Here is a 72,089-nt window from a genome sequence, read left to right on the forward strand (position 1 = left end):
CCAATCATCAGCTGGGGGGATCATAATATTCTGCATTTGTCTGCTGCTTTCTTGTCACCTTCTCTCCTTTGATCTTCCCTTCTCCAACTCCAGCAACTGGAAGCCAGTGACTTCCCACGTGCTGTTAAGGAATGACAACAGGGAAATCTTTGTAGGTGGGAGGAGGTGGGGTGGAGGCCGAAAGCCAGTCCAGAGTGCCTCCTGCCTTTCCACACCTGTACACACATACACATATTGAGAGACACCACGAAGATGCCAGAAGACTTTACACGCATTCCTCCTGGACCTCAACTATCCGGATAGTCTCTGGATGGTCACTGAGATGAACATTCACCTTCATCGCCTACAGCCTAGCTGAAAAGGAAAATTAGACACAACTGAAGCCGTGGTAACAGTTGCAAACAGAGATGACAGACTTTCTGTTTGCCCAACTCTGGATAGAAGGGAAGCCCAAATGGAGATTAGTCTGTTTGGGACTTTTAAGAGTTTGCCGAAGGACCATGGAGGGGATGTCCTCCTTCTAACTTTTTGTTTATTTTTCCTCCTCAGCGGAGCCCCCTCCCCCGCATTCAAAGAATTATACAAGTTCACTTTCTGCAGCACCCAGCTTGTTTGTTCAACACAGCATTCATGATCCTCTTCCTCTCTGGACAATCTCATCTTCGAAGAAAACAACTTGCATGGTGAATATGCTCATTTTCAAACTGAGGCTGACCGTGCTCACTTTCAGGGTTCATTTTTCTTTCCTGCAAGAGGATTGATGAGAGTAAAGATCAATTCTTGGGGGCTTGCAGCTCTCAACTCCTGGGTGCCAATCTGTAAAAGGTAGTAAGTCCTGGAAGTGTAGCCAGACAAAAAAAATCACATTTATGATAGCTTCTTTCAAGGAAGATACCAAATGCTACAGCGAGTACTTCTGCAAGTCTTTGGGGTACGGGGTAGGACCCCAAGAAGATGTATTGTCTCAGCAATTACTTGCTAAGGAAGGTTCATCCTGTTCCCAACCTTTGTCTGTCCTTTCTTATCCATATTGTGCATCCTCTTTAGAACTGTAAACAAGAAACCAAGAAACATAACCTAAATCTCAGGGGAAATTATACCTTTGTTCATCCATGGTCACCTGCCAGACACCAGCTTAATGGTCTGGGGGCAATTAATATGAGCCAGAACATGATGAGGGCTGGGCTAGATCTGCAGACAGCCTCTGTCCTCACCTCCCTAAGCCTCTAGTTTTTCTAACTGGAGCAAAAGTTTGGGGTTGGGACAGGATAGCTCAGGAAAGCAGATGAGGGGCTGATCTATAGGGGGATCTTCTTTACTCTCACCCCTGGTACATAGCCACTCCTCTGAGTAAGGGTAGAAAAGTCAGTAAGTGTGGAAGGTGTTAGTTACTAGCCTTTCTGCGGACATGGCCCACTGTGTCCAGATGGCCTCAAGTGGGACAAGGTAAGCATAGCAAATGAAGGTGATGGAATTGTCCTCTTCTTTGTCTATATCTTTTTTCTTGCGGTACTAGGAATTGAAACCAGGGCCTTTGTACTTAACAACATCCTCAGATCAGCAAGTCCAGGGAATCCATAACATGGAATGGAGCTTCTGAATCACTGGTGTCCAGGCTAAGTCTGGAATCCCACAGGGAACAGTTACTTCTCAGTTAAGGTGTCATAAGCCTTCCCTGTCTTTGTGTACCTCTTATCCAAGAAGGAACCACAGAAGAGTGACATGGTCATGATGTGACCCTCTCCTCCACTGGAAGTCAGATCCTGATTGAGCTGCCTGTCTCCAGAGCCATAGACCCAGGAAGCATGTCAAATCACGTATCAACATAGAAGATTCAGAGTTGACAAAGTATAAATGCCAGGCTTCTGGAACAAGGCTGAGGGGTTCCTCTATTGTATAGCTCTGCAGGATTCCACAAACCTAGGAAGGCTTCAAGAAGAGTGGGTCTTCAGCCTTGACTTAGTGATGAGTGGGACTGCATGTATACCATGAACACAGCAAGGTGAGTCAGGCTGGTTATGAACAAGACTTTGACTGATAGAAGACAATAAGGAGAGGAAGGCATAGGGCAATTGGCTTAGGGTCTCTATAAGTGGAGATGTTCAAATTACATTCTGTGACAAGAGAAAGTGCACCATAAACTCATGTTTAAAATTGGGGTCCTAAGAGAAGGGAGAAGACTCTCTTTCTATGTGGGTGAGTGGAAGCTGAGGTCACCATGTCTATCACAATGTCCATGGCTCTGCCCAGAGTTGTTTTGTGTTGTTCCCTGGACTATACAATGGACATGCTTCTCTTTCCATCTCATACTTCAAAATTACGCCTTCCCCAAAGACCATTGAAAGGTAGCTTAGCCTGGAATCTGTTCTTCAAGTGAATCACAACAGAGGTCTAATAGAATTTTTGACCAGAATCAGGTTTCCTGGACCCTCTCCACCACTTCCTAAATTTTACTACCTGGGTGGGGTTGACAAGTTGGCTTCATATAAATTATGAGTGATGATCACTGATTGGGCTGGTGAGGGAGATTTTTTCGCTAGTTACCTTCCTACCTGAAATCTGGCAGAGCTGAAAGACACGGTCAGGCCTACTTCCCACATATGGCTTCCTGGAGAGGTCCTATCTTTGTGTTCTGATCCCCTGGCTGATCATGGCATACTGGAGGCTCTCAGACATTGTTAAGATATTTGTGTTTCTGGCTTGGGTGATAAACAAGAATATGTTGTAGGTCTGGCCACTGAGGACTACTCTGCGTGTACTTTAATCATTTGATCCAGATCTCTAAGCACTGTACAATAATCTTTTCTAATTTATACTTTGGAAAGTAATTTGTATGATGGGGAGAGCAGTTCTTTCTGGTGAGTGGTGGTACCTGGTGTTTGAGAATGTTACCTGCCTTACGGATGCCAAAAAACTCATCTGCTGGTTCTCAGATACAGAATCCTTTTCTCTATCCTAGACTCCATCTACTGGAACTCAGAGCTCCACTGAGAAAGCACAACCATGCTGAGAAAGAGCAAAAACTCCTTGGAGAATACTGCAAATCAAGAGATTAATCTCTCAGTATGTGAGTTCAGCCTTAAGATTCTTAAGCATAAAATCCAGATTCCCTGTCTGCAGCAGAGCAGAAAAATCTTTGATTTCTTTATGCAAGTGAGAGAAGCTAAGTGTCCAACAGCCAGACACAGAGGGTAGAGCCTGTCCTTCCTGGTGTTGTTTTTGTTCCCCTTTCTCAGCCTTGCATGCTCATTTCCTGTAGGCAGATTATCTAAACCTCAGGGCAAATTTACCTTTGTTTTAAGGAGCTATTGCTAGACACCAACCTGATGATTTTTAGACAATCAGTGTCAATGGACCTAAAAAGTGAGGGCTGCACGAGACCTGCCAGCCATCAGACTGGCCCCTATCTCACTGCCGTCTGGATCAATCAAGAAGCATTGTCCCAGTCTTCAGAGTGTCTCTGCCAACTGCTCAGCATGAGCAATCTGAGCTCCACCCTCCCTTTGCTCCCTGTGCCCCTCGACAACCACTGGCCCTGTCAGGCATGCTGAGCAGGGACTCAGAGCTGCCAAATGGTCTTGGCTCTGGGCCACCTATGCTTCCTGATGCAGATGAGGTGAGATTCTCAAAAGCGCAGAACTCAGGAGTACTAGCAAGCTGGTGCCCTTTGCACTTTCAGCCCATTCCCTTTCTGAATTGGGTTCCCTGAATTCTAACCTCACAGATGGTTAAAAACAGAGTCTGTTTAAATCACCACAGAGATTCTGCATATGAGTGACTCCTTTGGCAATATAGGCAAATGTGACCTGGAAGTTTCTTCAGGTAGAATTTGAGTTGATGGCTAGTGACTTTGGAAACATCAGTACTAGAAACTGGAGATGACTGATGACCTCTCCCTTCTCTTCTTCCTCTCCCTCCTCCTCTTCCTTCTCCCGTTCTCCTTCTCCTGGTCCTTGTTCCTCTTCTTTGTCTACACCTTTTTTCCTGCGGTACTAGGAATTGAAACCAGGGCCTTTGCACTTAACAACATCCTCAGATCATTATATATTTTTTTTTACCTTGAATCAGGGTCTTACTAAGTCATTAAGTTGCCAAGGCTGGGCTCCAACTTGTGATTCTTCTGTCTCAGCCTTCCAGAGTGCTGGGATGACAGGCATGTCCCACCATGCCTGGATAACTGATGACTTCTGAGCAAGCCTGACTGAATTACTAGTGTTGAAATGGCTGGACCCACTTTTCCCCAAAACTCTTGGTCTTCCATATCTGTGTACGTGGAATATTTGATAGGAAAGACAATGCTAAGTAAGTTCATGAATTTTCAATCACTCATACAATGTGTCTAGTATTAGACTTTAATCTACTCATGCACTGGGGGTTAAAGAAGGGAGTGCTATGTGTGACCAGGTTTCTGGTGACAGATGCAGAAAAAGAGCTACAGAGCTTGCATCATTTACAGAGGAACTGTAGGGGAAGGAGTCTGTCTTCCTATCCACTCTGTCCTCCTGAACTTTAGCAACCATCGGTGAGCTTGGTAAGGAGAAGTGGAATGAAATACCTCATGAATAAATAAAAACAATAGCAACAAACTACCAATACATGAGACAATGGTTATTCATCTCAAAAAATTTTGCATTTAAGAAGATGAACCAAACACAAAAGTACAAATGACATGAATTCTTTTATAAGAAATTCAAGAACAGACTCCAAACCATAGTGACAGAAATCAGGACAAAGGTGGCCTTTGATTACAAGAACTGTCTGAAAGTTTCTAAAATGAGGAAACTGCTGTTTATTTGATACAGATGGGGTAGACCTAAGATCTGTACATGTTAAGTTTGGATTTAAAAGGTAATGTTTATCATGTGTGTTGCGTATTGATTGATTTCTCACATGAACCAATTGCTTTGATTATCTTATAACTACGTGGTGTGGAACAGGAAAAAGGAAGAGGTCTCTTCTCTCTTTGCAAAATACAAACTCAAGAAAGAGGCAAAGGGACACTTTCCCCGAAGCTAGTTGGTCTTGGCTCATTCAGAGAACAGACGGATACATCCATCCTGTGCTTGCATCTATGTGACCAATATGGTGTGTCCCAAGGTACTTGGTACAATCTGAATTCTACCTGGCATCCAGATATGATGTACATATGCAGTTGAGGGTATTTGTCTTGTGATTTTTGTACAGCTCTGTGTGATGCTCAGTTGTGTTTACATCCTTATGTCTCTTTGTGCAGGCCACAGCAGGGGATGAGAACTAAGCGGTGTCACTTGGCACCCTCTCCATTCTTGACAGTGAGCAGCCTGCTAATGAGTGAGAAGGAGGTATACTAACAAGATGAATTTCTTATTTTGAAATAAGAATTTCTACTTATCCTTCTGTTAGTATTCTATTTGTTCTCCAAGTTTTTACCCCAAGGGTAACAAAGGACCACTTTTGACATATTCATTACTCCAAGACTTCTTTGTTTGGATCAAGGATTAATAAAGCAGTACACATCTTCTTTAGCGGAGGCATTTTCCTTTACTTTCACAATTTCTATGGGGATTGTAAAGGCCTCTGGACCTCCTGGTCAGAATGATAAGCCTCAGAAAGATGTGGTAGCTACTTTACCTGCCTCAGGACAGAACTGTACACCACACAGAACAGCCATAGGCTTACTGCATATGTTTCCCTAGCAGACACCTCCTTATTTTCCTTATTGACAGTACGGTATTAACCAGATGTTTTGTTTTCTGTGTTCTGATTCACTGGCACTCAGGACTCTGCTGACACTGGAAAGACTGCATCTTTTTCTCAGGGTTAACCAATTCCTAGAGATAGTGAACAACTCACTTGTGATTCCAGTTTTCAAATATAATAACCAAAACAGAGCCCACACCCATACACCTCTTTACTGGTCTTCTACACACTAGGCCATTATTTACCTGAACTAATCGTCCCAGGACCAGGTATGGATCAGCTATGACCTAGACCCTCTGAAATTGTCCCAACTAGCCAATTCTGAGCCTCCATACCCTTCCTGCCCATTCCTTCCCATGGAAACCACACAGTAGTAGTGCCACCATCCATCTGCCTCTCTCTCTGTCTTCCTGTGACCCCAGTGCTTCCCAACAAGGCATCCCTTTCTTCCTGGGGACTTGTAGGTAACAAAATACTATCTCAGTGCCAAATGTCTCTTGACTGCTTGCCCTTGTGACCAAATTTCCTGTCAATATCCTGTATTTTAGAACACACACCTATAGAGAACAGAGTTCTTTGTGTCTGTCTCCATACCCCTCTTACATCTTCTTGTTGACAGATTCGTAATGCTAACAACTCTAACCTCCTTGGCATTCATTCATTCATTCATTCATTCATTCACTCTTATCACTCAGTATCTTTCTAGAACTCCCTGTGAATACCAAAATCCACAGGACTTCACATTGCTTGTATTAAAATGGTGTATTTGTGTATAACCGATGCGCACCCTCCTGTATACTTTAAATAATTTCTGTATTACTTACATACTTAATGTTACATAAGTGCCATGGAAGTAGTTGTTGCACTATACTACTTAGCAAATGACAACAAGAAAAATAACACATTAAATACAGGTGCAGTTAAAACAATATTTTCAGTCTCTGGTTGACTGAATCCACCATGAAAAATCTAAACTCACAGAAGCCTGGCTGTGTTTGGTTGTACTGATGAGTCCTTTTGTCACATTAGGCCTTTTTCAATAACTTGCTGCAGAAATCTCAAGGGCCTGAATCTAGAAATCCGAGGGGAAGATGTAACAATTTTATTCATGATTGTATCTTCTGATGGATCCTTGTGAGGCAAAAATCACCCTGGCTTGGCTACTGCATGTAACTGAGGCATCTAGCAGGGCTCGCAAGGTGGGGAGGATACCGGGAGTACGCACACAGCTCTTTTTGGCTGCTGGATACTAAGTGTGCGGCCACACAGGCCAGAATGCTGGAGGGAAGGCTAGGGAGGAAGAAAGCTCTTCACCTCCTGGGGCCAGCAGGTGGACAGGCGGGTCTTTGAGCAGAGACCCTAGGAAGACACATATGGCGATCATTCCACTCTGTCTATCACACAGCCTGAGAAGGTGGGTAAAACAGAAAAGACACTTTGAAAAAAGAAACAATGGAAGCTGGTGGTGAGGATGGGAGAGAGGCAAAGCAAGTATCCAAGCAAACCCTCAGGGTCATTTTGCTGTTTGGGGAAAGAAATAGGAGCCAGCATTAAAGCCTACATTATCTCTGGCAAACACTGAGATGATAACAAATGTCTTTGTTCAGGTAGTTTCCTGATCTTCATCCTAGAGGAAGAAGTCAATTGATGTAGGTTAATGGTGCCAGGAAAAAGGAAGCATAGTGGCTGCCTGCTGCCAGGCCCCTGCTGGGAAGTAAAGCTGTTAGGTAAAGGGACATCTTGGCTCTCATTCAGTTCAGAAGGCTCGTAATCCCTCACAGCCCTGACTGCAGCACCTTCTACTCTCCCAGGCAAAAAGACCCTCGCCTCTCCTTTGTTCTCATCTTTTTCCAATTTCACTGTTCACTTCCTGTTCACCAGGGCCACTTCGTATCCCTTGATCACAGCTCCAGATATTTTAGGAAGTTAGTTGATCCAGTCTTGATGAGGTTGCCTGAGGATACAGACCTCTCATTGCCTCTTCCACAGGCTGCCACTTGTGTTCCTGGTTTATCCTTGTCACACTGAACACAATGTGATCCATAGATAGCAGAGAGATACAGCTAAACTGTCAGCCTCCCCTGGACATGAGAATAGGGCTACAGAATCAGCTGGGATAAACCAGCCATGGATTTCCAAAAGTATGGAGGTCCCTGAACAGTCACATGGTAGCTGAGTCATCAAGTATTGATTCTACTGATTGCTACAATCAGAAGGTCTAGCTGCTTCCACAGTTCATCATCACTGTTGCCCCTTCCAAGTCAAGGGGACACCCCATTCTTAAGCTCTTCTCCTTCCACCTACAAAAGCTCAGCCATTGCCTGACTCAAAAATGACCACAGTATCTTGCACAGAACACCTTCGTGCCACGTGGTGCCTACCCAGTGTACAGCCATCGCTGAGGTGATGAGCAGGTGCTGCAAATGTTAACTGAGTGTCCTTCACACAGCTGCGCTGTCACTGGCTTCCCACCAAGAGTGCACAGATACTTATAAGTGTATCCTTTGAAGGAGACCATAAAAGGGAGAATGAATCTTCTCTTCTACCCCTCAAGTGCAAAATTCCAGTAGGAAGGCTTTGCAGCTTCTCAGAAGGTCCCAGCAGGAGGGCGCCCTAATTGCCCACAGCCACAGCCACCAGCTTGTTACCATACCATGGTCCTGGTATTTCCTCTTGCCCTGTTTCTCTAGCCCCAACTCCCCATCCTGGTTACTTAGGATTACTTCTCCAAATAAACTGCCTGCACACAGATTACTGCTTTTGGGGCTCAGTAGTATGACCTCCATTTTAGAACAAAAATGTCAAGATTTGAAGACATTGCCTAAACTTGCATGGAGCTGGGATTTGCACTTGACTTTTCCCAATTTCATGTTTGTTCTCAGTGGGACATTGCTCTGAGCCGCTTAGAAATTTCTAGGAGCACAAGCACTTCCTACCTAGGTTGCTTATTGGTTGATCAAGGATCTTTTGTGCCTTAACCATTAACGTTCCAGTGCCAAGTGGGAAGAAAAATGTTAAGACTTATCGAACATTTAATAGTATATGAATGAAGGAGATCAGAGAAAGGGAATCAACTGAGAAATGTCCCTTTCACTGGACAGGTAGTTTAAGAGAGTAGGAACATTAGTTTGAGTTATGCAGACAAACTGTATAGCCCAACACAGGGCTTTGATCAAGATTCAGTGGTTTATGGACCACAGTCATAGCAGATACATTTGTGTTTCTCCCCACTCCCTAGTTTTGTCTCTAGTGATCCTCACCTTGCCTTCCTGTCCTTGAGTTATTGTGGCTATTTGTGGGGCAATATTTGGAAAGCCGTAGAAGATTATAGCCCTTCTTTATACTATATCACCAGGGTGACCTGTGGATTTCTTGCCTCCGGGAGGTACAAATTCTGGGATGGTAACATTAAATTGAAATTGGGGATCTGCATGAAATTATACCTTTGCTTGGAGTTTTCTTTTCTGCCCACTTGCCCTACTCTTCTATCAGTATATCCTAGAAGTACTTCTTTAAATCACTAGCACATGGAGCCTCCTCTCAGGGTCTATTTCTGCAGAGCCTGACTTTAGAAAGCAATCTTACGAAATGCCAAAGATACAATGGCTTTAGAATGCTCATTGTCTGGCAGGGAAGAAAGATAAGCAAACAAGCAATTATAGCAGAGTCCAATGCATGCTGGGATGAAGGTGCACATGGGTACAAGAACACCCAGAGCTTGGAGCCTGGCTCCATGTTGCCTCAAATGCTACACCAAGAGGCAGAAGAATTGATTTTGGAGTCAGATAGGTTATTTGACATGTGTGAATTTTGGCTTTATCTCTTACATGCTGGATGCTCTTAAGTGAGTGTGGCTTTCTGATTCTGTTTCTTCTTTTATAAAATGGGTGTAAGACATAGCTCACCGAATTGTTATGAATATTATCTCACTTATAGGGTAATAAATGTAAAACTCTTGGCCCATTATTGTGCTCATAGTGAGTGTTCAATAATGGAAGCTTCTTTTTGTGAGTATTGTATCCCTTCAACTTGATGTGGATACATCAGTGAAATGTCAAATCATTTATGATGTTTCTTAAAGGTTTTCTACATACATTCTGTAAGCATGATGTAATTCCATTTGTTCTCAAAACTACACACTTACCAGGACTGACCACAGAATGGAGTCTTCCTGCTTTTCTATCTCTTCTTTGTATCCAAATATTGAAGTCTACACCCCATTTCCATCAAGCTCCCCTGTAAGCATTGCTCTTTCATTTGTGAGTTTTCTTCTTTGCTTGGAATGTTTCTCTGTGAAAGAAAAACATTCCAAGCTGCCCCATATCTTTGCTGCCCCAGGCTCACAAAAAAGCTAAATCCGGTCTTGGCTCTCCAAAAAAGAATAAATCTCAGCCTGCCCCCAAAGAAGTTGCTGTCATAATTACATCTCCTTTTGGAAGTAATTTTGACTTAATCGCATTACAGCTAGATTGCACCACTTCCTTGGCCAAAGTTGGTTCCAAATTGGCTTGCTATTCCCCTCCTGGTCCATAGATACAGCTATCTCTTTTTTTGGTGGCTGTTTGTGAGAAAAATATCTGATGATTTCAAAGGAAGTTCAAACAGAATACCAGAGGGTGGCACTGATTTCTTCTGTTGAGAAATCAGGCTGATTGAGCTCTGACCTGCTGCTCCCACCGAGGTGCCTCTCTCCTATGCCATTGAGGGTTCTGGAAGGGTCAGATCTGGCCCTGGCTGTTGCTTCTCACTTGATGATACAGGGAGCATCTAGGTGAATGTTCAGAGCGAATTTCTGCTATCTCCCTTTCTCTTCCATCCTCCTCGCTTTATATTCCCAGGCCACCAATTGAGAATATGTGACACTGTCCCACGTGCCAAGCCCTTCGTGTTTGGTCTCAGCAAAGTCAAGCTGCTCCTCAATGACTTCATCACACTAGGTGAGGTGTGGGACATAAGAAGGGCATTGTGGCCCCTGTCAACTCTACACAATAATCCGTGCTGTAGGAATTTTTCAAAGAAGGAATATGAATAAGGATAATGGAAGAAGGCTCCCCAAAGAAGACAATGGCTTTGAGACAAGCATAGGAAACATCTGAAAGCAAGTGTGGAGACATCTTCTAACCTTGCCCTTTTATGTGAGAGGAGTTAGAGCTGAGGCTGGACATATCGTCCATTGCGATGAGACTGCAAAGGGCTCTGAATGCCAAGATGAGGCCTGAAACTGATTGTAAACAGGAAGTCCATTTGGGAGGTGATCCAGGATTGAATTAACCTAGAACAGTTTTTGTTTCACTGGATTCCCAAATTCCCCCACCAGCTTATGGAAAAGCTAGTGGAACCTGACAATAAGAAACTCACTTGTAGACAAACTTTCTTTCACTTGTAGACAAAGTTTCCCTTCAGAGAGAAAGGGGATTATTGTGTAAGAGCAACCAGATCAAAATGGTGTTTAAATTGGCAAGAGCATACAGAGGGGGAAATTTTCAATATTGCAGGCTGATATTTTCTAAATGCCTGCACCGGCCCTATTGTGCCTGGAATCCTCCACAGGCAGATTAAGTCCCTTCTGGTATGTTTTACTACTTACAACTCTGCTTAACAAGAGCCCTCCCACATTTGCTAAGTAGAGCCATGAAGGATGCAGGCTTACTCCATCTTCATCTTTTCCTTCTTCCCCAGCCTGGTCCAGAGAGCTAACATCAAGTTTCTTAGAAACAGTGAACCTCCACCTTGGGGAAGTCCTTTCTCTGGTCTACCTTTTAGCAATTCACTTGTTAATAGAGATTCATGGAAGACTCACAAGATGTAGGACATTTTCTCCTTGCTCATGTTTCATAGGACCCTAAGTAGCAACTCACATTTTAGGACAGACAGTCCCCATCATCACCCACTGTCCAGACCTGGCCCATGAGGACGGTGCAAGAAGGAGCTGCCTACAAGGGTACTAGAAGGGTTTGAAAATGGTTATTAATGGAGGACAGAGCAGCATTTGTGTGAAAGGGGGATTAAAATGTGCTGACGCTGCTGAAATGGGAAATGCTTGTTAATAGCACAAGTGACACGTCATAGATCACTCACTGACAGAGCAAAGTGTGTGCTGTCTTCAGGAACAGAGCCTGCATGTTAATGACTCCAGGAGGAGCAATGCAGAGTGCGCTGGATCCACCCCTCCTGGCTATAAGCATGTGTGACATTGCAGAGGTAATAACCCCAAACTCAACCCTCCCAAAGCACTGGTATAGGGCATGGTGTCTGTAACTTCTACTTTCTTTCAGTAGGCCTGGAATTGCAATTGAGTGACAAAACAGGTGAATGCTGCAAATCTCAATGTTGAGAAATGCTATGAAATCTCCACCTGCCTCAGACCACAAAGAAATCAAATTTAGCCACAGTGAAAAATGGAGAGATGGATTTGATGGCGAATGGAATTTCTCCAGATTCCTTTCTTCAAAAGGTCTTGATTTTCTTTTTTAAATAAATGTGCCGTCAGAAGGAAAATATGTAGGCTTTTGAGTGCATTTAAGTTTTTCAGAAACATGATCATTTGAGGACACTGTGGAGCAAAAGGGCATGTAGGGCATAGAAGAAATGTAGTTTTGCCCATTCCTTGTCATCTTTCTTTGATTTTCCCTGCTGGCTCCCCCAGGCTCTTGCCGGGCTCTGGCTTGGGTCTGCATCAGACAGGTGCTGCACCTGCTCTCAAGTGCTCTGGGGAGTGTGAGCATGAGTGCACTCAGGGAGGCCACAGTCTGAATCTGGCCACAGAGGCTTGGGGATAAATGATAGCCACATGTTAAAGGAAATGTCAGAGGGGTGCCAGAGCCTTGCCAGCTCCTTACTAGAGAGAAAGGGATGAATGCCAGACCTCAGAGGAGACCACGGATTTCTAGAGACCTTCTAGTCATGACAACAGTCACAATGATAATACCTACAGGTCATTACTTCAGGCATTTTTGAGAAGTCACCATTGATGTTTTAAAAATTAATACACTAAGGAGGTACAAGATGTTTTTTCTCAAAGCTGTCAGGTGATGAATGAGTGGCAACACTGGGGTCCAGCCAGAGTTCACATGATTTTATCCCCTCTCCTCCCACACAGGTACCCTGACCCCATGCTCTCCTGCAGCCTTTGGAGCACCTGCTCTTCCTTGGGCTCTGTTTTTCCAGAGGCTGAAGTGTGGACACAACCCGTGCCAGGTCCCTGGGAACTCTCAGCAGGGAGATTCTTTGGAAGTAGCTAAAAACAACCTCCTCTGTTCAGCTGCCCAGAGACAAGATCTAAATGCAATTAAGCTAGTACAATATTCTTTCAGTCTCCATCCTTTTTTAGCCATTTCTCTGAAAAATTCTGTCACTGGTAGATGGGATCTCTGGGTTTCTAAAGGGACACATCCTTGTGAAGAACTAACTCTAGACACAAAATTTTGTTCATGCAAAGGAACAGGACTTAAATTCAAGAATAGCCTACAGGGACGTAAGGCAGAACCTTCATGAAGTTATTCTGTGGGCACTAAGGAATAAGTTAACACATACATTATGGGCTGACTCCTTTCAGGACATGGCAGTGTGATTAACTGCTTCCTTGGGTTTGTTTTGTGTTGCTGTAATAAAATGCCAGAGATTGCACAGAATAAACAGTGAACATCTGCTTCTTCTAGTTTTGGAGGCTGGGAAGTCCATAACCAAAGTGCCAGCAGATTTGCTGTCAGGTGAGAGTGTGCTTCCTAGTTCTCAGATGGCTATTTTCTCTTTGTTCTCACATTGAAGGGGCATGAAGTATCTCTGAGGTGTTTTTATGAAAGCACAAATCCCATCATGCAAATTTACCTCATGATCTCCTAAATCCTCTGCCTCCAAATAACATCACACTGAGCATTAGGATTCACCATGAACTTAGGAGGAGAAGGAGACATAAAAATTTAATCCATAGCAGTGTTTAATGCACTTTACTATGTCATCCAAAAGCATGTTGAGAAGTTGGGTCTACTATGCCATTCCACTAAAGAAGAAAGAAAGTCCCAAAGAATTTAGCTGATTTGCCCATAGCCAGATAACCATGGAGCCTTCACAGGACCCAAGTCCCTGTCATGCTCTGAAAGGGATATTCTTATCCCTACTTCCACAAATTTACTTCTCAACACCAGCTCATACCATACAAATTTTATTCCCTTCCCTTGAGTAATAGTTCCTCATGGCATAATCGCAAAATTTGGAGCCTATTGTGGGTGAGTTCATCAAATGAGCCTGTCACCAGGCTGGTGGTCTGAGGGCCACCAAGGCTGAAATATGGGACTTATCCCACCCGAATATAATGGGTTTGCAGATTCCCTGACTTGTGTCATAGAAAAAGAATTTTCAGGACACATCAGTAAGATACACGAGGTGGTTTATCAGACAGGCTTTAAGATGCATTCAGGAGAGTGCAGGTGCTGAGGGACAAGGCGCGTTGTGAGCATTATGAGTTGGGGCATCTTCAAGATGGTGTTCCAGGACGTGCCTCCTTGCTGGCTGTTGGTCACAGTGCAAGCCATCTGCCGGTGTTTAAAGTTGAAATCTGCTGCCCACCAGTGTTGTTGCTTCCTTGGGGTGGGGGAAACGGTTTGCAGATGAAAAGCACAGGTCCAGAGCCCAGATTCACAGGATTATTGTCTTTAAAATTCTTTAGGAGTTATTTTATTTTTCAGTGAATTTCCTGGAAGAAAAAAGGCTTGAGTAATTTTTATGTCTTGAAGTTGCAGGTAAATGCAATTTTGAAATCTCAATTTCATTGTTTCCTTTCTATCTAATTTTTATTTGTTTTATCTTCCCTAACCTCCCCCTCCCTCCTGCTGTACCCCTAATCTTCAGTTCCTTGTTCTTAAGGGGATACCAGGAGCCATTCCTTATCTCAGCCTTGGAGACTCTCAGACTCAGCCTGGTGACTAGCCATGTGCAAAATTTTGGTATAAGCAACAAATGAGCACGGAGTCTCCACAGGGTCAATAAGCTGTCTTAACTTAGAATGGAAAGTGTCCAGGCAACAGAAATTGAGAATGTCCAGGTCGGTCATCCTTGGTGATCCTTTGGTCCAGTGTTTCTGGCCTCTGCCTTTGTGGGAGGGCTGAGCAGGATGATTTCCTCTTTGTCTCATCTGTGACCCTGTGGAGTATTGTAAATGTGTTTTGTCCAGGGCTCAAGTGTTCCCCAGGGGAGGAGCAGCGCGTGCTCATAAACTCCCCAACCTGGTGGCCCTACAAGCATGAGTCTGTACCTAATCCCAAGCCCCACAGCACCCCCAGATACTGCCTAATTGGCATGAGTGGATAATGTAGGCTAGTGGCAGAACTACTCTCCTCTCAGCATAGCGTTGCCCTGGCTTTGTGCAGCTCATTCACTTCTCAGGGGCTGTGGTGTTTTCAGATCTCCTGGAGACACTGTCTTCTGGGCCACATAGAAGGACTGATGCACAGAGGCACCTCTACCTTCCGAGAGGCAGCTGGGTACTAGAGGAGAAAGAGATTCACTCAGTCACGGTTGATGCTGGATACCTGGAGCAGGTTAGGAGTTTGCTGTCAGCACCCGGGCATTTGAGGCAAGCAGCAGCATGCTCTGAGAAGAGCTGCCCTTCCCAGGCTGGGCAGATGCTTTGAGGCAACTCTCAATCATTTTTTTAAAGAAAATAAAACCTCCTATCTGAAACAGGGACCTGTTCCTTCTTTTGGAGGGCTTGCTCGGGTCTGGTGATTGTTCCTTTTGAATGCTATGCGCTCTGTCTAGGCAACATTCAAATGAGAGAAAGGGCAAGTTGTTGTACTGAGGCACACTCTCAAGACCCAATGTTCCAGAAGTTGCCCAGACAGGGTGTGATGGTTCCCACTGCTGTGGGACTCTGTTTCACACATGGAGAATGCAGGCACACTCCACCTCGCATAGCAGTGAGGACTGCCAGGGGTGCAGCTGGGACTTGCTTGACATCCCGAAAGAAGGAGGCTCATATCAGCACCTGAACTCTCTGCTTGCTCCTGCCCTTGATGCCCTGCCTGACCCAGGGCGCATCTTTCCTCTGAGCCTCAGTTTTTTCTTCTGTAATACAGACATAGGGTCTTGTGCTCTGCTCTCTCTTAGGTTGCTTGAAGGAGACACTGGGTGTCAGACTTGTATCTAGAAGGCCTGGGCATGGCAGCTACATGATTTTATGGAAACTTTGTGTGACCAGGCATGCAGGTCTCACTGCCCTCACATGATCTCTTTGCCTCTTTGCTAACAAAATGAAGAAAATATTATCTGCCTGAGCTTTCCTTTGTGAAGACCAAGCCCACTGCCAATGCTGTATGTCAGATTCCTATTTATAGCTGATTGATTAGACTGTTTTGTAGCTTCTGTCCTGCCCTACAGCTCCTTGACCACCAAGCCCATCTACTGACCCTTTGTGCTGGCCTTGCTCCGCCAACTCCTATTCTCACCATATGGGCCAGAGGACACCACTCTCTTCCTACATCCACGCTTTTGGGCACCTCTTTCTGCAAGGACTTTTCCCCACCTCACCTCTCAGACCTACAAGCCCCATCCCAAATTTCCATCCACTTCCAACCTAACTCTACCTAGTCCGCTTTAAGGCCCCGACAGAATGTGTTCTTCCCTCCTCTGCTCTTGTGGCCTCTTACTGTGACCCTTGGTGAGTCTGTCTCCTTTCTTACCATTCTAGTTCAATGAGAGTCATTTCCAGAAGCAGGCATGTTGGCCCCAGTGCCTGGACCATGGTGAGGGTATTCACTGTACAGAAAATGATGAATGACTGGGGAAAGGTGGGGTACATATAGATAGTACGGGGTCTGAAACCTTACTCTGGGCTTTATCGCTGTTCCCAGAGTATTTTGACTAAGTGTCTTTATCAAAGCTCACAAATTCCACCCTCCACTTGGCAACCTTTCCCACCCCTGCCCCCTGCCCAGAGGCCCCTTCCCCTGCTCACCCTCCTCCTTTCCTCACTGCCTCCAAAATCAATTTTCAGCAAGAGCAGCAGGTTCAGAGCCATCTGGGGCTGCTGGCAGCCACGGCAGGCTGTAAGCAGCTCAGTCTGTTTCCCTTAAACCAGCCCTCGAATTTCTCTGCCATCCTCAGCCTGGTCTTCCCCCTCATCCCTCCTGCAAGGAGGAGGAGGAGCTCTGGTTCCGGACCTAAGTGGCCTTCTTCTGAGGGGTCCTTCATCCCTGCAGTGCAGCCATGGGTGTGGGGTCAAGGTTGGCTGCGCAGGCCCCAGGCAACTAGACAGCACTCACAGGCCACTTCCCCACCTGTGGGGAAGGAAGGATGTGCTAACTGGCAGGCAGAACACCTCATGGAGGAGGCTGGACCAGTGCCATGTTCACAGAGTAGCCCTTCTCACCTCCGCCTCAGACTCCATCTTAGTGAAAGCAGAGTTCCACATACAAAGCCATTTTCTCTCAGTTTGAGGGCAAGGAAGGAAAACTATCTCTCCTGGCCCTCTATATGCTTCATTGAAGGCCTCTCCAGCCCAGGGCCTTGGCAATGGATGCCAAGCAGAAGAGGTCATCACACTAGAATACTTTGGGATGCATTTACTTCGACTGTGGGCACCAGCCTAGGACACTTCTATGCCATAAGGATCCAATCCACACCTCACAATCTGACTCCTACACAAGTACATAGGCAGATTTCACCTGCTTCCCTTAGTAATTAGTTTTCTGGTCGAAAAGAATATTTTAGATGATACTTATGTGAAGATCTACTACCAATTTCTTTTCTTAGGCTCCTTCTCCTGAGTCCCCTCAATTCCCACTATAATGCCTCTTCTTTCTCCCTGTCATGGACTGACACAGAAGAAACCCAAAGATTAATAGAACTCTAAGAACAAAGAGGGAGAAGAGAAGGCATTTATTTCTAGAACTTTCTCCTAGTGACCAGAAGAGCCAAGACCTAAACCCATAGAACTTGTCTCATAGATGATGCTGGGGCATTAGCACTCTTTGGGCACTCTGACAATGGCCACCATGATCCTTGGAAGGCAGGACACAAGGGCACTGGGTCTGTCTCTGCCACCTTCCTGAGACCTTGGGTAATACACAATCACTTTGAGCCATGGTAACTCCTGCCCTTATAACATAAGACACTGGCCTTGACAATCCAATTATCTTTATTTCTTCAAGTAAGGGATCAACACCATTGTGGATGCTTGATAAATGTTTGTGAAGAGTCTACTTAGTTGAGATTCTAGGCTTGTAAGGATTCTTACACAGTGCCCTGTACAAACTAGATATGCATCATGGATTTCTATGATCTAATTTTCACATGGGTACAGTAAGACATTGAAGTACTCAAAACAATGCAATTAGAAAGTTTTAACTGGTATGTTCAGTGGTACAGAGGGATGGAGTTCAGGAACAGTGCCACTGGTGAATATCTAGAAAAATGCTGACACAGCAGCTAGAAGTGCAAAGGACCATTTCTCTCTTTCATTCACTTTGCTTTCTTTATCCATGTGTAAGTCTCGTACTCACCAAGCAGAAAATATGGAGACCACAATGTGGCCCCAGGTACCAGAACTATCCTAGCCTAGTGTAGAGGGAATTATCTTTCATGGTTAAATCATTGCTTTCTGAGCAGTACTACTGAGGGCTAGTGGAGTGCCCTCAGGAAGTCCTTCAGCTTGCCAGGGAAATTCAGACATTCCCATACTGCAAGGTGAGGTGATACCAGTTACAGCCAAACTTTTAGAATCACTGGAAGGACATTGGTAGAGTTCAGTCCAGTGTATTTCAATAGTTGTCCTTGTTACTTTTTTGTTGCTGAGAAAAAATATCTGACACATAAAGTTAAGGGGGAAAAGGTTTATTTAACTCACAGTTTGAAGAGATTTTAGTACATAATTGGCTGACCGCAAGGTAGGGTGTTTTGATAGACAGAATTGCAGAGCAGAAATAGTTCATGGTTGGTAGAAGATAGCCAAACAAGCAAGAGGAGACCATAGCTCTTCTTTCCCTTATATTTTATTCAAGGTACTTAGGGTCAGTAGCACTCACAACCTTAATCCTAGTGCCCTTGACCTGACATTACACCATGAATCAATCCCAGCTTCACACACTCTAGATCCAGGCACCTCTGAAAAAGCCCCACTTATGACAGTATGAGGCTTTGAGGGAACATCTATACAGAAGTCATAACAATAGTGTTCTGAGAAAGTCTTTAGAGGAGACAGACTTTGCCTCAGGGAAGGAAATGAGAAGGACTGTGAAGGAGGGACCAGGGTACAGGTTTAGGCTGAGCTGATGGATGAATTTTCCCTGTCAGCCCCTGCACCAGACATCGTAAGGTGCTGATTTGCTCTCTGCTTTCCAGGGAATTATTCATTGATCAGATTCCCACTCCATCTTCTCCCTCACCATTGCAATAGATCACTGCTGCATTTGTATCTTTATGCACATTTTAAAAATTGTTTTCCAGAGAAGCAGAAAGCTCACCAGACAGCAAATCTTCTGGAGACTTGATCTAAGACCTTCTGACCTCCAGAACTACTGCTTAAAAGTCACGCAGTCTGAAAGCTAAGCCCTCACCTGCAAGCCAACTGGAGTGCAATTTGGGGAGAGCTGGGATGGAAGCAAAGCCCCGACCCATGAGCCAGCTAGAGCACAGATATAGAAGACAAGAACATCCCCCTCTCACGGCTCCCCATACATACCCTGTGACTGACCAGTTGATTTGGAGGAACTGCATTATTTGATTGACTTTGCTAGCCTAAAGCCCAGCAAGTATTTAGAGGACAACAATATACAATATAGTAACTATTGTAGAGTTTCTACTGTCTTATCGCTGTTTTGATTCATGTCATTGCTCTATCGTATTTTCTATAAAATTAAATTTAAAAATACAATAAAAATTATTTTCCAGTATTTGTTATTGATCATGCCCATGCAGCACTGAAGACTTCAGCAAGAGAAGTAGAAATGTGGTCAAGATGGCAGAGAGATGACAGGGAGGAGAGAGTGAAAACACAGATAACCAAAGTGTGAAGCCACTGTGGTGCCAACACATCAGGGAGTCTCAGCCCCAGAGTCTTATTTAGATTCAGATAATAACTGTGCCTTATAATTTATAGCATGCTAGGCTTTCAGAGCACTTAAACACACAGAATTTTGCCCTTCATGATTTGTAACAGACAAAGCAAGTACTAATACCTTTATTTCACAAAGGAAGGCACCGAGATAGACAAAGATCATGCGATTAGCTCAAGATTATCCCACTAGGTAGTACAGAAGCAAAGAATAGTAAGCTAGACACTTGTCTTGCTGCTATGAAGGAATACTTTCTAATTTTTATGTTGCAACATTTTACTTTATATCAGCACTTAAAATAAATATATACATTACTGCTTACTATATATGTTTTACATATCATCAAATTAATATTATACATTTAGTTGATTTACTTTTAGAGAACTTTCCTATGCTCTAGACCAGGAACAATGCTTGTAATTGTTACTTGTTTATTTTTTAAAGTGGCATAAAAAAGGCACTCTAATAATGCAGAATTTAAGGTGCATACTCAAAGAAAACAGAGTGTGGGCCCTCAAGAGGGAAGTGCACTATGATCTATACCTGGGGATATTTACATGCTTTAGAGGGTGGAAATCTATGGAATTTGTAAATTTGTAAGAAGGTCCCTCTTGGTCTTTGTTGATGGGAGAAAGACCCCCACAGAAAGATAATGGCTCAATTTATAGATGAAAGAATGGCCTTATTATAGGAGAAAGGCAGAATCCAATCAATAACTTTTTAAAGATAACTTTTCTAGGATATTTTGCCTGAAAACGTTCTTCAAACTCTCTTCGTCTCTATCTTAAGATCACATTTCTGCCTTTTCACTTAACTGATGATTTATAGGCTTACAGTATTTTTAAGGGAGCTGGGATGTAACAGGCTTAGAAGAAAAGAAGCATGAAAAAGCCTAGAGAATACAAACATGAATAGCCTTGTGTAACTTTCATTGTATCTTAAAGTTACAATTTTCTTAAAAGTACAAATTTTAAATTAAAGTTACAATTTTCTTAAAAGTACAAATTTTAAATTATGACTTTCCTGTTTCCTTTCTACCTATCTTTATTTTTTCTATGTTAACATTTATGTTAACTGGGTCTATTCTTAAGGGATGTAGAGCGTCCAAAGGTTCTCTCTTCCACAGCTGCTTCAGGCTGAGGAAGGAGGCACTGACCCTGCCTACTCAGATATCAAAAATCTCACTCTGATGGATCTAAGAGACATAGGAATATCAGTTCTGTAATTCAAAGAACCTTCATGTTTTGATAATCAAAATCATAGTCTTGATGCCTCTTTAACTCTTGTCACTATTTTGCCAAAAGAAATGTCACTGAATAGAGTTTTAGGAGGTCGCCAAAGTGGAGATGGGGTACCTTGATTTACTATACCTACAGGGACAGTTACAGATTGCCTGATTTTTTTATCACAGAAAAAAAATTTTCAGGACACATCAGTAAGAGGCATAAAGAAGTTTCCTAAAGCACAGTTTAAGGTAAAACACACACACACACACACACACACACACACACACACACACACATACACACACACACCATGGTGTGGGCCCTTGAAAAAGAAATCTATTGGGTCAGGTTTATCAGCATATATAGCATGGAATAAAAATTACACCTTTATTTTTATTTTCTGTAATTATATTTGAACCCAGGCCCTTCATACTGAGCTATATGGATAACACTTTTTTTTAATTTTGAGACAAGGTCTTGCTAAACTATGAAGGCTGAGTTCAATCTGGAGGTTTTCCTGCCTCATCTTTCCTAAGTGTTAGAATTATAGGTATGTGTAACCACACCTGGGTCATCACTGTATTATTTAGTGTCTACTCACACTGTAACTACACAGTCCTTCCATGAGATGGGCCAGATGGAGGCTCTCTGAAGTTGAACACTCAGTCCAAAGTCATGCAGAGGGTCTCAAGGCCAGCTTTCCAATTCCAACTACCATGTCACATGGCCCCTGCAACTTGACTGAGTACTCCCACAGCACCTGCTGTCATCCGTCAAAGGTCTGCAAGTCTCGGTCTCATAAGGCTGTGGAAACTTCACATCTCTCTTTTTTTTTTTTTTTTTTTTTTTGTCTTTTTGAGACAGGGCCTTGCTGTGTAGTTCAGGCTGGCCTTGAGCTCACTTTGTAGCCTAGGTTGGTCTTGAACTTGCAAGGATCCTCCTGCTACAGCCTTCGGAGTTCTGGGATTACAGGCGTGAGCCACCAGGCCCGGCCACACCTCTCATTTTGTTTCCTAGGCCTGTTCTCAGATTGGGCCGTGGACTCAGTGTGTTTCTGAACTTTGATTCCATCTGGTCTATCCTGAGGAGTAGTTGGCTTTGTTATAGATGTCCGCAGCTGAAAAAGTCACAGGAATTCAGTTCTTTGTCTTAGGAGGCATAAAGGAGTACTAGGGAAAGAGAGACACTGCTTGTCATTGATAACAGCACAGGGTTGTCATATGTCCATGGATCTCCATGCCAGTCCAGGCTGCTCTGTGTCCCAGGTTTGATGTGACATCTCTGACAGTGAAAGTGGAGTGCAGGTAGTGCATAGGTGCCAGGCATAATGACTGCACTGTTTTAAGCAACTAGATTTTAGGGGCCACCAGGGTACCATGTGACATCTCCAAGAACCTGGGATATAACCATTACTCCTTATGTCCAGGAAAATTGGAGAGGACACATAGGTTTTTTTCAGCAACCATAAATTATAACAGTTACAACCATTAATTTCTTCTTTGAGAATAAAGGTTCTACTAGGTTAGATAGAGCTACACTGTTAGGTAAATAAAGAATGAGAAGCTACTCAGGGAAACGATGGGGCTACGGAGCATGTTACAGAACCCATGAAAAATGTTACTAAAGACAAAAATTGTTCTAGTTCCTTTTGCACCATATTCTTCTGCTATAGTTCAAATCTCAGATGTCTCCTCAAGGTCCATGTGGTAAAGGCATGCTTCTAGTGGGAGGTCTTTGGGTCCCTGAAGTACATAGAAGGACCCGGAACTTTCTGCAGCACAGGCATGAAAGCAACCATGGACTGGAATCTCTAAAACTAGGAGCAAAACAAATCTGTTCTCTTTATAAGTTGATTATGTGGGGTATTTGTTATAGCAATGGAAAGCTGACTAATATATCTTTACATTCTCATAAAAAACATGAGGAAAACCTTCTTGCATGAATTGAAATAATGGGAGTCATTATGGGAATTTAGGGCATGATCACTTAAGAAGAGCTTGAACCTGAGTTGCCTGCAAATTACACTTCTGTATCTTTTTTGGTAAGCCTGGCATTTATTATTTTTTATTTTTTTTTATTTAAAAAATGAAGACAGTAAAATGGGTACAAATGATACAGAATTTCAAAAAAATAACATTAAGAAATCACCACTAATTGACATATTACATATTGTTCTTAGAAGTAGATGTTCAAGTTATAAAATCAAAGCATAAAAAATGAATAGACAAACAACGACAAAACAAACTATTATGTATGATGAACTAACAAAAACTTAGTAGTATGGTTATCTATCATACACACTTTAACATACATGCTTCTATATCCTGAGCAGTGAAACCATCTCAGGAAGTTTCAGTGTGGAGAGAGGGCTCCTCACTAGAAAGGACTTTGTAGTTATTAAGGTTTATATACTAACCATATTTTCCCAATTCCTCTGCATGCTCCTAAAAACCGGAGACAATCTCAGATTCTTTTTGTGTCTCCCATCTCACCAGCACAATGCAGAACACACATGTAGAAGTAACTCCAAATAGAGCCTTCTGAGTACTGAACAGAATAATGACACTACTGTCATGGTCTTGGGGAGCCTGTTAAATCCCTCTCTATGTCTGAGGCTTTGCCATCCCACTGTGAGATGGACATCCTCCTCGGGTTTGTCTCTGACCCTGGGCAGCTCTCTTCTTTGCAGAAAAGACAATGTGGCAAAAAGAGAGGGGCTGCAGACTATGAGCCAGATAAGCTAAGCCTCCTTGTGCCTCTACTTCCTCACTTGGGATAGGAATGGTGATACCCACCTTTCACACTTGGGAGGACTTTGTGAAATGTAATTCAGGCAGCAAATATGAAAAAAAAAAACTTTTTTAAGTCCTATAGCTAAACTCATAGAAAAATAGCCATCCAGAGTAGGAGAAAAGAGTCGAATGGAGTTTATATGCAGAGGATCCCACAAAATTAAAGAAGCACACTGAGAAGATAAAAAAGGTAACAATTTCAGATGGTATGACGTGGGAACGGGCAAGAGAAGAGCAAGAAACATTTTCCATGTAAACAATGCAAGCTTTAGACTTCTTGGCTGTTAATTACAAGAAGAGACCAAGACACTTGTAAACCCATCTGCCACATTGTGGATAATTCCATACGGCTGAAATCTGATTCTAGCTCTTGGAGAGTGGGTTAAGTAGATGCAGCCAGGCAGGAGCACTGTGAATAAAACACTGGGAAGGCACATTTCTATCATTCTTTCCTATTTCCAAAGCACTTACACATACATTATCCCATTACACCCTTACACCCCTGTGAAGTAGGTATTAGGTTCTTCAAACAAACTTGAGAAGCATAAGTAATTTGATCAAAATCACACAATTAATAAGCAAATGAATCTAAACTCAGGTGTTCTGATCCTAAATTCTTTGCTTCTTCAAGCTTGAGGAAAATCCTAGGTTATGTATTTCACTGTGTTTATTGAGGGGAAGATCAAGCCCTCATAGTATATCAGCAAAGATGCACTTTGGTGTTCTTGTTGCACTCTCAGTTGGTTTTATCATCTGTACATCAAACCTTAAAAGTGTTTTAAATGCCAATGCTCATCATTTAAACAGATCACAAAATAGACTGTAAAGATGCACAAATTTAAAGTTGCAGAAGCATTATTGCCTTTGGCCTCAGGGTGGTATCATTAGTCAGCTAGATAAAGTATTTGTGTACAGTTTTCCTGGATCTTGGCATTCTAGAAGACTCTTAGACCCTCTGTGTAAACGTGACATTTGTCTCAAAGCATGAAGACTGACTCACACCAGATCCTTATCCACGATCTAAGATGTCTAAACAGGCCATCACCCGCTGACTCAGATCATGTGTGTCCACCTTGGTTGAAGATAGGACTGCTCAAGCCTCAGGAAGTCCTCTGTGTTCTGGATGACATGAAAGACTAGTTAAGGTGCAGTAGAATATCATGAGCTGGTCCTGAGGACCAGCCTGGCCACAGATCACTGGTCCCCTTTGTCTCAGCCTATATCCTTATCCTCAGGAGCTGACTCTGTGCAGAGTTGTTTTAAGTTTATTCCTTGAAACAGGATGAAGGGCCTTAAAATGCTCCAGTAATATACTCCCTTAAATATAGGAAACACAGCTGAGATCAAGTGGATTTAGGAAACTCCCAATTCTAAGTAACCCCAAACATCTTATCAATTGATGCATTCAGTGGATTCATGTATGATGGGGCTAATGTCTACTATATTTCCGAGAAGTTTCTTCCGCAGGTAAGAGGTTACTGACTCTGGATCACTAGATGGATCTGGAGAATGAATCCCTTCTACTTTCTCGCCTGGATTCCAAACTCTTGATCCCAAAGTATCTGGAAAATGACAGCATGCCTACTACTCTACTGAACTTTCCACAATGAGTAAAGAAATACCGAGCAACTATTTTGAGTTGGCTGTTTTAATTAGAGAAAGAGATCATTTAAATATAGAATCAAAAAAATGTCTCATTCAGAATCAGCTAAAGATACAACAAATCCACAAGGTATATGCACTTATAATATTTTCAATTAGGATGTAAACATAATGTGAGGTATGAAAGACATATGTCATAGATTTTGTCCCAAGGAATTTATAATAAAGCTGTGAACACAGTTATTCACTTAAGGTCTACGAAGTAATAGTATGAATTGTATTTCCTTTTTTAAAAGATTAAAACCTGGTTTTTAAACCTTGCCCACTGAAATAAGATGTTATTTTGAAATGAATTGCAAAGTTATTCACTTATCCAGTAGTGCTTCAAGTGATTCTAAGATTTTTGGCATTCTCTTTTGTTTACTGATGAACAAATTTGAAAGAAAGAGTTGGCTCCCACCTGCCATTGGGGAGACTCTCCTTCCTAAGGCCTCCACTGCAAAGAACACAGGCTGGTGTATGGATCCAAATGCCTGGGTTATCGCCTTCTGGTTTCTGAAAGGAACACCTGGTTGCTTGCAGGTATCAGGTGATCTAGTAGGAAAAATACCAAATGGAAAGGATTGGTTTCAGGAGACAATGGAAGCAGACGATCAAAGAGTCTGGGCGGCACCAGCAGGCCTGAGAGCTGAGGAACCTCAGTGACACACGCTGGTGTCATTTTCTAGTGGAGATTCCTCATCAGTGAAAAGACAAACAGTTGGTAAATGTGGAGTATACTTCTTTCCTGAGCAACCTCCTGACCCATAGCCTTGCACCTTATCCTTCTGCAAAAAATGCTTCCAGACCCTTTTCATGGGTGGAAAACCTTTGACTAAGCCCTGAAACGAGGTAGATACTCATATATTTTTGAATCACTTGACACAACCCCCCACTCCTTAATTTTCCAAGAAAAGCTATTCTTTATAGACTTACCTGATCAGGGTTCAAGAAAATCCAATCAACTCTTGATCCCCACTTCAGATATCAGCCTAGTTAAGCTTTAATGTGAGGCTGCCCTATATTCAATTCAATGACCTGTATTTTTATAGGGCAACTAACCTGCATAGACAGACATGCGCCATGCAAGATATAACAGTGAATAATGCAGGATGCCTACTGTCAAGACCTTGCTTCCCAGGAGTGCAAAACAAACAGTTCTTCAATAACTAATACGATACAGAATGTGCTAATTGTAGGCAAAAGGTTCAAAGTACTAGGGCTTTTTAAACTGAGAGAGACCATATTGGGTTGAACTGGGAAGCTTTCCCAAAGGGCTGGAAGCTGCAATACATCCTGAAGGATTTGTAGAATTTCTCTACTTCAAGAGAGGTACTGAGACCTTGTAGGAGATGGTGTCAGATATAAGAAATATCTCCTGTAGGAATAGGGCTAAAATAGGGGAAAGAGAATGGGAAACTGAGGACTGGAATGGTAGGGTGCATAGAGATTTTGAAGGTTATGAATGCCAGGTTAAGGTTCTATCACAAGACAGTGGCTAGAAAACCCTCTGTATTCATCTCTCGTGCATTCTCTGGGACTTAATGAATCCTGATCCACTGCTTTGAAGCGTAAAATAGAGCAGTCTCTGGGGCTCTTCTCTTTTTCTGATTTTCTGCCTCAGTGACTGAGATGATAAAAACCATCAGATGCCTGATTTGAAGGAGGTCCTAATGCTGGGATGCTCTCACATCAGAGTCATCTGGTTACTTGCCCTGGCTGTCCTGCCAGCCTGCAATCATGAGAGTCTTGTTTTTTGAAACACTGTATGTGCCCTTTTCTGGAAGAGCATAAGACGAAAAGACAGAAAGTTGTTAGGGACTTAGGTTCAGATATGGAAGCTTTTGGAAATGATAGTAAAAAAGGAGGGAGGGCATAGAAAAGGATTTCCAGAAAGAAAAGAATGTTTTCACCTAGGTTCTGGTCCCACCCAACAATACAGACCCAACTCATAATTGCCAAGTTATCAGGACTTGCCATTAAATTTTCTATCAGGAGTTTCCCACATGACAAGATTGCTGCATAGAGAAAATGTTATATTGTATGCATGTTTGTGTATACCTGTACATGTACAAATAGCCCTGAATCCTGAAGAGCCTTGAAATTATTTCCAATGTTCAGTGCCATGTAATGCACTGCTTCCTGTGCACAGACCTGCAAGGAGTCTTATGGGGACCCAGAAGAATTTCCCTGTCCTTATCTTTCCTGAGAATTAAATTCTTCCTACTTCAAGACTCTGACAACAGTGTGGTGCCTGCCCACAAGCAGGCACTTGCATACTGTGACCTCTATTCCACCCTGCAGACCAAGAGGAGTCCTGGAATATCAGTAACCCAGTCAAGCCAAAGAGTAGACCTGTTCCTTTGTCCTGACAGTACTCAGGGAGTACGGTCCATGCTATAAGAAGTTTATATTTTCGAAAAAGCTGTGCCTACTGTCACATTTAGCAAGCTATATATATATGTAGCTTAGCATGATTGAAACTATTTGTTGCTTACATCAAAGTCTGATATCTCAGGCGCTAAGAGTCTTCTCCATCTTGCACCTCTATAGTCTGGTACATGCGACACATCAGGTTGTAAATGACAGAGGCAAGAAGAGCAAGGATTTTGCAGGAATTTTTAATGGATAAGATTCTAGGGAGCTTATATTATTGCTTATATTTTGGTAACTAGAAATCTGTCAGAAATATAAGAGAGCACGTGGGTTATTGGGATACAGAGCTTTTGTTCAGTTGCTTCCCAGCAGCCAGTCAGATGACACCCAGATATATCACCCACTAGCATCTTTCCACTGTTACCTCTGGACCCCACCATTCCATTCCTATTGTGCTTGATTAAGAGAATAAAAGTGAAGGTGCTATTAAAACCCTTGATGGAAAGCAGATATTTACTAGTCCTGAATGTGAGCTAAACCTTGGCATGCCCACCATGGGTTCAGTGCTCTTGACTTTGGTGGGGAATGAGGGCAAAGAGACAGAAGACAATGGGAGGTAAAGAATGCAAGGGCAGCTGGAACATTGTTCGCTGTGTTCCCAGATTCCAATACGGCATCACTGGCTTACAGAACGCCCATGTGACCTCACTGGATTCCAGGCTCTATATTTGTTCACCATCAGTGTCTATTACTGTAAATAATTGAAAGGAATATAATAGGGTGAGAATTAGTGTTGCCTCCCCCCTTTGCCTTTCATAAAATCTTTTTATATCGGAGGGGTCTGGCCCCAGCCACTCCTAGCTCTATAATTAGTTCTGGGAGCTGTGAAGATTGAGCGTTGGCTAATGACATCTTATGCTCTAATTTTTGGGGTGCCTTGGGCCTTTAAATCTTTGTTGGAACAAAGGGTCAGGGTTTGAGTACAACTGAATAATTTATATTATATGAGTCAGTGGGTTCCTAAATTTGAGAAATGAACAGACAAGCCCCCAAATCTGGAGTCACAGCTGGGGGACCCCTTTCTCCTCTTTCTACTTTCTATATCCTTGAGCATATGACAATTGGTTTGGGTGACAATCCGCAGATTTCCATGATCTTCCCTTTTATCATTTCTGCCTTGGCTGTAATTCGTGTGAGATCCCTGCATGTGGTATCTCAAAGCAGAGTCTCCTGTGTCCTGAGATTGCTACCTTAGTGCATAGACAGCAGGAAAGAGCTCGAGGGCCCTCACAGTGCCTTTAAAGCATACATCTACAAGGTATGAGCGCCCAAGAGGACACATGGCTGACAGTGTCACCTCATGAAAAAATACTTGGATGGACTAATCAATACCTTATTTTTGGAAACCGAGGCCCCAAAACATTTGACCTGACAAAGTGTTCATCTCTCTGCTTCCCCAAACTATCTCACACTGTCCTCTATTCTCTGCATGTTCCTAAATGCTGTCCCTTGGCTCCCAGGCTAGTCTCTGACTGCCTGCTCTGGCATGTGTCCTTCCTTCTTTGTACTGCTAAACTTCTCTTCCTCTAAGACCCACCACAATCCCTTCTCTTCTGTGACATCTCCTTAAGTTTATCTCTGCAAGGAATTGACCACTTCTTCCTGGGTGTGGTGATACCCCTTCTGCGTAATTTTGTGACAGTACCAATCGTACTGTGACATAACAGTCTTTTTCCATCAAGCTGTGAGCTTTAGGGATGAGCTCTGCTATTCTTATATCTCTACTCATCCCAGGTCAGAGCCTGGGATGGTTTAGCCAAAAGGTAATGCTCATTACATGTGTCAAGAGTGAATAAGTACATTTGAAATGTTTATCCTCTCCCTGTGAACAAGGATAACTATAAGATGGAGAAGACAACAAATGCAAAATTCTTGAGATGCTTGAGGGGAGGAAGGGGGAGTGCTAATCAAATATTATTTTGAGACTTCAGCCTCCATTTGTCCTTACCTCCCATGGTAAGGACAGGCGAGTGCAGATTCATACAAGGGCTCACTCTCCTCCTCCACTGTCTACAGAGGACAAGAAGGTGGGACAAAAGGCTTGGCACTGGGGATTAGCAGGGCTGGTGTAAAATAATACAATCTTTGTGGCTGAGAGGTCCTGTGGCCATGGTAAGCCACACTCCACAGCATCATTAAGCGATCGCGCTAGGATATTAATAGCAGGGGCAGCACTGTCTGTGTAGGCAAGTGCTGCTTTTTCCAAGCTGTGTGAGCCCCTCTCCCAGAAACAAAGCGCTCTACAAATAACCAGAGCATGTTCTGAATTCCTCAGGGCAGGAGCTTTGGGAATAATTAACAGGACAAGAAAGACCCTTCTCTGGGCAGAGCACCCAGCTGTAGTAGCTGGGCAGGCCAAAACTCAGGGTGAGGGGCTGGATGAGTGCACAGGGGAAGGGCTCATGAAGGGGGGGTGAAATTCAGCCTTCCTAGGCTTTAGATTTACCACCTCAAGAAACCAGCTGGGGACCTTGAAAGAAATCATCAGTATTTTCTCTGGTTTCTCGTTCTTGGAGACTAAAATGCTATCAATTTTGTAACGTGCTTTGATAAAGTCTTGCAAAAGGCCCTTATTAATTGCAAAATAATACATCAATGAAGGGTTAAATAGTGGTGGCAGTGGTAATGGTGGTGATGTCAGCTTGTTAGGAGAAATGACAGGGAGGCACCTTCACAATGCTCACCTCTGGAAACCAGTCAGCAATAAGAGATGAGCCAGGAGATCTGTACTCAGCTTCCTATCATCTCCTCTCCAGGCCAAGTGGCAGGCTTCCCCACATACAGTGAAGCTCTCCCTGTATTTTCTCAGACCTGTCCCTAGCAGGCAGCCACAACCCCTTTCCACTGAACTCTCCCCCTCCGAAGTCTTATTTTGAGCTTTTCCTTTCACAGGCCCCTTTATGCTCATGACCCTATAAAAGGTACACTGGTCTAGTCTCAGTGCCAGGCAGGTCTGATCTCAGGTTCCTAAGTAAAACTGTTGAGCGTTGTTTTTTCCTTCATTTATCATAATAACCACTCTGTTCTCCATGCTACTCTCTCTGTGCTCATTGGACCAGTCTGATATCTGCTCACTCTCTAGGTGTGTATCCTTGGGTATATAATGTCATGTGTCTTGCTTCAGTTTCCACATCAGCAAAATATCCAGATGATAACATTGTCTACACATAGAAATGAGGTGAAGATCTAACTTGTTGGAAACACTGAATTAATACTAGCTGGTAGTACATTTATTTCTCCATTACCTGATGCGATATATCCCTGCATAGTCTTTTGAAGGAGTTGCTTTTGGCATGGGGTTAACTCACAGTGACACAGATCCCCTAACTGCTCCAGTCAGAGGAACCCAAAGAAACAACCAAATCCTAACAGCTTGAGTCTCCCCATTGACCCTCATGGAACAGCAAATGCTCACCACCTCCTCTCCAGTGGCTTTTTCTTTCTGGCTGCAGGGCACAAGTCTGCAGTCCGGCTTAATACTGTGAAGAAGGCAATTCATTAGCTCCAATATCCCAGGAGACTTAGGCATTGTCTTGGTTTCTTGGCTCTGCAATAACCAGTGGCCACAGACCAATGGCTTGCACAACAGAAATTCACTGACATGCACTTCTGGAGGCAGAAACTCCTGCTCCAGGCCTCTCATCCAGCTTAAAGAGTGCTTCACTTTCGACTGCAAAAATTCAAACTTCACATGTTCTCACCTGAATTCACGTCTCCCCTGGCCCAGATATTACCTTATGCATAAGGACACCAGTGCAAGTGGATTAAGGCCTTCTCTAGTGACTTAGTTTTACCTTGACTACTTCCAGAGGGTCCCTTTCTGAGACACTAAAGATAAGAAAGCCGACATTATGTTTTCAGGGACATAATTCAATCTGTAACAGACATGCAGGATCTAAATCCACATTCAGCAGCAGCGATTTTTAGAAGGACAGAATTTCTGCCACTTTAAAACCAAAGAAGCCAAATCCAAAGAGCAGGAAAGAGGACAAAGGCATGAAGTCTCAGGTCTCTGGAGTAGATTTCTCAGATGGGGAAACACCTATTTCAGTATGGGCCTCAGTGTGTACTCCACACCTGTCAGAGGGGAGTCAGGGGATCCCCCAAGGAAGTAGGCAGAATTCAGATTTGTCCACCCCACTGCAGTCTTGGTGAACCAGGAGCTCTGAGGACAGAATTTAAATGCTTATTGTTAAGGGTCACTTGGTTAAGTTTCTTCTCACTAAGCCTGTGAACATTTCTCCCAACATGGAGAGACTAAGTCAAAAGTTAGTGGACCTATAAGTATATCCACAGCAGAGGTCTGATATCAAGATACAGATGGAGGCAGCTGAGGTTCCCAGGGCAGCCTGATGGCTCCTAGCATCTATTTACATGAGAAGCCAAGTTCAGCCAGGAACAGAGATCCTGGGTGTTTTCCGCAGCCACACCTTCTGATAGTTGAAGAATGACAACTGTGGGAATGGCCTTGGGGCAGGCTTGAAATGAGCTTGGAAGAGTGGAAATGTTTTGGGACTGGACTATTGCATGTGGACTCTCTTAGCGCTACTTTGGGAAGCCTCTAGAGTACCAAAGAGATAGCAGCAGTGTATAACAGGAGAGTCTTGCTCCAATACTAGATTTTTACACTGGAAATTGCCTTCTGTCTTCATAGTAGCACTATAAAATGGATATGAAAATGATTTATTGCTTCTGGGGAAGAATCAATCCAAATGAACCATCTTCTGAATGTAGATAAGAATACTTACTTATGCTCAAATAGTGTCTGTGGACAAAAGCAGTGAGAATGGCAGTTCAGGCATAGCAAAAACAGGACACGGATATCTTGAATCCTCAGGATTTTGGGAGTAGTCCTGTGGATTCCTCTGTGTGGAGGCTTTTACACTGAGGCTTCCACATTTCAGGATCAAAGCAAAAATAGCTCTTTTTTTTGGTCATTTAGACACTTACAATTCCTTCCAGAGAGTCTTTCTCCAACCCCCTGGAAAACAATCTCGTAGTGGTCCAGAGCAAATAATACTCAAGCAGTCAAGTGGAGCTCTCTGGGTGTGTTTAGAAATTTGTGGGTATAACCTCAAAACAAATGATAAAGAAAACAGAAATTTTACAGGCCATTTGGTAAGCTATATCTCTTTGCATTTGAGTGCATCTTCCTTGAGGGTGGTGGTAAATACTTCTAATTCATTAATGATGTATGTTTTCAATACAGAATGAATAGGAAGAGATGAGTTTGGGTTCAAAGCTTCTCTGGGGGAGTGGTAGAGTTGAGACCCCATGTGTGAGTGGGAAGGAGGGGCAGACCATACCTCTGCAGCCTGGGCCAGGTCAGAATCTCTTGAGAACAGTGTCATTTCTGCATCTGACTCTTTGACGATACAAATCCTTGCATGATTTCCTAGGTCAACAGGTTGTATTAATAATAATAACTACTCAGGATTGTTTCTATGTAAGTTTGAAGGGTTCATTAGTGTCCTGCCATGAACATTCCTAAGTGATTTTTTTTGAAATACCAGAAGAAATTCCTGTATAATCTCTAATTGACATACACTGAACAGTTTCCTCAAAGTTATATTGTGAGTTTCTGATATAATTTTCACTGAAACTGACAAATAAGGAAGCAGATGATAATGGCATGTTTTTTCTCTTGGAAAGATTCTATTTCTTATTGATAAAGTCTATAGACATGAGTAGAGAACTTTCATCTCTAGCATCCTTGAGCATGCTTCCTAGGTTTCAGGTACAGAATCAACTGCCACAAGAATGAAACAGGTAGGTCAGCCAGAGGTAGTTCTCAATACTATCATTCTGCAACCCTGGTTCCAGGAAAGTTGTTGAGGGTTACAGCTGCTATTGCTTCCAAAACTCTGATTGCCAGAAGAGAGAGCACTCCTATGTCTATGCTGGGGAGTGGAAGAATCCAGAGGTGGGCTATGTCTGAGCGTGGGCATGGAAGACCTCCCATTACTCTACCATTCAGAACTCAGAATCATTGATGCCTTCTGAGCACAGCCCTGGAACACTGACCATTAATGTGAATGATCTGGGGAAATGCCAGTAGTCTTGTTTAGAACAGGGCCAAGCAAAGTGATTGATTATGATCATTATCAGTAGTACTATCTGCAATTAGTGATAATTGCATGCTCATCTTTGAAGATCTTCGGGAGGTAATTGAATCACACTAAAGAATTCACTCCTTTCTGTCCCTCTTTCTTTTCTTCCCCCCACCCTTAGCCCATGCCTGGAAAGGAAAGAGAAGGCAATTAATATTAATCAGGTCATTATCTTTCATTGAGATTTATGAAATGAATTGTTCAAATACATGACCACATGTTAGCTCTTTTGCATGTCTGCTGTTCAGTAGTAGGCATACATTTAACTCACAGGGTTCCAGGGTAATTCTTGGACATTAACTTCCTGCTTCTAAAAATATACTACTAGGTCAGTGGTGATGAACCTACAGCATGCATGCCACAATGGGCTGTTTGTATCATCGAAAGCTCTAAAAAGTTCACCATCACTGCACTAGATCATCTAACCAGGAACAATCTGTTGAAAAAGTTTCCAGGTCCTTAGCCCTGAAAGGTGAAGTAGAACTCATTTAGGGTAACGGGGTGTCTGTGTGAATGAACATCTGACCTCTGGGCTCCTAGATTAATTTGCTTCCTGAAGCTCAGTGCTGTTACTTTGCAAGATTATGCACAAAGTCACCCAAGGCACAGATAGCATAAATTCTTCTGTGATCACCATTTGAGTGACATAACAAAGACAGAATCTCTCCAATTTCACTTAAGCATCTTTCCTACCAGATATCATCTGTTTTGAGGGGCAAATTCTTTGCAAATTCGCCCATTGACAAGTATCTGTTGGACACGCACTGTTTGATTCAGTCTGAAAATACATTTGTATCCTATGAAGCGTAAGCCATTGCGGTGACTTCTGGGACTATGAAGTTAGTAAAATACGGTTTCTGTTCATGTCAAGAATGCAGGGTGATCAAGACAAATACACAGGCAAGTGCAGTACGCATGGTTGCTCCTAAGGGTGAGCTACCTTCAGTAGCTGGAAGCATTTGAATGTCCAAGAGTAGAAGGATTTTATTTATGGCACAGACATTTAGGATTAGCAACTATGCCTCAGCTCTGCACTAGTTCCTGGATTGCAGCACAGATAGTCCCTTGCCTTCATCTGTTTTGATACTCTAGGCGGGGACTGTGAGGAAAGAACAGGGGCCCATTCATGCAACCCATTGCTTCTACCTGGTGGTGCCTGTCGTGGTCCCTGTCCCTAGGGAGTTTGGCCTGATAGGAAAGGTGCACAGACACACACAAAGTAACACAGCATACAATAAAATATTATCTCCTGTATTATACCCACTAGGCAGATGAATAGAGTGCTGTGGTAGAAGAGAGAGAGAGAGAGAGAGAGAGAGAGAGAGAGAGAGAGAGAGAGAGAGAAAATACACGGGGGTAAAGTTAAATGCAACAAGACTGAAGCCAGATTACTTAGGTTTGAATTTCAGCTCCACCTTCTCTGTGCCTCAGATATTGCAATTATAGCTTCTCTGAAAGTTAGATCAGTTAATGTTTGTGTTCAACTTAAAATAATGCTTCTCCCAAAATAAATATTGTATAGTAGCAGAGCTAACAAATACAAGGATCTAATGAATGAGTGTATTTCTTGGTTGACAAGTTAATTCCTGATCAGACATTTCCATGATAAACAATGCATATTCTGCGAGACAATGGTTTCCTGGAGCCGACTTGCTCTAGTCCACAAGACAGGATTATTCTCTCATTTCTTCCTTAACCTTTAAATAAAATGGTTTCAAATTCTTCTCCCAAATTCTGCATTCAGCAGTAGCTTGAGACTGGCTGTGGTAATAACATTTACACCATGATATTGGTAAATGCTTTGTTTTTTGTTCTCAGAGTCTGTTGTTAAACACGTGTGAGAAGTTTAAAAGTCCCTACAGAATAAAAGAGAGTTGGCATTTTCCTAGTGGTTCCAAATTGTATCTATACCTCATGTGATAAATTCATGAAATATATATTTTTAAGAAATTCCAAAGCACCTCGTTTAATTGGGATCATCAGTCGAGCCCAGAGGAATTGGGGCTCATTTGATGAGAAGCTGGTCATTTGGTTAAGAAGCAAGGGTGTTCTGCTTGTCATTAATATTGTGCCATAAAGATAAGCTCTTCATCAGCCAAAGAGGGTCTGTTGACATCAAGCACACAGTTCACATAACTACATCCTCAGGGGTGATGCCTTGGCAGGGGCTACAGAAACTAACCTCATACAGCAGATGGAATCCGAGCATGCAGCAGTGACTCGGTTTCTTAAGAAATCCTGTAAAAGTAAGACAATATAACAATAAACCCATTTAATGTCATTTGTCCCTAACCACTCATACTTTAAAGGAAGATAAAACTACATAACAGCACTTAAATACATGTAAACATCAAGGTACAATAGTATCTAATATTATCTATTAGTAATATTATCTCTAAATAGCCTGATGTCTATTACCTAATATTATCTGTTAGTAACAATTACTATTCAAGTGCATTAATGAATATTTTCTAAGCATCCATCAGTCTTCTGAGTGCTCTTTATGTATAATAATTTTGCAAAAAGTCCTAGGAGAAAGTTATTATGATTGTTATGGTTGATACATTGTGTCAAGTTAAGAAGTTTTGAAGTTTAGCTAAGAGACTCAGCACATAGCCAGAATCCTTACTCTGTAATCCTCATCCTATTCAAAAGCAGGGCACAGAGATTTTTGTGGGAGATACACACTTTCTGGGGGGTTGGGAGGTGGCATGCATAAAAATATAAGGAGGACAAGAGGCTTGATCCTGCTTCTTTCCTGGCTGCTGCCTTGAAGCGTTGCCCTCAGCCATGCCACCCTGACTTAGAGTCAGCTGATTGTAGACTGAAACCTCCACAAAGAGTGAACTAAATAAACCTTTCCTTCCTTCATTTTAGTTGTCAAGTATTTTGTCCCAGCAATGTAGAAAGGTAACCCAGCCAACGGTTCTCATTTTATCAACAAGAAAACCATTTAGAGGGGACTCAGGGCCTCCAGGTAGTAAATTTCAAAACCAGGACAGACTCAGCAGATCTGGCTCTAGAATCTTTGGGTTATTCAACTCCATTTCTCAAATGCTTTGCTACAAAGCAAACAAGAGGGTAAATATCCTCTCTATTATCATCACTCTATTACTGATACAACCTAGAGTGGAAAAGTCATATCTGTAGGCAAGCATTCATATCTGTAGGCCAGAATTCTTTCTTACTAAGCTGATTTATCTCTAAACTGGCAGGTGGGCAGTCTGGACAACCCAGAAAGTTACATTTAAGGTGGTCCTCACCCTCAAAGTAATGCTGGGGGCAGCAGGAGGGGTTGGACTGTGCCCACTCAAGTGATGAAGTTTACCAAAAAGAGTACATGAGTAGAACCGGTGCCACCTGTGGGCGATTCTTCCTCTTAAATGTGGTTTATTCAATTAGTGAATAAAACACTAATATAGGTATCAAAATAACCCAGGAGAATGCAGTCACACAAACCAAGGGTAATCAGCTGTGTGTCCTTGGAAAGCCACCTCCCCTCTCTGGGCCTTTTTCTTCCATATTAATATAAGCACAGACAAAGATGCAGCAGGAGTCTTAGTTATTTTTTACTTGTTGCTGAGACAAAATACCTGATGCACCAAGTTGGGAAAGGAAAGGTTTATCTCTTACAGTTTTTGGAGGTTTCAGTCCATACTCAGTTGGCTCCACGGCAGGGTGGCATGGCAGGGGCTGCAGTTCATGGTGGCTGCAAACAGCAAGGCAGAAACCGGCAAAAGAGTAAGACAGGCCTTCTTCCTGCCATTATATTACATCCTGGCTCCACCCCTATGTGGGTGCAGCACTGACACCATCAATGCAAGTGCTAGAAAATGAACTAATCACAAATGCATAATGCAAACGCATGAGGCCTGGGAGCCACGGACAGAAACCATGACAAGGACCTAGAGGAACTCCAAGATTCCTGTAATTCTGAAATTTTAAGAGTGGAGGCATGGCCTCTCACTGCTTCCAGGGTGCCCTGGAATCTTTCCTCTTCCACACCTTTTCTTCCTTGGAGCCAAGCAAACAAGAACTGAATCTTCTGAAATCGTGAATCAAAATAAACTCACCCTTCTTGGAGTAAATATATAAATAAATAAAATTCCAGAATCATTGAGCCTCAATCTTCCATAATACACCTTTTAACTCAACAATTCCGAAATTCTATGATATTCCTCTCAAAAAGAGTTTTGAATAAATCTGTGGGCCTGGAGAGACAGGGTACCACAGAGAGGTGAATACTCCTGGGAACACTGATGTGCCCTGCTCATCTGCCCACTATCAGATGTGTATTAATGGTCCATAACAGACAGACATGATGCTGTGGGTAAAGCTTTCCATCCCTGGCATCTATCACAAGCAGTTTTCTTGCTACCCCAACTTCCTCTCACCTGGCCTCTTTCCTCCTTCACTCGTAATTCTCTGCCTATCATGCACCAGACACATGAACACTAGTGAGTGGTGGAGTTGAGTCCACAGCATAGACAAGGAAGCAAATCCAGGGAGCAGCTGCCTCCCTCTGTCCTTCCTTCTCCTCTTCCCTGTCTAAACACAGATGGTTCTGTAAGAGTCAACTCTGTCCTTGGGCATTGACCATGTACTGGGCATTATGCTTGGTACAGGAACTCAGGGATGAATAGGACCCCATTTTCATGTATTTGTTCATTGGGCTCCTTTGTATAGCGCAGTGTTTGTTGAATGCCTGTAGGGGAGATAGGCAACAGGAAAAGTAGGAGTGTAATCCTGCTTGTTACATAGCACAGTGGAGCTGTAACAGCACTGTGTGAGCACATAGTAGGTAAAAAGGTAATGCACAGACAGAGCAGTTGGCTCTGCTCTGAGTGGACAGGAAGGGCTTCTCAGAGGAGAGTATATATAGAGGGATTAAATAGCCTGATGTTCCTAATCAGATAAATCTATTCATGCAATAAGAGAGGCTCAGAGTCTAAAATCAAGACTTGGGCAATATTGGTTCCTCTGTGAGGCCCCCAGGGAGAGCCTGCTTCTTGCTTCTCTACCAGCTTGTAGTTTTCTTCTCCCTAGTCATGGGGATTGAACCAAGGGCCTTTGCGCTAACTACATCCCTGACTACATCTTTCTTATTTTAAAACAGAGTCTTGCTAAGGCATTAACTTGCACACACTAGTCTCAAATTTCTGATCTTTCTACCTCAGCCTCCCAGAGAATTGGAATTACAAGTGTGCACCACCATGCCCAGCTAAATTTCGGCTTCTTGATGGTAAGTTTTGCTGTTCTGCAGCCCAGGGGAGAAGAGTTAGTAATGGGTAAGCCAACGATATAAGGAACCAAAGGGACAAAGATAGGCAGAACAAGATTTGTTGGTCTCAGAGATGGTTAAATTTCTGTAGCAGTTGAACTGGGCTACAAGATGCCCAGATAGGTATTCAGGCAGACATAACTCTGGGCATATCTGCATCTTTTTGCATGACAACATGTAAATCAGCAGACTGCATGAAGGAGATTTCACTCTAACATCCAGTGTGTGAAAGGCCTGACTAGAACACAAAGCTTGACCCTCCTGATGTAAGAGAGAACTCCTGTTTCCCTGCTTGAGCTTTTCCCATTGTGGAACTTAACTGAAACACTGACTGAGGATTTTGTCTTGCAGGCTTCTGGACTGGAACTTATACTACTGAGGCTCTTGGATCTCCAGATTGCCTACTATAGAACTTGGAAACTCTCCTTATAATAAATCTTTTTCTATGTTGTATGTACATAGTTGTCCTGTGTTACTGCTTCACTGGAGAACGTGGTTTCATAAAGTAACACAGAATCAAAAAGAAAGAACAACAACAAAAAAAACCCACATGACTTTTAAAGATTGATAAACATTGCATCTGTCATTCCAATCAATCATCTCTTTTCTGATTCTGAAGCCATGCCACAGGTCATAGTGGTCATACCCTAACTGAAAATCATTTCATTCTAACTTCATCATATCTACAAGCACACTATTTCCAAAAAAACCCTCATATTTATGGGTACTGAAGGTTAAGATGTGTCCTTGGGGAAATAATTCCAATCAGAATGATGTGAGAGCAGGACTAGGTGAGAGCTGGGCTCAGAGTGGGGAGAAGCATCAGGGAATTGTAGAGAAGACATCCAGAGTGCAGGGACAAAGCCATGAATGGAGACAGGAAGAGCGGGCATAAGAGACATTGGAGGGCATGGAGAGTGATGCAATATGCAGTGCAAAAAGAGGAGGAATCTAGGACAGTCTCAAGATTCAGATGTGGTTCAAAGGTAGATGGAGGAGTGGTAACTAGGATTCATGGGAAGAGGAGCAGGTTTGGGAAAGAAAAGGTAAATGGGTGTAGCTAAGTGAATTGAAAGTGTCATGGGATCCCAGGTGAAAAAATACAGGAAAGAGATGAAAACAAGAGCCTCCAGTAAGACCAGGCTGGGTCTGTAGCCACGGAGCTTCTTGGTGGAGAGATGGCTACAGTCCATGGAGGCCACAGGGTAGATGGACTCACTGGGCAGTAAAGATAGAGTAAAGTCTTGGTAAGGGAATTCGGTCAAGTCCAAGATGTAAGGAAATGCCAAGGGATGTAGAAAGCAAGCAAAGTCTGCTATTGGTCTCAGAGAGAAAGAATAAAAATACAACACGAGTCCTTAAGACTCTGCTCGTTCGTTCTAGAGATGCTTTGGTTTGTGGAGAGGAGCATTCAGGGCATTCTCAGCACAGGAAGTATTTGCATCCTGGCTCTTTAGCTCTTCTTCCTGATGATAGACTCATTTCTCCCTCTCATATCACATTTGCCCCACTCCCATCTTTCTTCTAGCATGCTGCAGGTAGACACAGCCCACACCCCTGGGATGCCCAGTGGACAGAGATATAAGGGGATGCCATGTCCTTCCTCTCCCCCACCCACCCCTCAAACCGACCAATAGGCTGGGTCACAAAGCATCTGTGAATCCTCAGTGTGCCCCAGGAAGAGAGGCCACTCCCCTATGCCTGGTCATTGCCCCATCCAGAGCAGAGCTGGCAGGATGACTAAAACCAGCAAATTTTCTTCAGATGGTAATGCTTTGAAGTGACTTTTTCATGCCCTTTCCTTTACATTTTAATGGTACTCTAATGTTGAATTAAAATGGAATTCCTATGGAAATGTGCAATGTCTAAATCAATACTTGCTGATTAGTGTCAGGAGGATGAATATCAAAAGATAGAATAGTAATGGTGGGGCCCAAACCAGGGTGAACAAAGCCTCCATGTCCATTAACTGGAGCCTGACTAATGCTAAATTACAATAAAATATCTACGAAATTCTGGCCAGAGCCACATTAAAGCTACAAAATGCAGCCTAATTAGCAGTATGATGGCAAATACAGGAAGAATTCATTGTGCTTAAAGACATCTCAGAAGGAACAGGCTTTTACAAACCCTTCTTTTTTCCAATCCTAGAAGCTACAAGTATCTTAAATACCACTGAGCAACTGCTCATCCAGGTGCTGAGCTAAGTCAGGCTTCACATGGGCATCAGGGAATGAGTGACAGGCTCCTTAAGGTCACCCTACTGCTCAGGACATTTCTTCTTCCTCTCCAGAGTCAGATCTATCACTGTCTGCATCACAGTGTGGTGGTCAGGACCATACATTTTCAGGGCAGAACCTCTGGGCCTTTTACCACCCAAGTGATTTGAGGACGGTTACCAAATACCTCGGTTTCCCCATAAGGAAATCCGAAGAATATAATACCCAGTCATAGACCAGGTTTGATGATCAAACACAGTGGTACCTCGGTTCATTAATTTAATTCATTCCACACTTTTGACTGCAAACTGAATTGGACAAGAACTAGATAAAATGTCCCCATAAGGCAAACACTGAACCTAACTGTTGAATTTTATTTAGTGCACATTCAATTTGGTTTGCCACCAGAATCGTGGAAAGAATTAAGTTCGTGAACTGAGATACCACAGAACAGTATTAAATTAAAGGGCCTTCAAGAGTGTCTGCACTACATGGTATGCACAAGTGTGAGTGAGCCTCTTCTTTAAAAAAAAATTATGCCAGAGGCAGTAGGATCAAAAGGAAAACATTCAGACAAATCTGTCTTACAGTATCTCCCTGCTCAGACGTATACAAAAGCATGGTTGTCTATGGAAGCAGGAATTTTTTTTCTTGTTGATGTTGAGGGTGCAGCCAGGGCTACCTGCATGCTAGGCAAGCATTCTACTATTCAGCCACACTCCAGTCCCATGCAAGAACTCTTTTTGTTCAGCCTCACTTGTGTACAGATGAAGAAGCTGGGACCCAGGTAGGGAATGTGATTTCCTAAGGTCGCTAGGTGTTTCTGTTCTGCTTAAGCAATTACCAAGTGCCTCCTTTGCCTAGACTGTGTTCTAGTTACTAGTGGGTTATAGACTACAACCCTGAGCTGGTCCCTGTTCTTAAGGAGCTGATGATATTCCAAGAAAGACAAACATATTCTTTAAAAAAGTGGATATATTTGGGTGGAGCAGAGAGAGAGAAATAGAGGTTGACAGAGAGAGAGAGAGAGAGAGAGAGAGAGAGAGAGAGAGAGAGAGAGAGAGAGAGAGATTAAACAGTTAACATGATTACATGTAGGTGGAATAGTATAACATTGTGTCCTCATTTGAAAAGTGGATTTTGAAGGGCTAAAATGGAAGGAAGGATTTAAAAATGGAGCTGGTTTCAGTGAGGTGAGTAAGAGCTCACAGTTATTCAAAGGAGGGCAGGAGTAGAGCAAAGTGATGGACAGATTTAAAAGGCAAAGTCCACTGGTTTTGGTAATTGGTTAGATGAGCAAGGTAGAAGAGAAAAAAGAGCATTGGATAATATCAAGTTTCTCATAAGTGTGACAAGATGCAAAGCAGTGAGAATATAGTGTGAAAATAAACAGAAGAAAGAGAAGGATGGTTGAAGGTAATTGGTCACAACCGTTACTCAGTTGGAAGACAAGTGTGCTGTTAGGGCTGGAGGCAGGAACATGCTGGTCCTTAGGACAGGCACAGGACACTTAAAACAATGAGTTATTATGACAATTCAGATAACATTTATAGGAAAAATAGCAAGGCTTTATTCCTGAGAACCATGTATTTAAGAAGGTAGCTGTGAAGGTTTTCCATGAGGAGGTCAACAATACCTCACTCTAGATACGCAAGCAGAACTGAAAGACTAATTATCGATACCACGGTGAGGACTTTGTTTTCCCTGCATTACATGCAGAAGGGCTGTATGATAACACAAGACCTAAAGAGCATCCATTTGGTAAATCAGAGCCTGTTGCAATGCATTAGAGAGGTAGAAGTGGACTCATGAGGGAGGCTGGACTGACATGTTTGAAGGGTGACTAGGTTGTAAAGTAGTCAAGATGATGAGTATTGATGTCTACTCCAGGAACACGAGCAATTGTTTTGTTTTGCTTTGTTTTTTTGTTTGGAGAGAAGCAAGCTATAATTTAGAAGAGGATATAATATCAAAAGTGATTTTACGAGGAAAGTGGAGACTTAGTAAGGCAAGTCTACATGCAGAGAGCAGAGAGCCAGAAGAGTTTTAGAGGTTGAGGATATAGCAAAGTAAGGGGGTGTAGCTGGAGCTACAAGGGTAATAGACTGGAAAATGAACTCAGTCTCCTCTGACCCCCAAGGTAAAAAACTGTGAGTAAAGAGTATATTTTTAAGGAGGGTGTTGCTGAAGAGGAATGGAAGTTGTGCTTTATCTTTTTGCCTCATTCTTTAAGGAAATAGGGTCAAATTTATGGGGAGGTGGCAAGGACAGACTTGAAAATTCCTTGGGTATAAAATTATCACCAAGAAATGCAGTCTGTTTGAGGCGAACATGAGCTGGTTTGAGCCTCTTAGAAGATGATGGCTCTGTTGCAGTTTATCCTCTGCCTTGGTGATATTTTCATAGCACTGGTTTCTAGCTCTCATCAGATTGCAAAACAAGTCATTCCATATCTGCATAGCTTAGGACAAATTCCCAGAATTGCTGTTGCTTGGCTCATTGTTTGAACTTCAGTCTATCTCAAGTAAGGATATTTTCAACCCTGTCTGTAATACAGATATTAAATCTGACAGACAGGGCTCCTCTCTTGTGTCTGTGTACACAGGCAAAGCAAGTAGGCCATTCCACCTATCTGCTGCCCTCAAATCTATAAAAAAAATTCAACTTTCTTCACATCAGCCTTTTCTTGTTACTTTCTTTGCACTAGTTCCTGTTTTGCCTGTCAATGATCTGGAAGATCTGTGTGCTTCAGGCTCCAATTCCCAACAGTTGATGTCTTAGAAGCAACCACAGAGAGTGAAAGATTCAAGATTCATTTGGAAGCAGAAAACAGAAATTAGTGAAACTTTCTCAAGTCTGATAGTCAGCTACTGGCCTGCTTTCTTCTTTGTGGGTTGAGATTTGAGGACTCAACATTTTCAGGCAAGACAGAAATGATGATGATTAAGTCAAGGAGTTTTTGCTGGGTGAGAAGACCATGGGAAAGAGTTAGTGAATCTCAAGGAAGCACTGTGATTTGACATTTTCTGGTTGGTGGATACACCAAGGATCTGAATAAGAGGGCCATCTGAGCCTGCTGTCGGGTATAGTAAGTCTCCAAGTTCATCCCAGGAGATATTATTCATAAGCTGGATGCATTCTTAAGCCCAGTTGCATCATTCTTACCTGCTTTTAACACAAATACACAACTTAAAGCATAAAAAACTAAACATACAGACATAAATATTATAAATAAACTATTTTTATTTTTACAGTTACCTTAAAATGCATAGTATTTCCACTTTCATTTCCATGGTTACCACTTTTTACACTTTCTAGCAGTCCCCTGCACATCACCTCTGCGTTTGCTCTTGCTTCCAGCTGTCCTGGACTTTGACTGGGCACCATATTAGTGTACAGTACACACAGCAGCACAACTGCAACAATATTTGCAGACATAAGAGCTACTTTTGTAATTTGTTCATGTCTACAAATGTTCGCAAAATGAGGTCCATTTGTTCTCTGTGAAGGTTTGCAACCTGAATGTTTGTAAGTCAGGAAATTACTGTACAAGTCTTCGTATTTGTCTACTCTATTTCAGTCATCACATTAGTGGAATCAGGGGTTTTCTTGGTGTCACTGTATGGTACTTCCTTGTATTTGTGTCTGCTGCTTCAATAATACAATAGCTTAGACTGGTGATGAATTAGATCTTTTAGAATTTTCAGAAACAAAAACCATCTGTTGTGCCATAGATTTGCTACCAATGGCTTAAAACTTGCATTGAATTTGTAAACTTAAAGTACTTCTTTAAAAAAGACTCAGGGGGCAACATATCAAAAAATACATAGTGAAGATGAACTACGTCTCAAATTCTTTTTCTTTTTTATTCACAGTCCTGAAACATAGTGGGCTAAAATAACAACAATTTAACTTGTTCATCATTGCATAGATCTGTGTTTGGGGTGAGACTCAGCAGGACTGACTCAACTTGCCTCACTTAGGTTTTACCAGGATTAGAAGCCCCATGACATCCTTAATTACTTATATGGCTGTTTGATGTTGGCAGTGTTTGGGGATAGACACCTCAGTGCTCTTCGACTTGGTCTCTCTTTCTAGCTATTGTAGGCAGCAAGATTTTCAAGCAAAACAATTTAATACAGGACACAAAATTTATAGACTTATTTTATAATAATCGATCAAAAAGTCAACCACAAAAAAGGAGCAGGAAAACTGTCCACACACTAAAGACCCAAAGAGTCCAACTTAGAGCATGGATCCTATGGCAATGTTCTGTATGAGTCCTGCTGAATACCTAGATCCCATGACAATGCCCCCTATAAGTTTAACTGGTGCCCTAGAGCCCACGGCAATGACTCATGCAAGTCTGTTTCACAGAGCTTTTCTGGGAAGATCAAAGGTCAGCAGTGGAAGCTAGAAAATCTGAATCAGGGGGATGAAGGATCTGTGCCAGCAGGCTGAGGGATCTGCACTGGAGCCAAGAAGCGATGCTCAACATTAGGACCAAAGCTCTGAGAAGTACCACAGCCATCCTCAACAACAATCATGTCCCAAGATCCTCTGACGATGAGTATCATATCAGGCAGCCAGTGTGACAGACTTCTGCTGGAGATCGAATAGTACTCTGGAGTCAGAATGCTCAAGTAAGGAACACAACTCCCCCAAAGTGAACTGCAGCCATTCTCAGCAACAAGGTTACAAGCTCCTCTGATGAAAAGAGCCAAGTTTATATAAGAAATAAAGCTCAACAAGTTCCTCCAAGAGAACCAACAACACCTTCCTCTCCAGTTTTCCTTTTTAATTATTGGTAACAATCCTTAGATGGGCCATCCACACTCAGCGCCACACTGATTCAGTTCACAAGGTGTTCCATATTGACCACCAGTTGTCAATCCACCACATCAGCACAGAAGTGAAAGTTGCTATATCTCAGGACCAGAATTCTCGCAGCATATTTCCACCACTTGGCCACAGCAACAACTAGACGGGGCCTGATTCAAGAAGAAAGAGACTTTACTTCCTGATGGAAACTCAGTTTCAAAATAGACCACCTCATGATCTCTAACAGGTCCAAATGTGAATGAGACTGTAGACTCATGAGTACATGGACAGGACAGCCTCTCAACCACACATACAATATACAATACAAGACAAGAGGGCTTCATTCACAAAGGAGAGTTTGGTAAAACAAAAATAATCACTGTTATGGTTTAGATAAATAATTTTCTCTGAAAGACTCATGTGTTTAGAGGTAAAGCTTCTGGAAGGTAATTAGACTGTGGTGGTACCATGCTCATCGTGTATAAAGTGATTGAGGTGAGTTCAGAGTTAAATGTACTTTTAGGAGGACCCTGGTCAAAGGTGGTGGGTCACTTCCCTGACTTGGAAGATGGTATTCTTGGCCCCAGCTGCACCCTTTATCTTCTGTTTCCTGGCTACTATGGATTAAGCAATTCTCCTGTACTAGGCACTTCCACTATGCTGCTCCTGTCTCTGAAACTGTAAGCCAAAACAGACCTCTCTTCCTTTGAATTATGAGTGCCAGGTATTTCATTCCAGCAATAGAAAAGTAATACACAGATCAAGTAAAATTTTGAAATCCTGGCACATGTTACCAATTCACCTGACTCCAATGTGAAAGAATGTTCCTTTGTTAAAGTCCAGTTCTGTTTTTGGAAGTGGTTCCCAAGTCTATCATTTTCCTCACATCTTAACTCTATTTTATGGACTTCAGTCTTTTAAAATTCCTCCATTTTCTATTTAAAAATGGATTGTACTTCCACCTGAGAAGCTTTATTAGCCTCCTTTCTTCCCAAAGAAAGTCAGGGGTCTATGAAATCTTTTTATTTTTAATTGCCTCTGCCCTAAAATCAAGTGAGTACTTATTTCTTCAATACACTTCCCTTAAAAACTTTATAGGTTGCCTATGTTTATGTTGGAATTTCTTCTATTCTACCATGTACATTGTTTCCAGCTAACAGTACAATTCCTCTAACTTCCAGAACACACTCTTCAGCCTTCCTCTAATTTCACATGGACTTTTTTTCCCCAATTTTTGGTTTTGATTAGTACACACTTCATTTTAAAAAGCTCACATTTCTCATGGGTGTCAGTACATGTGCATATCACATCTCAATTCTTTTGCAGCTTCTTCCTCTCCTGTGATAGTTAATTGTGGTGTCAACTTGAATAAAAAATATCTAACAAATTAGATTAGCACAGTTTTGAGTTTGGAGCCACTCAAGTCTGTGCCATCACCTTTGGGTGTTCATTCCAAGCTTTCAGACACAATCTTTAGCCTTCCAATGCAGATCCTTCAGCTTACCAAATGGGCTCACAGGGAATTCTGCACTGAGCTCCAAACCAACTTTTGACTAGATCCTCCAGCTTTCCAAGTGTGTAGATGGCCCTTTGCATTTTTCCACCCCTGCTCTACAGACAGCCATCGTAAGCCTGCCTTGTAAATCCTTATATATCATATCTAGTGAACTCTTCTCTTCTTCTATCTCTTGGTTCTCTTAATATTTACCCCTCCTATTTCTATTATATGTCTTTGATGTTGCTATTTTTTATATTTTGGGTTTAGTATATAAGAGAAACAATGCACTATTTAACCTCGTACATTTGGTTTACATTACTTATCATTATGTACTCAAGGTGCATTTATTTTCCTACAAATTGTTAGGTTAAAGAAGACCTGTGGCAAAATCAACAAGACAACCAGTGGTGAGAAAAATGTAAAGTGAAGGTTTCTTGCCTTCCAAAGCTGTATACCTGGGTCAAGATTCTAGCAGTTGACATGGTAGAGAGGCTTGGAGTTTTATACATGGGGCTCCAGTCTTGCAGACATGAGTGAGTAAGGGTGATTAGGCAGAAAGGGATATGCAATATATACTGATAGGTTAAGTTCCATTTATTTAAATTGCTATTTCTCTGAAATGTTGTCCCTTGTTAAGGTTGAGTTAAATTCTACTTCCCTAAGTTAGATTTTTCTCTCTTAGTGACGCTTCTTCTGCACAGAAGGGATTTGGGGCAACAATGGATCATGAGATATTTGATGAGATGAATCCAGAGAAGGGGAGTCAGGAAATAAAATACCTTAAAGTTTCCAGTTTCAGTCGTGTCTCCTAGAGGGACTGTTCCTTCTTACTATGTGAGGAGACAGGGACGCACCTGCAGTGGATAAGGACTTCCTAAGTGCACCCTCCCACCTTTTTTGTGCTTCTTGATAGGTCCATATGTTTCATTAAGGTAAATCCATGGTTACTATTAGCTCTAAACTCTTTCTTTCTGATTTTGTGTTTCTGTGATCTGGAAATTCTTAACAGAGGGTAATTTTCCGCCAAAGAATTTTTACCAGGGTCTAGACACACTTACTGTTGTCACAAAATGTAGAGGGTGATGAGGGTGGCGTATGCCTCGCATAAGTTCAGGCCAGGTGCCACCAAACATCCTGCAAGGACCAGGGCAGGGTTCACAGCAAAGAATGTTCTGGCACCAAATGTCCACAGTGCTGAGCTTGAGAAATTGCACCTGTTCATATTCATTTTTTGCTGATTAATGATTGAATTCTTAGCACATAGTCTTATTTTATCTTCAAATGATACAATGCATCATTGCTCCTTAGTTATTATTCATAATTGTCATGTATATAATTTTAGTGATTTCTCTGTTGCTTTTATCTCTTCACCCATTTTATGCTCTCTTCAAATATTTTATGCTCTAGAATACAGAACTGAAGTGCTTATTCTATACTTATTTTAGAATATTTTTGAATAAAATCCAAAAATTAAGTCATGTCTTTGTAGACCCCAAATATAGAGCATCAGTGTTTCAGTATTGATTTCAAATGAGTTTTGCTTTGTTGTGCAACAAAGATGTGAGATTCTTTAAAAAAACAAACCTCCTGCTTCCATGTAGAGTAACATAGCTGCTAAGAGATTTGCCAGACCTTTACTGACAGCATACTTCACATTGCTGCATAGTGATGGTCAGTTTGCAAGAGGTCATAGTGAGACACTGAAGTGAATATCCTATGTCTTTGCAAGACGGCCTTAAAGAGCCAGGAGGCCTGATTTGATAGAGGTAGAAAATATCAGGAGACAACTGAGCATGGCTGAGAGGAGATACCATGAAAATCCTAAAAAAAAAAAAGACACACAGTCCCTCTGGATTGGATAAGAATGTGAACCCCATCCTCCCTCCCCCTGCATCTAGCACTCTACTAACATAACCATCCAGAAGATGTGAGTTGTTAACACTATGCAAATGTTCCAAAGGACAAAACAGCATTTCTGGCAACTTTTCCACATATTCAGACTTTCATTTGCTTTTCTTTTTTATCTTTTTCAAAACAGTGACCAGATACTTCTAGCAGCTTCTGTTTATTGGTGTTATGGAAGAAATGTACTAGTACATATAATCCTAAGGAGAGAACAGTCAAAAAAATAATTCTATTTGGCTTAGGAATGCACCTGATATAGAGTGAAAGGATCTTTTCAGAGTCACAGGACATAAGCTAAGTCGTGGTTAGTCACTAAGTGAGGATTATTAAAAACTGAAGAATCTTGGAAACTTTTCTGTTTCTCCTATAAAATGAGAATAATAATGTTTTATGTATTGGATTTCCCTGGTTCAAATGAGATAATACATGGAAGTTCTTTATAAGCTGTAAAATACTATACAAATACATGAGCTTATTTTACCATTGTTAAGTTTCAATTGGAGCCCTGGTCCATCTGGCATGTGCAGAATTTGCTTTAAATTATAACCCTATGAAGACCAGGAAAGTCATTGACTTCTTTAATCTTACCCTGCTTATGAGTCCCTGGACCAATCCATTGGAAAGGCAGAAATCACCCTCATCATTAACTCACTGTCTGAGGAGCTCATACCTCAAAACCACATCTTAGAGGGGGCTGGCATGTTCTAATTAAGTGTTCTAGTATAAGAGGGAGGCCCAAGCCTCCTCTTGCTACTCTTTCTGGGCCAAAAGCTGCAGCTTGTAAGAAGAGTAAATAAGTAACCACTGGCTCTCTAGCACTCACGCTATGTTAGAAAGTAAGATTCCAGGAGATAAATTGTAATGTGAGTAATAAAAGGCCCACTGTTTTCCCTCTAAAATGGAGGAATTGCTTTGTGTTGCATGCTAGGTTGAGAGGGAACCAATGTTAGCCCTCAGGAATCACATAATAGTAAAACAGCATTATTTTTATTATGCTATCCATATAATAACATGTTTCCTAGCAGCCCTTTCAGCTTATATCACTTGGATTTTAATGACTCCCAGTGAGCTGGAAATTCCAAGAAACCAATTCTGCTCTGTGAGACCCCAAACAGAATGCAATGGCCTTCCTGTGACTCCTCCCTGCCAGCCAGTCTCACAATACAGTGTCCCAGGCAGCCTCACCTATTGGGCTCGGGATGACAAGGGAAGAGTAATGTCTTCAACATCCCAGCCATGTGTGGGATTCCTCTGGCTCTAAGATGGCACTTATCACATAGCATAGGGAGGCCCTGCAGTCTGCCCTGGCATGTATGCTATGCATGGCACAGATGCCCAGGCTTAGCATGAGAGAGGTAGAGTGAGAAACGGGTGAGGTCAGGAACCAGGAATGACTGCAGGACTTAATAGGTCTGGTCTATAAGTTCAAACCAGACTGCAGACAGATTGGTTTCAAAGCAAATCAGAGAAGAGACACCATTCAGGTAGGAGGGCCTGCAGTCTAGTTAGGTGAGTTCTCTTAACACTGTCTCATAGGACTGGCCAAGGCCCCCTATTGGCAGTCTGCAGCTGGCCCACACAGTAGGTTCTCTGAACAGAATTGGGAAGCGATAGCTCTCATTTATCTTATCCTCTGGGTCTAGCAATGGCTTGATACAGTCTTTGTGCACAGTGACTGCTGAATGAGTACACGAAACAGAATCACAGGCTTAAGCTCTGCCTTCTCCTCTTGCTTTTTCCCAACTCAGATGCACTAGTAAGCATGTCTAAATCAGTCTAAGAATATTTACAGCAATTCTTTTATGCCCATATTAGAGAAAAATTCTCCAAACTATTATTTTCTCCCTCCTTTATTTGTGCTACTTTATTACATCTATATTTAAGTAGGACATTCATTACACTGAATTGTAAGTTTTAAAAATATGTTTGTCATTCCAGTTACATATACAACATATAATGGCAGAAGCCGTGTCATATGTATCTTGGTGCCCCCCACCTGACACAATCCCCCTTTCAAGGTTGATGGTAAGCAGATGAACATGAGGACACGGTTCAGCAGCAGTCTCTGTGAACCCAGGCTTCTCATCAGCCCTCTGCCCAGGATCTTGCTGGAGCGCAGAGATGGGTCTGTTGCTCTGTAAGCTCCTCTCTCTTTTTCGGGGGACCCACATGGCTTGCCTCACTTTCACTGCCAGGGGAATCATCAAGAATAGCTTGGCATGAGAAAGTAAACATGTGCTTCTAGGAACTGAAAGTCTTCAATTATTCCTCAGCTGTCACAGAATCACAAACTGTAACTCCTGAAGCTAGATAAGACCCTTGCACAGTCATCAAATCCAGAGTGCCACCTTTGGGAAAGTGAGCCAGGTTTAGGGCCATTGCAACATTGTGAAACCTCCAAATTCATAGTGTTTTTGATAGCCCCACATGAATGTGTTTGTGTGTATGTGTGTGTGTGTATGTGTGTGTGTGTGTGTGTGTGTGTGTGTGTAAGTATGAGCAAAAGCACATAAACAGATGTGTTTTCAGGCTGCAGCTGTCCCAACAGATATGAGCACACACATGTTTGGAGATTCTAATAAAAAAAACTGAACCAGACTATTATGATGAAGGCTTTCAGAATTAAATAAGTACAGACACAAGCCAGTTGGCTTCCATTTCATAATGGAAAGAAGCCAGACAGAGAACTCTATTTGCTAATGACAACAAAAGGCAGTGTGACACTATACTGAATGTCTCTCTAGCTTCTGCTTCTCCTTTTCAAAGAGAAAGAAGCCACTCACTCTTGGGAAATAGCTGCAAGGAAAGATGAAGTAGAAGAAGAGGACAGAGTTCCAAGAAAACACTCAGTCACTGGGTTGCTTTAGGCAAGTCACTCCCCCTCTCTGGGTCTTAGTAAAATAAGAGCATGAAGCTGATGAAAGCACGGGCCCATCTCTCCTCTTACAGTCGACTCTCTTCCACATAGATCACTATTACCTCACTCAATACCCAGAAATTGCTGGAGAGGCATCCAAGATACACTGAGCGATTTGCCATATAAATGTTTAGGGCCTGATTTACCAACTCCCCCAGCCTTCCTACTCCCTTGTCCTTCTTGGAAGGGGGGTAGTGGTGACCGAGGTGGGGAGCCAGACCATCAGGAGTTTTCCTGAGGCCAAGGAAACAATTGACTTTCAGATTTCTCTCTCTTAAAAAGCATCCGAAAGGCTCAAGGTGTGCAGATCTTGGGGGTGAAATAATATAAATGGATTCTGTTACTTTAATAATAAATATATTTGATTCATTGAGTAAATTGACTAAAGACTGTGTTTATCAATAAGGTGACAGAACTACATACAGACCAACAATAGGAAATTTCAGCTATTAGCTATTGGAGATTTCTTAATGAAATGCCTTACTCTATAGAGGATAAAATTTCAACTCAAATAATGCAAAGTGATTTGCTCAAGGCTATGTGACTGAGTGGTAGGGACTGAATCAAGACACAGTGCCCAGTGCCACATTTGATCAGTCACCGTGGAAGCTGCTAAGTGTGACTGAGAAGTTAAGTGGTGGGTAAGTGTCTGCTTTCCTTTCTAAATGTCCCCAGTGTCCTATGTTACACAAACAACCATAGAGCTGAATAAGGAGGTTGATAAAAGGAGCAAACACTTTCCCTAGCTTCTTGCTTCTCATCGATCCTCTTTATGCTCTAGGTGACAGAAGGGTATTGACTACTATATCTCAGACCAGCCACCTAAATGCAGAAAGACAGAGAGGCATATTCAAGGTCAGGTCAGCAATACCTTTCAGGGATTGTCGCCTGACTGTGTACAAAGCCCATCCATCACCCTCGTGACAGTCTCAAAGAACAAGAGTGACATGGGGAAAAGGCAATTCAGAAGGAAGAGGCCTTGTAACCAATTGGCTCTATATACATTCAGTAAGTGGGAGTGCTTAGAAGAGCCAAATTCTACACGGGTGAGAAGAAATCAACCTGCACGACAGATTCATTTAAACTGAGCCCACTGGTGGGCCTGATGTAAGCTAGAAATTCGGTAGTTGAGGCACAAATTGAGTTATTAAAAGGGCAGTTGTGTCAGTGGTCTGTTATGTGGGGCATTCCATAGACATCTGTCTGAAGCACCCATTAATCAGGCCACAAAACACATACGTGGTGACCTGTGAATGCTGTTTTACAGCACACATAGACTGCTATTGCTTGAAATGTTCTTGGTACCACAAATCTCAGTCTCTCTGATACTTCTTTCGTCTTCTTAAAATTCCATTTTGACACATTTCCACATGTTTTCTACACTCAGCCCAAACCTTTGTTGTTTATAAGCTATCAACTCATATGTTGTACACCTTGACTTCCTGCAAGTTATGTAGCCTGATTTCATGGCAAGCACAATGTACAGAGACAGACCAGTGGCACTGAACTTTGAACCAAGAAAATTTACTTACAAATAAAGAAAACTCAGGGTAACAAGTGAGACAATATGGAGATGGGTTTCATTGGTTAAAGAATCAATTGCAAGTTCTTCCTGAGATTATTTGTGCCAAGCAAGTTTCCATTACTAAAACAAATGCTTAATTACTTGGGTGTATGTAGAGGTTCGTATATGCTAATGTAGAAAAGCTGGGAGTCTGATATGAGAATCATAGAATCACTCAGGAACTCCCTAAATTCAAGGCAAGCTTAATAAAACTGTCATATATTTAAAATATATACAATAACATTTAGAGGCCCTTTTGTGTATTTCTTGTGCAAGTATATTAGACCATATTTTTAAGGAACTTATATATGTGCCATTCTGTTTTAAAAATTTTTATTTATTCCATTTTATTGTCACAATCACACTATGAGGCGTATATTATCATACCATCACATTAAAATGCAGAAACTGAAGCACCTGCTATTAAGCAATTTGTACAAGACCACAAAGGTAGGAAAAGACAGATCAGAATTCAGAGCCATGCCCCCAGGGTATGATTCACATCTGGAAAAAGCCATGTATTATTCTCATCAGGACAAGAGAAAAGTTACTTTAGCAAGCCCATATGGTCAAATAGGGGTAGGACTGGGGCTGTGAGGTCCAGCTTCTGTCCACAGCTGGTCTTCTAGAACCCTCGGCAGGTGGCAGGAGGGTTCCTTTCTCTATAATAGGGGCCTTCAAGTCAAATCTGCCCGCAGCAAGGGAGTCTCCTGGGATTGTCCCAGCCAAGCAGGGAGTCACCCTCTGGCCATTTGTTAGAGTAGACGAGGAAGAAACAAAGAGCAATGGTGGAGAAAATCATGCTACCTTTTGTCTCTAGGAGACAGCTGGCAAAGCGCTGACCTTTAAAGACTTCAAAGAAGTCTATGGAAAAGTCTATGCCCATCACACATAGACTCTGCTGTTGGAGACTGGAAAATGTTGATTGCTGCTCTTTAGCTCTGCCTGGTTATGCTGTGGATCATGGCCAGAACCATTATTTGTTTAGTTCAAGCTTATGCCAGATCCCATGCTAATCTCCATGTACTTTCAAGCATTGTAATGCTCTATTATCTTTTTCCCAAGAGAAAAGATGATGGACCTGAGAGGGGAAGTGACTTTCCCAGGGTCACCTAGCTAATGATTGGCCAGGCCAGGTCTCATTGCTCCATGTTGCCTCTCAAAGCTCAAGTCCAACATAGAACTTCTGTCCTGCCTCCCTCACCTCTTGTACTCTGTCTTCCCTCTTGCAAGCATGGTGCTTCCATCTTTCCAGTTGTTCAGGATGCGAGCCTTGGAATCACTTTGGTTTTTTTCTTTTTCTTACACTTCACATCCAATCTGGCATGACATTTCCAGACACTGATATGCCTCAACTCTTCCACTGCCACCTCCCTGATCAAAGTCTCCACACTCGTTTCCTGGAGTAAATGTCTAGTAAGAGTTTCTGCATCTACCATTCCTTCTCAGCAAAGTGGCCCACCAAGTGGTACTGTCAAAATAGAAGTCAGATCAAAATCTCACCTTGCTATTTTCCCAGAGGAAAAGTTAAGGTCCTGATAATGATTCAAAAGGCCAAGAGGCCACCTACTCCAAGACCTCTGGCCTCTCCTGCCTCATCTCTGTCCACCTCACACCATCACATAAATCATCTTACTATTACTCCAACATGTCAGGATGCTGCTGCTTAGGAAATTGGCACCTCTGTTCCCTTGGCCTGTAATGTTCTCACCCATCATATCTGCAAAGTTCAGCCCCAACATCCTACAAGTTTTTACTCAAATACCATGCTTTTGGGAAGGCTTACCTTAACTGCTTCTAATTAAAATTGCCCCCTTCTTCTGTTAGCCTGCATTTCCTCCACCACAGAGCACTCAGAATCACCTAACTCACTGGGCATCTCATTGCTTATCTCGCTGTTCAGACAATGAACACCCTACTAGGGACACATCCAACAGAATGGAAGTTACATAGTGGGAGGGGCTTTGTCCTTGATTGACTGATGCATTCTCAGCATCTAAGAAAATTCCTGATACATTGTCAGCCCAACACAAGAAAGAATAAGGGAGTATAAGTCAAATGAATGAATGAATGGAGAATGTCCTTTTTTTTTTTTTACCCCAGGGAGACAAGAAATGGAAATCCATGCCCATATGTAGGGAGGTGTCTTTGGACAGAGTCCTCCCTAGCACTGAATGCTCAAGCCCACTCTTTCCTCCTTCTCAGTACTCCTCCTCAAACTCACCCTAGGCCTGGGCAGTCTGAGATAGGAAAACAAGATGGCGGTTCTGTGCATGATGTAGAAGGATCCTGAGCCTGAGAAGGAAGCAAAATGAGTCATAATGGTGCCATCTCTCTTCTGGTCATGGATTCCAATGTCCTCCCATGTCCTCCAGTGTCAGACAGCATGGATTTCTTTAAGCTTCTTAAATCTGAATCAGAAAGCAGAGCCAGGCCAAGCTGCCAACCTTAGCATATGCAAATCTCTGCTCAAGTGCCAATCAGTATCTTAAAAGTAATTTTAAGATTAATATTGATTTTATTACTTTGATGAATATATTTAAAGTAAGAATATTTATATCCTGCCTAAAATTTATAGAGGGCTCCCAGTTGAGCTCTGTGATATGCCCTCTATAAATCTATGAGGACCTCTCTCTGATAAGCAGCCCCTGCAGTGTCAGCTCTGGATTTGGTAGTGGCCATTTTTGCTGTAAACTACTGGGACATGACTAACACTCTTGGCAACTTTATGGAAGCATGAAAATTCCTCCTAAGCACTGCTTTCCAAAGTGCCTTCTACATAGTTTGTAGATCAACTTTACGATTCTCCTGAGGACAGTCCAGATTTGGTCACCCTTCCCCTGAGAAGATAGGAGAGAGAGAGCAAAAAGATGGGTACATTATCCTTATGAGTTCTGAAACTGCTGCCAAGAGAGGCAGCTGTGGAAGAACAGCAGGAGTCCTGGACCTGGAGCCAGGAGGCCTCCACGGTCAGAGTCTTACTTACTGTATGTCTCCAGGTAGTCACTTCTCTGAATCTTGGCTCATTGCTCTAGGAAGAAAGTTTATAGCATCTTTCAGCTTCAAAAGATCATGCAAAAGTTCTCTGAAACTTCATGCTTGTATTCCACAGGTGGACAGAAGAGAGGGGAAGGATCACTGGATCATTGAGAGGGGAAGGAAGATGTGAGTGGAATCTGTCCCAGCCTGCCACTTGAGGCTGTTTGGCGGTCTGAGTTTTGAGGGCACCTCCTTCTTGGTGACCAAGGCTGCACTGGTTCTATCAGTCCTGGTCACTAGGTTCTTTTATGACAAAGGCCACTCAGAATTTATACCTTTTTGATGATTCAGTTGGAGTCACCCAGCCACAGCCCAAGGCAGGGCTTGGCTTTGTTTGAGTGATATCCCTCATTTAATTATCAGCTTCCCTAGGGGCAGGAGAGTTGATGTTGTTTGGCCTTGGCAAGGAGAACAACGCAGCACATATTTATAGCTCTGTAGGGGGCTTAGGCTGGCACTGGGCATCAGCAGGAACAAGGGTGGCACTTTCCATCCTATACTCAGCAGCTAGGAAGGTGCACTCATCTTCAATTTCATTCTAATGGGCAAAGGAGGAAGCGCTGTCATCAGGGTAGGAGGGACTGAAAGCATCTAGCCCAGCCCTCAGAAGCCTGTGACAAAGCAGAACTGAGCTCTGCTGATCTTGTCCAAAGTCTAATTTCACCTACAATAGCCATGTGAACGTCTGCCAGTCTCTGCAACCGAACTGGTCATTAGAAAGCTAATGAGGAGAGTAACAGTGCCACACAGAGCTTGTGTGAGTTTTAAATATAATCAATATGTGAAGAACCTGCAACAGAGTTGGTGTATACAGCCAGTGTTTGTTGCTGTTCAATCTTGCCAGAGTGAAAAGACGTCCACACCTGAACAATTTCAGGCAGACTATGATAAGGGGTAGAATTAGACACCTCCAAGTGCCAACCTGTGAGGCCCTGACAGTGTCCTCAACCCCTAGATCTACTGGAAGGTGCAAACAACAGGGTGTCCATCTACCATCAGAGGAGGGGTACCAGTTTCTCTGTGCACCAAAAACCATCTCCCCATGTCCCCACTTTAGTCTATACCTCTCCAAGACCTCAGAGAGCAGTAGGAAAGTTGTGTGTGTTACACATATGTGGAGAAACAGAAAATATAAGAAGTCCCATTTACCTGTTCCTAAAACACATTACAGTGTTAAAGACAGCAGAAAAGTTAGAGAACCTGAATTCAGCATATTGCAGGGAGCATTTACCAATGACCTGAGGTTGCTCCAGCCTGCACAGGGCGCAGACACAGGTGTGCACTCTATTTAAAAGAGGCAGAGCTTTTTAGGCTTTTCCTGGAGCATGCCCCATCACCAACAGGAAATGCTTGCCTAAGGAAGAAATAAAAGGTTGTGTGTTATAAGAGAAACCAATTCTGGAAATCCATTTCCATTATAGGAAGAGAAAGAAAGGAAAAGTATGAGAATTTTAAAAAGCAGATCCGGAGAGAGTGACTTCAGAGAGAGGCTCGGCAGTATGGAGGCAGGGGGCTAGACAGCTGCCCAGCAGGAGGGACAACAGGAAAGACAGAGGCTGAAGAAGTGTGCGCTACCCCAGGCTCTGGAGGAATGGGACGAGGTGAGGACTTGGGAGTTGACCTGATGGAGGTTGAAACACCTGCATGGAGAACCATGTAGCCGGCATGAGGCAACGAATTTAATTTCCTCCTTGACCATGGCAGAGATAGGATGAGAAAAGCCCTTGCAAGACACTTGGTCTTACCATCATCAAGGAAACAATGTAGAGAAATGGAGGCAGAAAGCCCTGGAGGTTGCTCTCTAGGGAAGGTAAACGTGATAGGCACAGAACAGAAATAAAGAGGGGATGGTAGGTGTATGGTGTGAGAGGGGGGACAGCCGCCCTGTAAATACTGATCACAGCCATCCTGGCCTCTCCGCCCAGCGGGCCCCCTCCCTCCTTACCCTGTCAAGGTCCCTGAGAAAGGACAGCACCTGCCACCTCTGCTTCCTCCCACCCACCTCTCCCTCACATCCGGCAGTGCCCCACCCCCTCTCTGCTCAGAAACGGCTCTCTTCAAGGTCACCAGTGTCATCCCATGGCCAAACCCAGCAGCCTTTCCTTCGGCTTCATCTTCAACATTGAATTTGATATCATTGAACTTTTACTCTTTGGAACACATCGTTTTTGGCTTCTGGCTCTCTCTCCTTGTCCTTCCTGGTGTCCTTTTTTTCTTCCTTTTGCTCCCCAGCACCAGTTCAGTCCTTTCTCTGTGCTCCTCCCATAGTAACATCATCTGTCTTAAATCACATCTGCTACCTATATCCGGCCCCATTCCTGCTGGCCTGTGAGACTTTGGCTCTATAGGTCCTGGGTTACTTCAGACCCACAATGGCTCTCTGGAAAGTTCACCTCCTTCTTACTACAGTTACTGTTTACAGGCCCTCAGTCCCCACTCAATATTCCAGAGTCAATTTAAATAGTTTTCTTCTCCCATTGCCACTTCCTCTGCTCCTGTTCATAGCCTGCAGGATCTGTCTCCTGGAATCTCACACCCCTTGATTCCTCTTCAGTCCTTAGGGCAGAGCGATCACCTCTGGGTACCCTCCACTCAGGCTTTCATTGTGAGCCACCCCACATGTGATCACCACATCCATCTTCCTAGATATCGTTCATATTACACAAAGTCTTTTTAGCACATAGTAAGTTCCTGTCACTGAACTGACTTCTGGGGAAAAGTGAAGGAGTGCATGTGCTGCTTTGAAGAGACATATGAAAATTAGCATCACTCAAAAAGTAATGAGACAATAATGCAAGGAGAGCATAAAAGAAGGAATCACTAAGTGCTCTGGTAAAGGAGGGAGAGCTCAGAAGGGCTGACAACTAAATGGGTTCTTTAAGGAAGAAAAAGGGCTTAAAAGATAAAGAAAGAGGAAGAAAGTTGAATTGAATCTTAAAGAGAACAGCAAGCACAAAGACATGGCATGAGTGCACATGGCTTGCAAGATGAATGGCAGCTACATGGGTGCCAGCGGGGCATGGCTGTGGCTGGAGAGATGCTGGTGAGGAGGTAGGGTGTGGACTGGCATGTTGTACTGAAGGGTGCAGATGTACCCCATATGCAATGGGGAACTGCAAGATTGCTCAGCATCGGACATCGCAGTAGTTTAGCCATGAGTGACTAGGAGTGAACCCTGGTTTAAGTCTGGAAAAGTGACATGAAGAAGATGAAGGTGTCGTTGACATAGAAATGTCACCGATATCAAACAGGTCACAGTGAAAATGTCAGGGATCTAGATCAGTTTTCTGAGATGAAGTCTATAGGAGAGACAAAATTAGGAGCCCAAGGCAGCAAGCATGGTTAAGGTAGAGATGAGGAGGTACTGGTGACTTGCCCTTGGGGGGGGCGCTCCTTGAACCCAATACATACTGTGCTCAGCAGTAGGCCTGCTCCTCAGGGGCTGCCTGCAGATGTTTTTCAAGTGTGATGTCTCAAAAGTGTTTCCAAGTGTGTGCCCAGATGTATGAGATTGCTCTCTGGTCTCTGCTATGGGAATAGAATGGCAGATTTCACAAAGGAGGATGTCAGGATACTGGGACCCTATGAACAGAGGTAACACCTTTGTATTGGACAGTCTTCAGACACACACAAAACCTCCCACACTTGGAGTCAGAGAGAGGAAGGTTTGAATTCAGCCTTGATGACTTCACTTACTTGCTCAAAGTACATTTGAAAACACTGAGTTTCTTTCAATGCTGCTCAATGCACAGAGATTTTAGATAACATGAGAACATCACTTTCCATAGTCAGCACCCTGTAGGCTCAGTACTTTTTTGATTTTCTGATAATAATAAAGAGAATGTCTGCTGAATTATGATATGCATGTTGTACATTTTAATCAACTTCTTTCTCTAAGGATCAGTCAAGCAGGATCATAGCTTTCAATGGGTCCATGTTTGCGCATAGTTAAACTCATAGATTATAAAGAAATACTCTCTTTCTCTCTCTCTCTCTCTCTCTCTCTCTCTCTCTCTCTCTCTCTCTTTCTCTCTCTCTCTCTGTCTCTGTCTCTGTACTGGGGATCAAACTCACAACTTTACACTTGTGAGGCAGGAGCTTGTGCCGCTGAGCTAAATCTCCAGCCCTAAAAATCTCTTTTAGTGGTTTCAAAGTGTTCTTTTTGCTCATTAGAGAAATCTTAAGAGGATTCCCTTTAAAGTCAGGAGAATGACAGACACTTATTGCAGAGTGTGAGCAGTCCTAGTTAATGGGAAAGTGACAGGGAAAGAAACAAAAGCCATAAGAACTGGGAAGAATGATGAAGGTCATAATTATAAAATGATGATCTACTTTGCTCAAGAAAATCAAACCACTACAACAATAGTAAACAACAAGAAAATTGCATTAAATGTAAGTAGCATTTACTAAAAACTTAGGAAGAATCTAAAACATGAAAAAAATTGAAATGAGAGTTAGGAACTCTAAAATAACTGGAAAATAATAAAAAGATATAAGAGCTATATGAGAAGAAATGATAAAATAGCCAATAGGACATTGTTTTTAAAAACTCAGTAGAGAACTATATCACATTCATGAGTGACAAAACACATAATTGTAATTCTTCTCTAATTATAATTCTTTATAGCATATAAAGTTTAAATAATTTCAATGTATATCCTATCTTAATATGATACATTAATACTAAAATTTATATGGAATAGTAAAGGGTTAGGAAAGATTCTGCAAAAAAAAGAACAAAAAAGAGATCCTTTTATTTACCAGATATTAACACATGTTGCAGAAACAAATTAATGAAATTCATCATAATACTGATGTAAGAAGAGAGATCTACTACATAAGCAGAAGGTTCAGAAATGGAAATCTGGCTTATCATAGAGAAGAACCCACAAATTAACACAAAATGATAATTTACTAGTAGTAGATTGTGTGGAGAAAATTGAAAAACAAAGAAAAGTGAAATTAGAACCCACGTTCACATTTCTTGCAAAAATAAATCCCCAGATTTACTAAAGATACATACATTAAAAAAGGAAAACTATAAAATCAGTAGAGAAACAATTTAGAGACTATTTCTGTATTCTTACACTGAACAGAGCTTTGCCAAGCAAGATTCAAAAGAATATAATGTAAGGGAAGAAAAGGATCTGACCACATATAAATTTTTTTTTGAGAAAGATCCTCTACACAAATTTGACAGTTGCCAGACAATAAAAACATACTGCAAAAATCTGACTGCTTTGTGTGAAATATTTAACAAAGGCAAATTCACAAGAAACAGGGAATTCAAGTAAAAAGTGAGTCAAAAATATATAGGCAATTTACAGAAGGTAAACTCTGACAAAATAATTCAAACATAAGTAGGTGCCTGAAGTTACTAATCAGGAAAGTGTGAAGTGAAATAATAATTTGAGATATCACTTTACATGTATGAAGTTGGAAGAAATAGGAAAATAAATCGTGTACTGGAATAACACCAAGTACTGGGGAAATAAAAGCTCTTGCACTTTGCAAGTGAGAGGGGAAGCCATAGCACGCACTGTGGCACATAACATACAAGGTTCTGTCAATAGTGCACATATGCAACGCCCAGCGGTTAACTCCAAGATCTACACCCTAGAGAGACTGTGAGGCATACCTATGAAGAGATGGGCACACAAATTGGAACAGTAAAGAACGCACAGTAATCTATATGTTCCCTCCCAAGAAAGTCTCTTTCCACGCCTTCTTCAGTGGTTCCTAGCCCGACAACCACCGTCACAAGTGCAGCTTTCCCTGATCCCCGCACTGCACTCCCCACCTCCCGTCCCTGCTGTCCTTCCCCATAGCACTTCCCATCATGAAACTCTTTATACAGTATTTATATTTCTATTTTCTCTCTCTTTCTGTTATGATTATAGCCCATGAAAGCAGGACTTGAGTTATTTCTTTGTAGCCTCTTTCTTATTTCTCATCCTTGTGTCTACATGAGACAATAGGATTTGTTAAGTATTCCTTCCTTTTTTCTGCCTGTTCAATTTCTACATATATTTCAAAGCCCACTTTACTTGTTTTTATTTAGCCAATCACACACAGTCAGATATAATCAAAATAGAATTAGGAATGATTGGACAGAGATCAGAGACTCATTCTCTCCTGCATTCTCAGAACTATTAATAGCATCAGCCTTGGCAATAAGGACTCTTATTCATTTGAGGAAAATGTCCATCACAACTTGGTCTGCTCTTGCTCCTGCAAGTGCTTCCTGCCACCTGCTCTTCTAATAAACTCTCTCTCTCTCTCTCTCTCTCTCTCTCTCTCTCTCTCTCTCTCTGTGTGTGTGTGTGTGTGTGTGTGTGTGTGTGTGTGTGTGTGCTTTAGAGATAAAGATATAGGAGTTTTGACAAGACACCATCCATTAACTAACCTTTACTCCAGTACACACTAGGATCAGAACAGGTCATAGAGGTGGTACCAACACTGTCTTGCTATGAAAACTCCTAGTCTACTGGAGGATGCAAGATGTCTATCACAAATTAGCAGCACACAACATGAAAGTGCCCAAGCGAGCACTAAATTGATTCAGTCAGATGTCAGAGAAGGAAACCTAAAATGGCCAAGAAGTTTTATTTAAGATTGATAAGCTTGGTGGCATGCCAACATGACCATAAAACATTTGATTCAGATCCTACCACAAGCAGTGGCTTACAGGCCGTCACAGACATACATCATGAGGACAATGTGCAGAGTACAGTGACGTGAGGACACTCAGGTTCTCACATACTCACAGGTCTGTGCTTGCACTCCACCCTGAGATCCTTCCTTATGTTTCCCTCTAGGAAATATTTCATTCTCTCTGAATGGCTACAGGAATTTATATATGCTCTATGGGGAGCGTTTGAAGACATTGCTGATGTGGAAAGAGTTTGGAAAATAGAAAGATAAAGGATTGTTTAAACATGAAGAGAAACAACACTGGTGAAGAAGAAGGAGGAAGGGTTCGGAGGGCAGAGATCAGAGAATACCTGGGTAGTCTGAGTCAAACAGAGGATTTTCAGGAAGTTGGAGAGTAGCTAAAAGTCCTTCTGGAAGGCTATGAAGTGCTAAATAGTAATATGAAAAGAAAAACCTTTTAACCTTTATTACTTTGGAGAATGAGTAAGATTCTACTTGAGAATAATTTGGAAAGAGTAAATATTTGCTATATAATGAATATTTTGTTGCTGAGCAGTTTTGTCAGATAAGGGTGTATTGATTTGTTTTGGTCTTTATGGTTCAATCACTTATGATCCTACATGGTTTGGATAGTGGGATCAAAAAGTAAATCAGGCAGATTAGAACAAAGTGGATACTTGGAACAGTAGAGAATGATATTGTTTGGGTAGGAGGAAAACCTGAGGTGGGATTTGTAAATCAGATCAGAGAACTAATCTGAAAATTCTACCAGCTGCAAAATGTGGTGGAGGAGACAGGATATTTTCTAACACTGAACACAACTAGCTTCTTGATTAATAGCAAAATTGAATCTTTTCAATTTTAGAATTGTGCATTCTAATTCTAGAAGGCACAATGGTGAATTGGCTTTAGGTGGTTTAAAGCTAGCCATCTCATTTCCATAGTTTTCTTTCCCCAAATCAGGTTTAAAGGGCATAATTCTGTTCCCAGAGTTCATGGATCAAAGTTCTAACTCCAATATAAGTATTTGAAGACAGAGCCTTTAAAGAAGTAGCTAAGATCAAATAACGTCATAGGGGAATTTCTAGTTCCATAGTTTTGGTGTCTTCATAAGAAGAAGAGGGCTCATCTGGCGGGAAGGACACAGTGATTAAAGGCCAAGTGAAGATGTGGAGAGGAGGTAGCCACCTGCAGACCAAGGAGAGAGACTTCCAGAGAAACCAGCCCTGGATGCACTTAGTGTTGGGCTTCCAGCCTGCAGTTCTATGAGAAAGCGTAAGTCTATTTTTATTCCTCCCTCTCTGTAGTATTTTGTTATTTCAACTTGAGTAAAATAATACAAAAAAGCATTCACAATTGGCAGAAAATTATCCAAGCTAGTTCAAACTCTTTAACATTCAATTCATCTTAATAAATATCATGTCAATGTGTACAAGGCCAATGAGCATTTTGATATGAAAATGTTTTGCTGTATTCTTCTCTACAATCTTAAAAATAGAAATGAATCTCTATTTTTCAGATATATTGTTGTTTTCATAATTGCTTTCCCACCTTCTCATGAACTGCTGCCTCATTTTCTCACTCTATGATCTCACATGAGATACTGTTTCTCTAATACAGCACCCTTTCACAACAATATGACTGGTTTGGGGGCAGAGTGCAAGGTGGAATTTCAAATCACGGACAGTGTTCACTCTGCACAGATACGTTACAAACTGATTATCATGGTAGGAGGCAGCACACACTTATTCAGTCTAGAATACTAACAGGAACATTCAGATAGGAAGCCTTACCTGTCCCTATGCTTACCTCCCTCTCACCTCCTCATCAAATCTAGAGAAGATGAAAAGGTTTATTTGGATCTTCTCATAGCCAAATACAAAGATTTGGCAGACAGTTGCAAGTGAATGCTTATTCACAGTTATGAATAGCAGTTTTTCTTCAGAATCTGAAGGGATTAGTATTTTTGCACTAAAGCCAAGTTATACTTGTGGGAGAGATTACCTCACATCTGGTTTCATACTCAGAAAAGACTTATGTGGCACTACTAGGCTGGGCAGTACCAAACACTTTAATTACTTCTTCTGAGAACCTAGGAGATCACAAAGAATTACAAGAAAATGTATTTTGTGTAGTATTAGAAAGACTGACATTTACTGATGGGACAACTGAGGTCCTGAGGAAGAAAGTGCCCATGGCATGTAGGCGTCAGTGCATCCTTTCCACAGCACCTCAGGACACACCATCCCACTCAGGGTGACAACACTTAGTGAGGACAATTGGTGCTTTGTGGTGTTGACTAGTGAGAAATTTTTCTTGAGAAATAAGATTCTAATTTTTAGCTAATATTATGTTTGTAGTTTCTCTGAACATGTGTTTAATGGGTACGAAAAGTGCTCAAGAGAGAAGCAATGGAATCAGGAGGGGCAACAATTGGATATAAAGAAGATTAATATAATCTCTGTCCTCCAAGGAGCAACCAGACAGGTTGGGAGACAGATTTCCAGATGGCACAAGTAGATTCAAGATAAAATTAAAGTCAAACACCCAGAAGAGCTTTAGGATCAAAGAAGCAGTTGAAATGAAGTATTTTCAGTAAGAACCTTGGTAATCATGTGGATGGCAGCTTTTAAAATTCCTTCAGCTCACTAGTTTGTAGTTCAGAATTCTCCTAGATTGTAGCTAAGTACACACATAGTGGTGGTCAACCCAATTAATTATTGTATTATCTGCTCAGCTGGGAAGCGTGGCTTACAAAGAGGAGAGGATAAAGGTGAATTACTGGGTCAGAAATGTGTCCAAGGTTTTCACAGTGGGTAGACTTGATGCTTGAAGGTTTTCTCAATAAAGGGTCAAATTTATTGAAATTTTCAGAAAAGGTATAAGCCTACAATGTTGGTGGACATGAAGGGTACTTTTGAAGCTACTTTTGAAGCTCTGACTTCTAAGAATATTTCCCAGCCATCATGACCTGATATGCTTCTATATTATTTTTTTTCCTAGAGATGTCCTATGGTCCAAATGCAGTGAAAGAAGCCTGCCATGAAAGATTTGGCATGAGCCACCTATGTTTAAGTGGTTCATTTCATTTCTTCCTTTCATTTCTGCTCTCAAGATCTGTGGGCTGAGAATACTTAAGAGGTCACAAGGACAATAATACAGCTAGCCCAGGAATGTGCATAGGATTATAAGACCTCAAGCAACACAGTAAGCAGTTCCACATAAATGAACTCTGATCCACTCCTACCGAGAGGAATTCTGAGTAATACAAATAAGAAACATTTCCAGAAGGCAATAAAGGGGATTTAAAGGTATCACTTAGATGATTGGGACTAAAATCCATAGCAGTTGGATGGATAGAGGACCCCTAAAATGATCCAGGCAGTGGGAAGAGCACTGGAGAAGGTAAATGGGTAGAGGAGGATAGAGGACCAGAACAAAAGGACTCCTTTTTCTTTTTACAGTAAGTCAAGAAAAGACCTACAATAGTAGAAGCAATTCCTGGCAACAAGGGCAAGGCAAGAGGCATCATAATTACTGGTTTGAAACTACACTACAAAGACACAAGGATAAAAACAGCATGGTATTGACAAAATAAAAAACTCTCAATGATCAGTTGAACACAGTAGAAGATGCTGAACCAACTCCAAGAATACTCAGCCACCTTGTTTTTGGCATAAGAGCCACCCACTTTCACTGTAGGAAAGAAAGCCTATTTAATAAATGGTTCTAGAAAATTTAGCCTTCCACATGCTAAAGATTAAAGCTAGACCCATATCTCTCACCATGCACTAAACTAAAATCAAAATGAATCAAAGATCTAAATATTAAAACAGAAACCTGCTGGAAGCTAGAATAACTATTGAAGATATTGGTACAGAAAAAGACTTTATGAACAAAACTCCAATCGCACAGGAAATATTATAAAGAATCAGCAACTGAGATTACATCAAATTAAAAAGCTTTTTTTACAAGAAAAGAAACCTCCAACAGAATGAAGAAACAACCCCCAAAATGGAAGAAAAATTTTATCAAGTACTCCTCTGATAAAGGTCTAACATTGAGAATATATAAAGAACTAAAAAAATCAGACCACTAAATTTAATTTTTGTCTTAAAGAGAATAAAAAGTAAAACAAAATTTCAAAGCATGGTAACAGGAGGGTAACAATGGTTAACACATTGGGCATTGTTATCTTTAAATTAGTTACTCCAAGTATACGATATTAGAATTTAATTGTCCAAACAATATTAGCACAAATTTTCTTTTCAATGAACTAAGAGAAATTAGTAGTATGACCATCTTAACTATAATATAATATATATAACGTTTTCTTTTTTTCTTTTCCCTTCTTTCTTTTCTCCATTTCCTGATCCTAGTTTTACTTTCCATTTGAAGTTTATTCTCATTTTACAATATCTATTGTCTATTTTGGAATATATTTACTCTTTCAGTTTCTCACAGTAGGAAAACAATATGACATTTAAACACAAGAGTCTGGTTTATTTCATTTATGAGTAAGGTCTCGAGTTGCTCCATTTACCTATAAAAGCCTCTAATTTATTGTCCTTTATGGCTGAGTAGTACTCCATTGTAGAAACGGCCACATCTTTTTATCCATTCTGCAGTTAATGGGCATTTGGGTTGCTTCCAAGATTTAGCTACTACAAATTGTGTTGCTATAAACATAGGTGCACATATATTGCACAATGTTTTCAGTTCTTCTAGGAAGGTACCCAAAAGGGGAATGGTTGGATCAAATGGGATCTCCAATCATAGTTTTCTGAAGAATCTCCACATTGATTTTCACAGTGGTTGCATCATAAGTTTACACTCCCAACAGCAGTGGAAAAGGGCTCCTTTTCCCCCACAGCCCTTTCAGCATGTTATTGATTGACTTCTTGATAATAGCCCATTCTTTCAGGGGTGATATGGAATTTCACTGTTGTTCTAATTTGCATATATTAAATGATCAGTGATCCTAAATAGTATTTCATATATTTATTTGCTGTTAGTAGTTCTTCATTAGGCAAAGTGTATTCATCTCAGATGCCCATTTTTGGATTGAGTTTTTAAATTTGGGAGGTCTGATTTTTGATTTTTTTGAGTTCTTTGTTTTTTGACAGTAATCCTTTGTCTGTGGGACAACTGGAAAATATTTTTCCCACATTGTGGGTTGTCTTTTTACTCTGTTGGTGGTTTCTTTTGCTATAGAAAAGCTTGTTTAACAAGATGAGATTCCAGTTATTTATTCTTTGTGATAGTTCCTGTGCAATAAGGATTTTATTCATAAAATCTTTGCCTACACCAATGTCTTCAAGAATTTCACCTATTCTATCTTCCAGAAGATTTAATTCTTCTGTTTTACTATTTAGAACTTTGCACCATTTGAATCTAGTTTAATTCATGGTGAAAGATATGGGTCTAATTTTAATGATTAGAATGAACAAAGTCAGTTTTCTCAGTACCCTTTATTAGACAGGCTATCTTTCTTCCAGTCAATGTGTTTGGAACCTTTGTGGTAGATAAAGTGGCTTAGTAAGCCTGGAGTTGTTTCTGCATCTTCTAATTTATTCCATTGATATTTGGGTCTCTTTTTGCCAATACCATGATATTTCTATTACAGTAGTGTTACATTATATTTTCAAGTCAGGGATTTTTGTTCTCTGTCTTGCATTTGTTGCCCAGGATTGCTTTTGCTATTCTGAGTTTATTCCAGTTCCAAGTAAGTTTTAGGATTTTTTTTCTTTAATTCTATGAGATATGTTCCTGGAATTTTGATTGAAATTGCATTAAATCTATGTAATGGTTTTGGAAGTGTGATAATTTTTACTATATTAGTTCTTACTAGCCAAAAGTGAGGGATATTTTTCCATTTTTGATATCCTCTTTAATCTCCTTTTTCAGAGTATTGTAGTTTTCAATGTGGAGGTCTTTTACAACCTTCATTGGATAGATTTCAAGATATTTCACTTTTTTGGATGTTATTATGAAATGTATTTTTCCCCTGATTTCTCTCTCAGTGGGATTGTTATTCATGTACAGGAAGGCTATTGATCATTGAGTGTTGACTTTGTAACCAGCTAAGTCACTGAATTTGCTTATTAAATATAGAAGTCTTTAGGTGGAGGTTTTAGGGTCTTCTGAATAGAATATCATGTCATCTACAAATAATTATAATTTAGCTTCTTCATTTCCATCATTATTTCTTTCTTTTGTCTAATTTCTGTGGCTAAAGTTTCCAGGAATATGCTGAATAAGACTGGAGATAGTGGACATCCTTGTCTTTTCCTGATTTGAGAAAGAAAGCTTTCATTTTTTGTCCATTTAATGTTATGTTGGCTGTTGCTTTGTCATAAATGCCCTTTATCAGATTGAAATAAAGGCAATCTGTTACAGTTTTCTTTAGGGTTTTTATCATGAGTGCATGTTAGACTTTGTCAAAAGCTTTTTCTGTGTCTATTGAGATGATCATATGATTTTTGTCCTTGCTTCTGTTAATGATATATCACATTTATTGATTCATATATGTTGAACCATCCCTGTGTCCTTGGATGAATCCCTCTTGGTCATGTAATGATTTACTGCATTCTGTTTGCCAGTATCTTATTAGGGATTTTTGCATCTATTTTCATTAGGGAGATTTTCCTGTAATTTTCTCTGTTAGTTGAATCCTTCTCAGGGTATTGTTTATTTTCAGTATTGAATTTGGGAGTATTTCTTCCCTTTCACTTTCATTAAAGATTTTGAGAAGTGGTGATGTTAGTTTTTCCCTAAATTTCTTGTAAAATTCAGCAGTGAATTTTTCAGAGCCTAAGCTTTTCTTTGTTGGTAGGTCTTTCATTATATCTTTGACTTTATTGATTGATACTGGGTTTATTTAGGACTTTGTATATTCTTGATCCATCTCTAGTAATTCATATGTGTCTGTGAATCTGTCCATTTCTTTTGCACTTTCCATCTTATTAGAATACAAATTTTCAGACTATGTAGATGTTTTCAGACTTCTGTATTTCAGCAAGGTCCGTGTGATTTCACAGTTTTCATTCCTAATTGCATAGATTTGAGCCATTTCATTCTTTTTTTGATAAAGCTTGACCGCGTTTGTAATTTTATTTAATCCTTCAAAAAATCGACTCTTTGATTCATTGATTCTTTGTACTGTTTTTTAAGTCTCCAATGCACTAATTTCTGCTTTGATATTCATAATTTCTTCCCTTGTAAAAGTTTTTGGCTTAACTTGCTCTTCTTTTTCTAGAAGTTTGAAATTCACCATTAATGTTTGGTCTATTTTCCTGATAGGGACATTTATTGCCATAATTTCCCCTTAAAACTGTTTTCAATATACCTCATAAGCTCCCATATGTTATACTGTCATTATCATTTAATTGTAGAAAGTCTAATTTCTTCTTTAATTCCATCTGTGACATAGTGGTTGTTCAGGAAGCTGTTGTTTAATTTTCATGTGTTTATGAAGTTCTTTTGGTTTCTGTTGTCATAGATTTCCAATTTCATTGCACTGTAGTCTGAGAGTATGCATGGGATAACTTAAATTCTTTTGCATTTGCTTAATCATATTCTTTTTTTTTCCTTCCTGGGAGGATATTTTATTTGAAATAACAGAAAAAATGATAGAAATGATACAGAATTAAAAAAAAACAGGTAGGAAATTTCTACTAGTTAATGTATTGCATATTGTTATTTTAGAGGTAGTTGTCAGGCACAAACTGTTCTTTTTGAACAGAGAGTAGTAGTATCTATGTTGTAGCACATATGTTTCTGTGGCATGATATTTTCAATTTTTCTGGGAAAATACCCAGCAGGAGAATAGCTGAGGTGAATGGGACTTCCAATGTTAGCTATTTGAGGAATCTCCACACTGATTTCCACAGTGGTTTCACCAGTCTACACTTCTACCACCAGCCGAGAAGTGTTCCTTTTTCCCCACAGCTCCGCCAACATTTGTTGTCTGTTGATTTCTGGATGGCAGCCATTCTTGTTGGAGTAAGATGGAACCGTGATATTGTTTTAGTTTGCTTTTTCCAAATGGCCAGTGATGTTGAGCATATCTTTATGTATTTATTTGCCATTTGTATTTCTTCATCTGAGAAGTATGTGTTCATTTCAGATGCTCATTTTTGGACTGGGTCTTTCAATTTGGGGGCCTCATGTTTTTCAGTTCTTTATATGTTCTATATTTAAGTCCTTTGTCTGAGGGACAGCTGGCTAAAATTCGTTCCCATTTTGTGGGTTTTCTCT

At 41.6% G+C, this 72,089-nt stretch overlaps 1 long non-coding RNA gene across 1 annotated transcript; it reads right to left on the bottom strand.

Annotated features, from left to right (window-relative positions):
- Positions 1-13,720: 13,720 nt before the first annotated feature.
- LOC134473620 (uncharacterized) lies at positions 13,721-57,378 on the bottom strand. The gene is made up of 4 exons (XR_010043971.1): positions 57,124-57,378; positions 36,115-36,170; positions 25,808-25,941; positions 13,721-14,371 (listed from the first exon to the last, which is right to left on the bottom strand). It is a non-coding gene; the product is annotated as an uncharacterized LOC134473620 (long non-coding RNA).
- Positions 57,379-72,089: the final 14,711 nt, after the last annotated feature.

This window comes from Cavia porcellus, unplaced genomic scaffold, assembly GCF_034190915.1.
Source record: "Cavia porcellus strain 051 isolate PalLab524CR breed Dunkin Hartley unplaced genomic scaffold, mCavPor4.1 scaffold_27, whole genome shotgun sequence".
NCBI lineage: Eukaryota > Metazoa > Chordata > Mammalia > Rodentia > Caviidae > Cavia > Cavia porcellus.